This window comes from Ovis aries, chromosome 25 (genome assembly GCF_016772045.2).
Source record: "Ovis aries strain OAR_USU_Benz2616 breed Rambouillet chromosome 25, ARS-UI_Ramb_v3.0, whole genome shotgun sequence".
Taxonomy (NCBI): Eukaryota; Metazoa; Chordata; class Mammalia; order Artiodactyla; family Bovidae; genus Ovis; species Ovis aries.
The window spans coordinates 12,517,949-12,590,037 of NC_056078.1; the positions used below are offsets into that span (position 1 = coordinate 12,517,949).

At 40.4% G+C, this 72,089-nt stretch overlaps 1 protein-coding gene and 1 long non-coding RNA gene across 9 annotated transcripts; both read left to right on the forward strand.

Annotated features, from left to right (window-relative positions):
• The first annotated feature begins 13,442 nt into the window (after positions 1–13,442).
• Positions 13,443–19,610, forward strand: LOC121817991 (uncharacterized). The gene is made up of 2 exons (XR_006058103.2): positions 13,443–13,529; positions 13,968–19,610. It is a non-coding gene; the product is annotated as an uncharacterized LOC121817991 (long non-coding RNA).
• Positions 19,611–24,334: 4,724 nt separating this feature from the next.
• BMS1 (BMS1 ribosome biogenesis factor) lies at positions 24,335–54,408 on the forward strand. Of its 8 annotated transcripts, none has more exons than XM_012105058.4 (24): positions 24,335–24,377; positions 24,490–24,601; positions 25,953–26,167; positions 26,881–27,071; positions 28,059–28,138; positions 30,207–30,395; positions 31,015–31,157; positions 31,865–31,986; positions 32,647–32,840; positions 33,838–33,977; positions 36,984–37,744; positions 37,957–38,058; positions 38,893–39,050; positions 42,213–42,294; positions 44,155–44,228; positions 44,879–45,055; positions 47,835–48,023; positions 48,112–48,292; positions 48,491–48,549; positions 49,424–49,546; positions 50,515–50,662; positions 51,174–51,349; positions 53,208–53,369; positions 53,893–54,408. In XM_012105058.4, the coding sequence occupies exons 3-24, from the start codon at positions 25,992–25,994 to the stop codon at positions 54,121–54,123; spliced, it is 3,858 nt and encodes a 1,285-aa protein (XP_011960448.1). In that variant the 5' UTR covers positions 24,335–24,377; positions 24,490–24,601; positions 25,953–25,991; the 3' UTR covers positions 54,124–54,408. The 8 variants fall into 8 exon arrangements, with proteins under 8 accessions (XP_011960448.1, XP_060262387.1, XP_042097106.1 ...); XM_060406404.1 differs by having other exon boundaries at positions 25,958–26,167; XM_042241172.1 differs by having other exon boundaries at positions 24,335–24,601.
• The last annotated feature ends 17,681 nt before the right edge of the window (positions 54,409–72,089 follow it).

Below are 72,089 nucleotides of genomic sequence, written 5' to 3' on the forward strand. Positions count from 1 at the left end.
TAAATAGTTCTGTCCACCTGAATGCCATGTCTCTTCTGTAGTAGCTACTCTTTGAGGAACCCTGGCAGAAGACTCAGAGATCTGTACAATTTGTGCCTGCTACTGTGTATCCAACCCTGTGCTTCCTTCCCAGACCTCCTCAACTCCAGTCTTATAGTTTTGCCTTAACCATTCAAACTTTTTGCCAGTCTTCCTGAATATGGATATATCCATATCTTAACTCACTTTTCCTGCCACAAAGATGATGAGGAAGTGTACAATATAAAGTCCTACCTGGATTTCCTTGCTGGTACAGTGGATAAGAGTCTGCCTGCCAACGCAGGGGACACAGGTTCAATCTCCAGTCCAGGAAGATTCCACGTGCCTCGAACAACTAAGCCACTGTGCCACAACTCTTGAGTTCAAGCCCTAAAGCCCATATGCTGCAACTACTGAGCCCAAGTACTGCAGCTACTGAAGCCCACCCATCCTAAAGCCTGTGCTCTACAACAAGATAAACCACTGCAAGGAGAAGCCTGCACACCACAATGAAGAGTAGGCCCCACTCACAGCATCAAAGACCCAGTGCAGTAAAAAAATTAAAATAAAATAATAAAGCCTTACTCACTGGGAGGATTTCTCCCTCACAGATATCTTTTAGGGATACTCCAGAGTGGAGTTGTAGTGTCCATGAAAGACACTGGGTGAGAGATTGTGATTATTTTTCAATTATATCAGCTGATACTAGCTCATTCATCCTTGATCTGTTTTTGATTATGTAAGCTGAGTACTTGGAAAAGTCTACTGTGGGTTCTCTTTTTACATTCTTGATAATATCATTTGATGTACAAAAGTTTCTAAGTTTGATAAAGTTCAAGTTAAATATTTTTCCTTGGCTGATGGGGCTTTTGGTGTCATATATAAGAATGCATTGCCCTATCCAAATTCATGATGATTCATCCCTATATCTTCTTCTGAAAGTTTTATGGTTTTAGCTCATGCTTAGGTCATGGATCTATCTTGAGTTAATTTTGTAAGCATTGTGATGGTGTGGACCAGTGTGGGTTTATTTCTGGACTCTCAATTCTATTCCATTGGTCTGTCCTTATGCTATAACCACACTGTTTTTGATTACTGCAATTTTGTAGTAAGTTTTGAAATCAAAGAAGTGTGAGTCTCCAAATTTGTTCTTCTGTTTCCAGATTGCATTTCTGTATGAATTTGAGGGTTGGCTTGTCCTTTTCTGGAAAAACAAAAAAAAAATTGGAATTTTGACAGAAATTCCATTAAATCTATAAATTGCTTGAAGGAAGTATTGATATCTTAATAATATTAAATCTCCAGTTCATGAACATAGGCTGTCTTTACATTTATTTAAGTCTTCTTAAATTTCTTTTGGCAAAGCTTTCTAGTTTTCATTGTAGAAGACTTTAACTTCTTTGGTTAAATTTATTCTTAGATATTTTATTCTTGAAAGATGAGAAGATGGGAAGGTGGAAATTCCTGCACTCAACTGAGATTAAGGAGATAGATGAGAAATTGACTTGTACCAGTATCCTACAAGACAGGCATGCAAAACTGTTTCATGGCAGCTCCTTACCAGGCTCGTCTCCTTTTCTTTTCTTTTTTTTGTCTTTATTACAATATTGTTTCTGTTTCTGTTTGGATTTTTGGCCACAAGGCATGTGAGATCTTAGCTCCCCAACCAGGGATTGAACCCACACCCTGTGCATTGGAAGTGTGGAGTCTTAACTACTAGATCACCAGGGAAGTCCCTCTCCTTTTGTTTTAAAAGGAATTGCATCCCCCCAAGTCTCAGTAGACGTACCAGCCCACCAGTGTGTCATGGAAGAGATATTTTCTTACAACCCTACTCTCAACCTTTCATGTAAACAGTTAAAAAATTTTTGAAGCATAGGCTATCCCATCATATTCCCTAATTAATTATACCCATCCTTTCTATTGTCTTAGACAGGATTAGATGAGGATGATCACAGCTATGAGCACCAGCAGAATAATCAGTCCCACTTAGAGGGAAGACTTCAACCAGGATGACTGTATCCAGAGCCAAGACAGGTATATATGCTGCAGGTATCACTGAAATTAAAGAGCCATTATCTCTAAGGACTTCGCTTGTGGCTTATCTGGCAAAGAATCTGCCTGCAACGTGGGAGACCTGGGTTCAATCCCTGTGTTAGGAAGATCCCCTGGAGAAGGGAAAGGCTACCCACTCCAGTATTCTGGCCTGGAGAATTCCATGGACTGTATAGTCCATGGGGTCTCAAAGAGTCGGACACAACTGAACAACTTTCACTTTCTCTCCACGGTGAAAGATAGATTTGTTCCCTTTCCATGGTTCAGTAATCCAACTGAAGCAAGAGATTACGGTAATTACACATACTCTGCCTTGTCTAGCTGGCTGGAAATTCTTGGGATCAGGATCCAATTCTTACAAGTCTAAAAGCTGGGACTATGTGAGGGATCTTAAATGATAGAAAGTACCTGTAGGAAGGACACTACCTTCTGAAATGTACAAAGGAACAACCATTAAATTTTTATTAGACAGACAGGATGACCATCCATCAGTCAGTTTCAGAGCTGTATCTATGGTCTAGGGAAACTGTACAGGTTTTTTTTTTTCCCCCACCCCTTCAGGCAGTACAGGATGGCAGGGTTGTTCAATGCCTGGCAGCAGGATCAAGTCCTAGCCCCTGTTGGGTGAACATTATAAAGCCAATTATGCAGCATTCCTTATCCCTGTTGTCACCCATGTGGACTCCCATAGAAAAGGACCTCTCAACAATGAACATCAGTGGACCAAGAGATCAGATTTGAGACATCCAGATAAAGAATATAGACATCTGGCTATTATTCCATCACACAGAATATCCATCTATATTCCAGGATTGAGACCAAATCTAGGTTTAGTGATTCAGCCCATAAGGCCAGGAAAGCCTGAAAAATTTGCCAAAATTTCCAACTGTCAGGCGAGTATATGCTTCTTGGTTCTTGTCACAACAATGATTTGGAGCGATGGACATTAAAGCCCTTGGCGCGTCACAGCTCTCAGGTCTTGAACAAACCATGTCATAGCTCTTCAAAATATAAGTGTTACAGCTCTATTTTATTTAGAAGATAGCAGGAGAATCCATCCTGGAAGTAGAGAAGAGAGTAGAGGAGCACGCCAGTGCACCGGTGGGGTGGAGGGGGGTGGGGGTTAGAGAGAGAGAGAAAGAGCACACTTGGCTCCTCCTTTTATATGTTTTCTTCCCCCTGGGCCTGCCCTATGCAAATTGGGCTCAGCCAGGAGTGCTGCTCTACCTGAAGTCCTCATTCCAGTCCTCGAACCTACCTAACACAACCATACCATTGAATGGTGTTATTAGTTTCCTAGGGCTGTCATAATAAAACACCACAAACTGGGTGGCTTAAAACAACAAGAATCAGGAGTGTATTCTCTCACAGTCCTGGACGCTAGACATCTGAAATTAGGGTGTCAGCAGTATTGGTTCCTACTGCAGGTTCTAAGGGAGAATGTATTCCATGCTTTTCTCCTTGCTCCTGGTGGCTTCTGGCAATCTTTGCCATCCCTTGGTTGTAGACACATCACTCTAATCTCCGTATTCACATGGCATTTTCCTGTGTTTGACTCCTCTGTTTTCTTTTACAAGGACACCAGTCTCGGGATTAGGGCCCACCCTAATCCAATATGACATCATTTGAACCTAATTACATCTAGGAAGACTCTTCAAAAATGGTCACCTTCAGATGTTGCAGATGGATATGAAATCTGGAGGTGAGGGCACACTGTCCTCAACACGAAGGACAAAATTAGCCATCTTATTAACTGTGTAGTGTCACATCTCCCAAAAGGTTCCTAAAATTCCTTTACAGATTATTCTCCCCACCCCACCCCACCCCACCCCCGCTGAGTGTGCCATGTGCCACGTGGGATCTTAGTTCTCCACCAGCAATGGAACCTGCTCCTCCTACAGTGAAAGCAGGCACTCTTAACCACTGGCCCGCCAGGGACGGCCCTACTGGTTATTCTTTTAAACAGATTCCCTCAATAACCCCCGCATCCCACTACGGTGTTTTGCAATCTCTCACAGTACTGAAAGAAGCATGCTCAGGGAACTCCAAGACCAAGCCAGGAGGGAGAGAAGCCTCGCCCTTCATGCAGAGCTCCTTTAAACCCGCAGGGAGAGTATGGCAGCAGGGCTGTAGTCCTACATTCCCCTGGCTCTCACCCTGCAGGCTTCCCGAACCCGCCTTCCCCGGCTCGTTCTGCGCACGTGCACTTCAGTCTCCCAGGTGTCTCGCTTTTCCAGGTCTGTCCGGGAAAATCCTGGAGCCTCCATTCCAGGTCTGCGGGTGCTCAAGAAGCAGGTGCTGCTGGAGTCAGAACTGCGGGTGAATCCCCCAGAGTTGGACGAGGCCAAGGGGTGCCGGTGCCGCTTGAGGACCGGTGAGAGGTGGCAAGGGGGAGGAGCCCTGCGGCTGGAGCTTCGGTAAGTAAGCGCGCGAGGGAGGGAGGGGGTGGTCTCGGCTGCGAGAAGGGACCGCGGGGTGGGGACGCCTCTGTAGGGGGAAGGGGCAGCCTGGGTCTTGGGAATGCGGGTGTATGGAGCCCCCCGGGAGGCTGCTGAGTATGCGCGACTGCAGGGAGCTGGCGGGGGCTGGCAGCGGGGCCTGGCAGCGGGGCCGGGGGCGGCTGAGCTTTGTATCCAAGAGGTTGTTGTTTAGTGGCTAAATCGTGTGGGACTCTTTATGACCCCAGCAATCTTGATTCCATCTTGTGATTCATGCAGCCCAGCATTTCGCATGATGTCCTCTGCTTATAAATTAAATAAGCAGAGTGACAGTATTCCAGCCTTGTCATATCCCTTTCCCAATCCCGAATCAGTCCATTATTCCGTGATTCTAACGGTTGCTTCTTGACCTGCATACAGATTTCTCAGGAGACAGGTAAGGTGGTCTGCTATTCCCATCTCTTTCAGAATTTTCCAGTTTGTTGTGATCCACACAGTCAAAGGCTTTCTCATAGTCAGTGAAGCAGATGTTTTTCTGGAATTCCCTTGTAAATTAATTACTATTGGCAAGATGATTGATCTACCTGAGGCTAGATTTCTTCACCTGTGAAACAAATATACCACATGGGATTGTTCTGAAGATTAAGTTTTTACATATGTTTTAAAAATACATGCATCAAGTTTTTACATATAGCCCAGAACTAAATAGTTGACATTAGTTGCGAACATGTTTAGAAGATACTTTGTTCTTTTCATTAGCTAAATTTTGTTTAATCTTTACAACAGCCTTTATGTAACTCTTTCCTTTTAAAAAAACTTTTTATTGAAGTATAATTAATTTACAATATCATTGTTGTGTTAGTTTCAGGTATACAAAGCAAAGTGAATCATTTATACATATATCCACTCTTTTTTAGATTCTGTTCCCATATAGATCATTAGAGTACTGAGTAGAGCTCCCTGTGATATACATTCGGTCCTTATTTTGTTATCTATTTTATATACTGTTATCTATTTTATATATACGGGGTATTTTATACATAGTAGTTTGTATACGTCAGTTTCAATTTCCAATTTATCCCTTCCCCTTTACCCCCTGGTAACCATAAGTTGGTTTTCTACACCTGTAACTCTTATTTCTGTTTTCATAAATAAGCATGTAACTGCTTTCTGTTTTGACAAAATAGGAAACTGAGACTTAAAGAATTCAAGTGAAATACACAAGATCACACTGCAGTGGTAGGTGGTGGTGGTGGTTTAGTCTCTAAGTTGTGTCTGACTCTTGAAACCACATGGACCGTAGCCTTCTAGGCCCTCTGTCCATGGGATTCTCCAAGCAACTCCAGTATTCTTGCCTACAGAATCCCAGTAGTAGACATCTTGCCTAAAACCAACATTGTGTTTCTCGCAGCACCTCCCTAAGGGCACAGGGAAACAATCCTAAAATGTGCTATGGAATCTCACACAATCACATATTCTGGTATTTCTTTGCATCTCAGAACCCTGGGAGCAGACTGCATAATGAGTTGCTTGGACTGCTGCGCTGTCCAAACTTCAGTATCCTCAGTGGCCTTGAAGTTTAGACAAGTAAGTTTGTGACACGTGGAGCCCTGGATGAAACTTCTAAATAAAATGATTTTTTCTTTAAGCCTAGGTTCCAGCTCCTTTGCAAGTAGCAATCTTTGTCTTGCTCAGAGTGAGCAACACTTCACTACTTCACTAATATCACCACATCCAGAAGGCCTCACCATGAGAGTGAAAGGTCTGAACCAAGCTTCAGAAAAGGTAGGTGAGTGGGGCCCTGAGACTGGTGGCAGGAAAGTATTAATTCTTTGGAGGGTTCGCATGGGCATTGTCTTCAGAGAGATCATTAGGCACAGCTTTTGAGAAGTAAACCATACCTTCAGCCTCCTTGCGCTTTCTCCAAGTTCTGAGCTGCTCTCCTATGATGTCCCTCTAGAGAGAAGCTATTGTTTCATCCGCCCTGACTTTATGTCCGTGAAAGTCGATCAGTCGTGTCCAACTCTTTGTGACCCCATGGACTACACAGTCCATGGAATTCTCTAGGCCAGAATACTGGAGTGGGTAGCCTTTCCCTTCTCCAGGGGATCTTCCCAACCCAGGGATCGAACTCAGGTCTACTACATTGCAGGTGGATTCTTTACCAGCTGAGCCACAAGGGAAGTCATAGAACAGAGTCATCTGTGTCTGCTTCATTTGAAAGCTGATAAACCTTGACTGTGAGCGCACAAGTGACCTGGCCAGAGACACTCAGTTTGTTAGTGGTAGAACCAGAAGTAGAAAAAGTCTGTTCCTATTATAACTGTTACCCACCAGGTTCTATTACAACTTAGTTAAAAACAAGATTTTTTTTAAATGTATTTATGTATTTGACTGTGCTAGGTCTTAGTTGTGGCATGTGGGATCTAGTTCCCTGACCAGGGATTGAACCCATGTCCCCTGCAGAGTCTTAGCCAATGGACAACCAGGATAGTCCCACAAGTTTTTTTTTTTTTTTAATTAATTTATTTTAATTGGAGGCTAGTTACTTTATAATACACAAGTTTTTAAGTAGACTTTTTCCTCAAGGAACCTCCAGTCCCTTTCTGCAGGGTGATTTCTCTGACTCTAAGGATAGGCAACTCAGGAATATAAGTAAACAAATATCTTGAGTATTTTTCCTATAACATTGATATGAAAAATAATGGTTTGTCTTCTGTATAATATTATTTATTCAATTAGTTCTAAATTGGTTTGAAAAGAAAAGTCAAATTAATAAATCATTAGAGAGTAAACCCAGGGTTAAATTGCTCAGGCAAACTCTATAAATTAATTGTCAGAGTTAATTCTTCCTCCACGTGGTTCTTGCTGACTCCTCAGGGGCCAGAGAAACTTTTTCCCAGAGGGACTTTCTACAAGCTGGTACGCAGAAATTTTTAGGAAGCTAAGTCTCAAAGATTCATAAAAGCCATATCTCACATGACCCACTCCTGTTTTCTTCTCTCATAGATGTGCATTCAGCCTTTTCTGTATTTTCCCAAAAGAGACAGAAAAAGAATAAGTTTGTTCTAGGTGAGTTTTTTATTCATTTCTCACATTGTCTTCAATTGCAAAAATAATTAAAGATTAAAATGATAAAAAATTTTAAGGAATATATAGATAGAGTTAACAGATCTAAAACAAGGAAAAGTCAACCTTTAGTTATATGGAGATAATCATAATTGCTTTGTTCGTATGTATATTATATATATAAGTATCATTTTTATAATAATAATTACATGTGGCTTTATCTCTGATACTTTATACAAAAGGAAAACCCTTTTCTTTGACTATAAGAATAAACAAAAATAATTCTTCATGGAACATAAAGACTCCCTGGCTTGAAGTCTGAAAAAAATTTCTCTGCTTAATGAAAGTGAGGTGGTTGACAACCTCACTTAACAAGCCTGAAATGAATGCTGCCTCTCTTTTTCTTTTCTGATTGTTTTTTAGCAGGCACAAAGGGAAGAGAGCCAAAGCATGACTCAGTGGATTTAAGCTGACAATCTCTTCTGTCTGCTTCTTGGTATTCTTCCTGTTGCCTTTTAGCAAATCTTATCCCCAAGCATTCATCCTTGGTCCATTATAACTCTTACCTTAACTATTCTTGACTAATTTCATATCATATGGATTGTTAACTATATCAGAGATTGAGACAACCACTCCATATTTGAAATTCAGAAACTGAATTTTATGAGTGAGACCTATCACTGGCCAGATATATTCTCAATGCAAACTGTTGATTTTCTGGAGAGTTTTTTGCAAAAAGTTAGTATATTAATTTCCTGTGGCTGCTGTAACAAGTTACTACAAATTAGCATAGAAAAACAGAAATTTATTGTCTTGCAGTTCTGGATGCTAGAAGTCTAAAGTCAAGGTGTTGTCAGGGCTGCACTCCTGCTAAGGTTCTAGAAGAGACTCTATTCACCATCCCTTTTGGCTTTTGGTGGCTGTTGGGAGAGAGAGAGGAGATAGAATGGAAAGAAAAACCAAGATAAAAAAAAATATATATCCTTAAACCTGTATCAGTCAGGATTTCCAAAGAAACAGGAACTATAGTATCTGTGTGTGTGTGCACCTGTGTGCTCAGTCGCATCCAACTCTTTGCAACCCCATGGGCTGTAGACTGCCAGACTCCTCTGTCCATGGAATTTTCCAGGCAAGAATACTGGAATGGGTTGCCTTTTCTTTCTCCAGGGGAACTTGGAGAAACCAAGGATTGAACCCATGTTTCTTGTGTCCCCTGCCTTGGCAGGCGGATTCTTTACCACTCTGCCACGTGGGGAGCTGTTTGTATATATATATATATATACATATAATACACTAAAAAGCCTCTTGATGAAAGTGAAAGAGGAGAGTGAAAAAGTCGGCTTAAAGCTCAACATTCAGAAAACTAAGATCATGGCATCTGGTCCCATCACTTCATGGGAAGTAGATGGGGAAACAATGGAAACAGTGTCAGACTTTATTTTGGGGGGCTCCAAAATCACTGCAGATGGTGATTGCAGCCATGAAATTAAAAGATGCTTACTCCTTGGAAGGAAAGTTATGACCAACCTAGATAGCACATTGAAAAGCAGAGATATTACTTTGCCAACAAAGGTCCATCTAGTCAAGGCTATGGTTTTCCAGTGGTCATGTATGGATGTGAGAGTTGGACTGTGAAGAAAGCTGAGCACTGAAGAATTGATGCTTTTGAACTGTGGTGTTGGAGAAGACTCTTGAGAATCCCTTGGACTGCAAGGAGATCCAACTAGTCCATTCTGAAGGAGATCAGCCCTGGGCTTTCTTTGGAAGGAATGATGCTAAAGCTGAAACTCCAGTACTTTGGCCACCTCATGCAAAGAGTTGACTCATTGGAAAAGACCCTGATGCTGGGAGGGATTGGGGGTAGGAGGAGAAGGGGATGACAAAGGATGAGATGGCTGAATGGCATCACTGACTCGATGGACATGAGTTTGAGTGAACTTCAGGAGTTGGTGTTGGACAGCGAGGCCTGGCGTGCTGTAATTCATGGGGTCGCAAAGAGTTGGACACGACTGAGCAACTGGACTGAACTGAACTGATAATACACATGCACACAACCATATGTATTTGTACATGCATATACTTATTCATTTTAAGGAATTGGTTCATGTGATTGTGGAGGCTGGTAAGTCTAAAATTTGTAGGGCAGAGAATTTGCTGGTGACCCAGGACTCCAGATTCCCAGTTCAGGGGTCCCAGGTTCAACCTGGTTAGGGGACTAGATCCCTCATGCTGCAACTAAGAGTCTGCATGTCAGAACTAAAGATCCTGCATGCTGCAGCTAAAGATCCTGCACAGCCAAATAAATAAATACTAAAAAAAAAAAAAATTTGTAGGGCAGATTGTCAAGCTGGAAACTATAAATGTATGTGTGTGTGCTCAGTCAATTCAGTTGTGTCCGACTCTTTTAGGCCCCATGGACTGTAGCCCGTCAGACTCTTGTCCATGGAATTTTTCAGGCAAGAATACTAGAGTGGATTGCCATTTTCTCCCTCAAGGGGATCTTTTCAACCCAGGGATCGAACCCAAATCTCTTGAATCCGCTGCATTGGCAAACAAATTCTTTACTGCTAGTGCCACATGGGAAACCAAAAAATAGAAGTGTATATGTGCTTAGTTGCTCAGTCATGTCTGACTCTTGTGGATATGGAAGTTTAAAAATAGTAGAGCTCACCAAGTTTCCCTTCACTAAGTTCCAATGGCTACAGATCTCAAATGTCTCCAGTGGCAGCAAGAATCCACATTCCCACAGGCAGCTATTTCTTCTCAAACTCCATTTATATTCAATTTGAATTTCACATCTAATATAATCACTTTGCATTTCTTTACTGCTCTTTCATCTTTGCTGGCCTTGTTGCAGTTAACTGTTCTTGCAAATGTCTTATTGCTGAGAGATAAGGAGGCAATACAACCACGTGCTTTGCTGTCTGTATGATGAATGCATGGCAACCAGTGACTGGCAGACAGAGTCTTGAAGATGACATGACTGATCATTGTTCATGATGTATGTCTGTTATTTTGTAGTGATTTGTGAACTGAAAAACAAGCAGTGAAGTTTGTACTTTATATAATTACAGTTATCATAATAACTAAAAATCTGACCTGTGTTGTTTGGCTGGTGTTACTCACCTAAACAGTGGTGACTGAAATTCATGCATATCAAAGCCATGCAAAGTTGGATGATCTGTGTAGACATAGATTTTCATACATACCTATTAACACAAATTCATAGATGCTTAAAAGTTTTTCCTGGCAGAGTGGGTCTTCAGATGCTTAGGAGAACTCTTGTGTAAAGGAGTGTTCCCAAGATTACACATTATCTATGCCCTGAACAGACCAGGGCATTCTATATCATTAAAGACCCAAATTCAGTTCTCTCCTGACTTTATGCTATTTGTTAATCCAGTTTGCATCCATACCAGATTCTAAGCTTCCTGAGAGTAGAAACAGTGTTTTATGTATTTTATATATCCACAGAAACTAGGATGCTTTTATGCCTACAATGTATTTTATGTTTGTGTGTACTTATATATATGGATATAGTGTAAGGGAGCAAAATTTGCAACCACAAAATGTGTCCTTTGGTATGAGGATTAACTTAAGCTGATTATTTGTAAGAAACAGAAGACTCAGGAAGTCTATCTTTTTACGTAAAAAATTTAGATATAGGGCCAGTTCCTGGAGTAGAGCTGTCACCAGAGAATCTGCAAAGAATGAAGGCTGGGCATGGTGGGGAAAACTGCAGTCTAGAGATCCCATCCTACTCTGTGTTCCATTGTCTCTGCAGAGCCCAGCAAACATTTGTTCATCAAACATTTGCTTTTCCATCTCCAGGTAAATTGCCTTTCTTCCGTTTGGAATCCCAAATCACTGCCACCAACATCCTCTTTTGTCTTTTCCTGAAGATGATGTTTAAAGTGAGAGTTTTGAGCCATTTTGGTAAGTTACTTAGTTTTCCTGGGTCTCACCTCTGTATACATTTTATTAAATTTTTGTTTGATTTTCTATTGTTAATCTGTTCCATGTCAATTTATTTTATTTTTATTTAAGTGTAATTGATTCACAATATTGTGTTAGTTTCAAGTGTATAAAATAGTGATTCAGTATTTTTGCAGATTATACTCCATTATCAGTTATTACAAGAGAATGGCTATAAGTCTTTGTGCTATACAGTATATCCTTGTTACTTATCTGTTTTATGCATAGTACCTTGTATATGATAATCCCATACCCTAATTTGTCTCTCTCCTTTTCCCTCTCCCCTTAGAGGGGAGAATTGTGAACTGGTGCACCCATCATGTAAAACAGTATGAAGTTTCTTCAAAAACCTAACAATAGAACTACCATACTATCCAGCGATTCTGCACCTGGCTGTATACCCAGAAAAAAATGAAAACACTAGTTCGAAAAAGGTATATGCACCCAGTGTTTATAGCAGCATTATTTTTAATAGCCAAGACATTGAAGCAACCCATGAGCCCAACAGAAGACTGAATTAGGATGTGTGTTATGCAGTCATAGAAAAGAATGAAACTTTGCCATTTGCTACAGTGAAGCTGGACCTAGAAAATATTTGCTTAGTGAAATAAGTCAGACAGAGAAAGACAAAACTATATGATATCATTTCTATGTGGAATCTAAAAAATAATAAAATGATGCATATGCAAAACTGGAACAGACTAACAGATACAGAAAACAAGCTCGACGTAGAGAATATTATCTTTTGTTAATGTGGTGTAGCACATTGATTGATCTGCAAATGTTGAACCATTCTTGTGACCCTAGAAGAAATCCAACTTGGTCACACTGTATGATCCTTTTTATATATTGTTGGATTTGGTTTGCTAATATTTTGTAGAGGATTTTTACATTTGTATTCATCAAACATACTGGCCTATAATTTTATTTTTTTGTAGTGTCTTTGTCTGGTTTTGCTATCAAGGTAATGGTAGCCTCATAGAATGAATTTAGAAGTGTCTGTCCTCTTCAGTTTATTTATTTATTTTTGATCTTCAAGTTTCTTTTTTTTAAAATTTTTTAGAATTTATTTTCAATTGGAAGATAATTGTTTACCAGTGTTGTGTTGGTTTCTGTCATACAGCAGCGTATCATCAACATGAATGATAGATATCATGCAAGTATACATATGTTGTCTCCCTCTTGAACCTTCCTCCCATCCCGCTCCCCACCCATCCCTCTAGGCTGTCACAGATTACTAAGTTGAACTCCCTGTGTTACACAGCAACTTCCCACTAGCTGTCAGTTTTGCATACGTAATCTCTTCAGTTTTTTGAAATAGTTTGAGATAGGTGTATGGTAGAATACCCCTGTGAAGCCTCTTGGTCCTGAACTTTTTGTCCAGGGTGTTTTAAAATTACTTATTCAACTTCGCTTCTAGTCATTGTTCTGTTCAAATTGTCTGTTTCTTCTTGACTCAGTCTTGGCAGGCTATATCTTTCTAGAAATGTGTCCATTTCTTCTAGATTTTCCAATTTGTTGGCATACAACTGTTTCATAGTATTCTCTTATAATTTTTTTATATCCTTGTGATTTCCAAATTGGAGAGGAAGAGGTAAAACTCTCATGTCAATTTAATTCTTAGACCAGTCAGAAGAATCTAGAATGAAAGAGGAAAATTTCTTCCTCCCTGACAACATTAATACATGAATTATTAAATTAATTGGGAATTTTCACTATGTTTTTCTTTCTCTCACCACAAATAACACAAAACGGGTAGTGAACATCTTAAGTAAACTTTTTCTAATTAACTCAACAGTGAACTTTGTGAAGAATTAGTTCCTAAATGTCTTTTCTCTATCTTACAATTGTGATTATTTCAGATTAATCAGATATTTCCTGTTGTAGGGATCAATTTCATTTGAGGATGCAACTGTGAACTTCACCTGCTCAGAGACATAATGCTAGAGAACTACAGCATCCTCATCTCACTGGGTAAGGAGAGTAACAGCATCAGGCCTATCCCCTCTTTGTTACCAGAACATATGGATCCTTTGTAGAGTTTAATGATATTTGATTTTGGATACCAGGAATATAAGGTGGCCCAATGGTAAAGAATTTGCCTGCCAATGCAGGAGATGCGATTTTGATCCCTGAGTCAGGAATATCCCCTGGAGGAGGAAATGGCAACCAACTCCAGTATTCTTGCCTGGAAAATCCCATGGACAAAGGAGCCCCCTGGGCTGCTGTCAAAAGTGTCGTGAAGAGTCAGACACATCTTAGTGACTGCATGGACCAGGAATATTGTTTGTGTTTTCACCTCCCCATTGAAAGATTTCATTGTGCAGCTCCTGAAGCTGGACCTTGGTTTTTCTTCTAAATTCCTGAAGCCAGACAGCTTTCTCTATGTTCTATATCACTTTCTACTGTCAGGGTATTGCATTACCAAACCAGAGGAGATCATCAAGTTAGAGCAAGAAGCACCATGGATATCAGAGGAAGAATTTGCAAGTCAGTGTTACCTAGGTGAGTAATCCAGGGGAAACTAGATCCTTGGTGGTTGTTTTAGGTACAGGCATCTTTGGAGCTTCAACAACAAAAATCTTTGGAGCATTTTCAACAAATCCCTTTAGAAGCTCAATCTATTTGGAAATGACTAAGGATATTTAGCTTACTTGCCTCAGATACCTGAATTCGCCGCAAGATATAGTCTCACACATAAATGTTTTCTTTTTGGCTTGGCTTTTTTAGGAGTTTAATCCCTATTACCTATACCTTGAGTTTCACTTCTGTCTCGTAAAAAGTATTTTATCTTCATTAGTTCTCTTTCCCCTAGCATTCTCAGTTGCCCACATTCCCTCCTTTCAAGGACTTCTTTTGTTTTCAGGAGTTAATTAATTAACCAATACTAAATTGAGTATTTGATCCATTCCAATCATGTACTAAGTGAAAGAGATACCACAGTGGAGGAACTAAGTCTTTTGCTATTAGGGAATTTACATATTTGCAGGAAACAGACACAGGAAGGTGACTGCAAAAAATGGTTTAGAAGAGTGGCAAGAGTAGGAGCAAGGAGATCAGTCAGGAAAAGTGATAGTGCCGTGGATCAGGCTTAGGAGGACGGAGTATATATAGTGATGGAGTTCTAGGTATATGGTGACAGCGAGGTTAACAAAATTAGCATGCAGACTCTAATATACCTCCTCTGATAATTTCTTGGAACACTTTCATCCCTCTGATAAATTCTTGGAACAACATCCTTGTCTGCTGGTGCTCCATGTCACATTTACTGCATAATTCTCTGATTGAGCATGTTTTATGGTGAATTCCATTCTTTGTAATTCATCCATTCTTACTCAACCTTTTATTCTCTATTCCTGATGTTTCTTTCACCTCTTCTATCCATTTTGAAAGGTATGTATGTGAAAGGCCACATAAATATATGTACATTCATTGCCAACTTTCCTCTCCCCTTTTCCACCCCAAAGTAGCTTTGATTAGTTGGTTCATTGTCACCCCTTCCCCTCAACTCCTCAGAAAAGTGGAGGAAATGGGAAAGTTTATTTGGGAATTTTATCTCAAAAAGATGGTTCTGAAACCAAAGAGATAAATAAAGTGTATTTGTGTATTAGCCCAACTGAAGAATTATTTTCATTCATAACATATGTTTAATTTTTCTTGTCTTTAGAAGAGTTGAAAGTTGATGGCATGATAAAGAGCAAAGAAAACCAAGATAAACATATATGGCAAGGTGCATTTATTATTAACAAAAAAGTAATTACAGAGAAAGAGAATATATTAAGAAAGTCATTTAATTTTTACATAGACTATTCCTTCCAGGAAAATGTGGAATAAATATAACCTAGAAGAAATCAGTTTAGAAAATAAGTCAGAGTTAACCACTAATAATAGAAACTATTCAAGAAAGAAATCTGGTGATACCAATGGATGTGAGAAATTACTTCCTGAAATTGATCATGAGAAAACTCATATGGGGGAGGAACATAATGAATTTAATAAAAATGGGAGCACTTTCATCTTAATGAGGATTTTATTCAACAAGACAGAGGCACAGTGTGGAGCAACTATTTGAATATAATTAGTGCATTAAAGCCTTCCAAAGTAATGCTCTTTTCATTACTCAAGAGGGAACTCACACTAGAGAGAAACTCTGTGATTATGATGATTGTGAGAAAACCATCAGGGATGAGTCAAATCGTATGTTACCTCAGATAATTTACTCAAGGAAGACTCACTATAAACAATGCATCCAAGAAAGCCTGTGATAAGTCAGTCTTCTAGAAGAAATGTCATACACTTTAGATGGGTGAGAAATACCACGAGTGTAACATATGTGGAAAAAGTCTTCTTCCAGAAGCCAAACCTCACAGTACACCAGAAGGCACACACAGGAGAAAAACCCTGTCAATGTAATGAAGTGGGAAATCTTTTTACCATAAGCCAGCCCTCACTGTACATCAAAGAATTCATACAGGAGAAAGACCCTAAGAATGTACTAAGTGTGGGAAAACCTTCTATCAGAACTCAGCCGTCCATCAACATCAAAGAACACACATGGGGAGAGGCCTTATAATATTAGTGAGTGTGGAAAATCTTTCTCCCAAAAGTCAAATTTGACTGCGCATCAGAGGTCTCACAGGAGAGAAAAATCTTATAAATGTGATGAGTGTGAGAAATCCTTCAGTATATGGTCAAAACTCTCAGTACACAAGAGAATACACTCAGGGGAGAAGCCTACAAATGTAGTTAATGTGGGAAAATTTATTATATGAGGTCAACCCTTGGTAAACATCAAAGGCTTCACACAGGGGAGAAAATATATGAATGCGCTGAATGGAGGAAGACCTTCTGTGGGAAGTCAGTTCTTCTTAAACATCAGAGACCTCATACAGGAGAGAAACTTTGTGACTGTGTTGCATGTAGAAAGATCTTTTCTGAGAAGTCAACCCTTACCAAACATCAGAGGATTCGTTTCGGGGAGAAACCCTATGAATTTAACAAGTGTGGCAAAGCTTTCTGCCTAAAGTCACAACTCTTTCAACATCAGAGGATTCATACAGGGGAGAAACCCTATGAATGTCAAGAATGTGGGAGAACATTTTGCCAGAAGGCATCCCTCTATGTACATCAGAGGACACACACAGGAGAGAAGCCCTTTGATTGTGAAGAGTGTGGAAAATCATTCTATGACAGTTCAACCCACCTTAAACATAAAATTCACTCAGTGGAGAAACCTTAAAATGATAATGAGTGTCGGAAGACCTTCAGGTACAAACCAACTCTTGTCACACATCAGAGAATACATGCAGAAGAGATACAATGTAAAGATGGGTATACAAAACATTCCTCCCATAATTCAGAGCCTTTGGTATCATAGAAACTATATCTGGGAAACAAACTCTATGCATGTAATGAATGTGGGAAGTCCTTGTACCAGAAGTCAGCATTCAGTTTATATCAGAGAACCACATGGAAGGAATCCTGGCAGTGCTTTTATATGCAAAAATGCATTTCCCTTTGCTGCTGGACACATTGCTCATCTATATTTCTCAGCCTCTCTCACATCCACGTGGGACAATGTGAATGAGATCTGGCGAATGGGATGTGAGCATAATGATGTCATCCACTTCCAGGTCTGAGCCATAATGGGCTCCATGGCACTCCTTCATGTTCTCTGTTCTCTGTGGGGTAGGAATGTAGTTGACGTCCATTGAGAGGTCTGTACACATTGTATACTGGTGAACTGACACAAGAGTAGAGACTTCTGTCAAAATCCTGAATGTTTAGAAGGCTCATCCATAAATCAAACTAATTTTAACTGGAAAGAGTCAAAAAATCTATTGGTTACAAACAAATATAGACAGACTTTACCAAAAGGTGATATTTTACTGAACCTCGGGTAAATCAGTAGAATAAAATTTTATAATCATTTGGCTTTCTGAGAGTTTTCAGTAAAACATACTTTATCATATTTCAGAGAATTCTTATTGAGGGAAGCAATTTAGAAAAAATAGAGAAAATTTTAAAATGTTTTGGTAACAAAATTCTATAATAAAATATTTCCTATGAATGTAGCCAGTATAGTACATGTGGTTCTGTAAAACATCAACAACATTTTGAATTAATCCGATATATAGTATTATGAAAAGCTCTTGAACTGTGGGGGACTTTTATATTAAAGTATATTATTATTTTCTATGTTTAAAATTTTCACTGGCACTCAAGAAAAACTAAAACATCAAGATCCTGAACTTAATGCCCACTGTAACGCTGGGCTGGAAGAAGCACAAGCTGGAATCAAGATTGCCGGGAGAACTATCAATAACTTCAGATATGCAGATGACACCACCCTTGTGGCAGAAAGTGAAGAAGAACTAAAAAGCCTCTTGATGAAAGTGAAAGAGGAGAGTGAAAAAGTTGGCTTAAAGCTCAACATTCAGAAAACTAAGATCATGGCATCTGGTCCCATCACTTCATGGGAAGTAGATGGGAAACAGTGGAAACAGTGTCAGACTTTATTTTTGGGGGCTCCAAAATCACTGCAGATGGTGACTGCAGCCATGAAATTAAAAGACGCTTACTCTTTGGAAGGAAAGTTATGACCAACCTAGATAGTGTATTCAAAAGCAGAGACATTACTAGTCAAGGTTATGGTTTTTCCAGTGGTCATGTGTGGATGTGAGAGTTGGACTATGAAGAAAGCTGAGCACCGAAGAATTGATGCTTTTGAACTGTGGTGTTGGAGAAGACTCTTGAGAGTCCCTTGAACTGCAAGGAGATCCAACAAGTCCATTCTAAAGGAGATCGGTCCTGGATGTTCTTTGGAAGGAATGATGCTAAAGCTGAAACTCCAGTACTTTGGCTACCTCATGCGAACAGTTGACTCATTGGAAAAAACTCTGAAGCTGGGAGGGGTTTTGGGCAGGAGGAAAAGGGGACGACAGAGGATGAGATGGCTGGATGGCATCACTGACTCGATGGACGTGAGTCTGAGTGAACTCCAGGAGTTGGTGATGGACAGGGAGGCCTAGTGTGCTGCGATTCATGGGGTCGCAAAGAGTTGGACACGACTGAGTGACTGAGCTGACTGAACTGATGACATGTTTATCATTGTAAATGTCACTGTAGTCTTTTATATTTTACCACAATATATATTTTATGTGAAATAATGCTTGGCACATTTACATTTGACCCTTGAATGATGGAAGGGTTAGGGATACTGAACTTCTGTGCACTTGAAAATAAGAATATAAATTATTGGCCTCCATATCTTCAGTTCCACAATCACAGATTAAACCAACCATTTATTATATAGTCCTGTAGTATTTACTACTGAAAAAAAAAATCACATGTGAATGGACCCACACAGCTCAAACTTGTATTGTTCAAGGGTCAACTGTACACACATTTTTTCTACTATTTTATGGCATACATTAATAAGTATGAGCATTGTTACTGAACTACCTCTTCAGTAAAAAATCAACGGTATTTTTTGCCAGCCACATGTTTCTCAAATAATTATTTACTGAAAGTAGAGGCTAAGTTAACAATTTTTATCTCTAGCATAAGCCTGATATTAAGAAAGCATCTGTGAACAGTAATGCTCTTTTTGCTTATCACCATAAAATATTCAGTGAGAAAATAACCTCCTCTTTCAATATCCTGAAATGTTTAAATGGGGGAAAAGACTCTGATGCTGGGAGGGACTGGGGGCAAGAGGAGAAGGGGATGATAGAGGATGAGATGGCTGGATGGCATCACCGACTCGATGGACATGAGTCTGAGTGAACTCCGGGAGTTGGTGATGGACAGGGAGGCCTGGCATGCTGCAATTCATGGGGTCGCAAAGAGTCGGACACGACTGAGCGACTGAACTGAAGTAGGTTTGAATGTGCCAGCCTAAGTTAGATGTACTTAGGAATTATTTGTACAGTAACATGCTACATACTGTTGTCTTTACTTTCCAGTGTTAGCAGCCATGGATAGTGTGGTGCAGATGTTGACAGACATGTTCTGTAAAAGGTCATATAATAAATATTTTAAACTTGCAGGCCACTTTGCTTTCTGTCACTTTTTCTTTTTAACAACCTATAAAAACCAGTCTTAGCTCAAGGACCATTGAAAAACAGGCTGTTGGCCAGATCTGGCCTTTGGGCCAGTATACTGATCTCTGGGTAAAACAGTTAAGAGCATGGACTCTGGAACCAGTTCCTAGACTCAAATCCCAGTTCTACTACATATTAGCTGTGTGACCTGGGCCAAATCCCTTAACATCCGGTCTGCAATTTCCTTATCTGCAAAGTGATGATGATGATATTACCTACCCCAGTGGAGAGGTAGTAAATGTAAACTACTTAGATCCTTGTTTAGAGTATAAGTGTTAGCTTTTCTGTGAGTAGTGTAATTTCCTCACAAAAGATTTGTAGGAGCTTTTATGGACTTTAGATATTCCACAGCTATCTCATTTGTTCCATGACAGCAGAATATTGTGTTTGTTTCATTGTCCATCTTTCCTTCATATGATACAGAAGATAATGATCTGACCTTATTTACTTTCAGTTTTTGACATATAATTGACAAAATTATAAGATACAGTTGGCTCTGCATATCCAAGTGTTCCACATCTATGCATTCAACCAACCATGAATTGAAAATATTTGAAAAATAGATTCTGGAAAGTTCCCAAAAGCAAAACTTGAATTTGCTGCATGCCAGTACTATTTACAGACAATTTACATTGTATTTATAGCTATTTACATAGTATTTTCACTGTAGTAGGTAGTATTTAATCTAGAGTTGGTTAAAGTATATGGGAGGGTGTCCATAAGTTATATGCAAGTAATACCCTATTTTATATAAAGGATTTCAGTATCTGACATGGATCCTAGAACCCTTTTAGGACATTTGGTCCTGTCCAAAACATCCATTGAGCCATTTGGTCAATGATTCATTAAATAATGCAAACATTTAACTTCATCAAAAATTTGTTGTTTTTGTTGTAATTCATAATGGATTTTGGATTTCACATTTATTCTTCCATGTCATAAAGTCTGGCAAGGTTACTCTTAAGTCAATGTTCAATTGCTTTTGAGTATGTATTGAAGTGATTATTGGTTTCATATTCATTATACCTACTAACAATTTTGGTTATATGAATTTGATTTTGTTAATTTCATTGTGAAGTTGGGGCCATCTTTGAATGTGACCACCAAGAACTGGGTGATAACTTGTTCACTGCTTTGCTATTCATCCTTTAACACTTCAGCAGATCTCCAAATTGAAAGATGATGCACTACCATCCGCTTTTGAAATTTGTTATGCCAACCTTCACTATGTTGCTCTGATTACCATTTAGTACTGAGTTATAAACATTCCAAGTTTCTGGTGGAAATCTTGCAGCTTCTGGTGTTCTGCTTCTGCCCTTCTTCCCATGGACATACACTCTCTCAACCTAATCCATTAGGTATCTAATAATTTTCTTTTGCATTCTCCCCAGGAAATACAAAAGTATCTTTTACAACATGGATGTACACTTATGTGGTGGTGGTTAGTCGCTAAGTCACGTCCAACTCTTGTGACCCCATGGACTGTAGCCTGCCAGGCTCCTCTGTCCATGGGATTTTCCAGGCAAGAATACTGGACTGGATTGCCATTTCCTTCTCCAGGGGATCTTCCCAACCCAGGAATCGAACCTGGGTCTCCTGCATTGCAGGCAGATTTCACCAACTGATCTATGAGGGAAGCCCATACACTTAGACATGTTACTTTCCATTGTCATATACTGTTGCATTAGATCCAAGGAAGATACTTTTCACCACAGTGGTTGTGAAACAAGCATCATTTTACTTGTGCATTTGATAGGGTTAGTTGAATCTTACTGATATTTGCAGTCTTGAAATTTGTTTTGTATAACTGAGGTTTCTTTCCCATGCAAAAGCAGTATCTTCTCATATATGTATATCTTTAAGTGCCTTCTCACCATTTCGTTGTCAGGGCATAAATCAATGGCATAGTATAACCCAGTACTAGACAGTACACTGTAAATAAGTGAATAATTGAGTAAAAACTGATGATGCTGGGTATAGACTGGAGTAACATCCTGGAGTAGGAAGGGACCCTGCACTCAAGTACAGAATTCCTTCAGGTGGACATGGTGGTAATTAATCTACAGTAACAGGCGGGCAGCAGAGAGCTGCATGGGTGGATGTGGTAGTGGAAATCTTTGGTGGTGGGAGTCTCCACTTCCATTTTCTTAGTGAAGTAGGAAGCAAGAAGGGGGAGGTGGTGGGAAGGATCAAAAAGAGAAGATGAGGTGTGAAATACTCATTTAGAATAATGGCATAGATCAGGCAAAGTTAGAATTATTAAAGTGAGGGCAGTCAGCATGGCTCTGGGTTTTCCTCCAGTTATGTTTATTTGCATTGCTGTAGCATGGAATAGCGGAGAAAGCAATGGCACCCCGCTCCAGTACTCTTGCCTGGAAAATCTGTGGACAGAGGAGCCTGGTAGGCTGCAGTCCATGGGGTCACTAAGACTTGGGCATGACTGAGCAACTCCACTTTGACTTTTCGCTTTCATGCATTGGAGAAGGAAATGGCAACCCACTCCAGTGTTCTTGCCTGGAGAATCCCATGGGTGGGGAAGTCTGGTGGACTGCCGTCTATGGGGTCGCACAGAGTCGGACACAACTGAAGCAACGCAGCAGCAGCAGCAGCAGCAGCAGCATGGAATGGATAGGCAATTGGGTTTATCCAGGGCTTTCAATTTACCAAGCAGAAATGCAAGGCTATGGTTTTTCCAGTGGTCACGTATGGATATGAGAGTTGGACTGTGAAGAAAGCTGAGCGCTGAAGAATTGATGCTTTTGAACTGTGGTGCTGGAGAAGCCTCTTGCAAGTCCCTTGGACTGCAAGGAGATCCAACCAGTCCATCCTAAAGGAGACCAGTCCTGGGTGTTCATTGGAAGGACTGATGCTGAGACTGAAACTCCAATACTTTGGCCACCTGATGTGAAGAGTAGACTCATTTGAAAAGACCCTGATGCTGGGAGGGATTGAGGGCAGGAGGAGAAGGGGACAGAAGAGGATGAGACGGCTGGATGGCATCACCGATTTGATGCACATGAGTTTGGGTGAACTCCAGGAGTTGGTGATGGGCAGGGAGGACTGGTGTGCTGCGATTCATGGGGTCGCAGAGTCGGACACGACTGAGCGACTGAACTGAACTGAATGATGGGTGACAGGGAGCTGAGGTTGAGGATGCAAGACACTGATTATAATGATTGACCATGGACTTGAAACTAGTTTACTACGAGAATAAGTTAGTACTATATGAGTTGGAGATATGGGTTGGGTCATGAAGTCTTGATTCAGGGCATTAGAGGGAGTAGACTGTAAAGAAAGCAAGTGGTGGTTAGAGTGGGATGCTTCTGGGGTTTCCAGTCCTTAGACAAGACAAAGTCCAGGTAGGGTACAATCCTAGGGAGCATGAAAGCTTGAAGTAAGGCAGAGGATAAAAGTGTCATTCATGGAGCCAAGAGGTCGTTGGAAGGATTATAACGTGTATACTGAAATCTCCAAGAAGTGAGGGGAACAGTGTTGCACGATGTCACAAAATTATAACCTCTTCACAGGTGAGGGAACTGTGTGCCCTGTACAGTAGCTTCCGAAGCACAGCACAGAGGATATAGCGTTCAATAAGTGAATACCTGTGTGATGCTGAGGGTGAAAAGCATAGGCCAGCCTAGTTTTAGGAGGTAGAAGAACTGAGCCTCGGGTGCCTTGGCGGGATCATATTGAAACGAAAATCTCCAGGAGGAAAATTCAAATTCTGAAAATGTACCTAGCATTGTTGGTGGCTCAGAGGTTAAAGCGTCTGCCTCCAATGAGGGAGACCCGGGTTCGATCCCTGGGTCGGGAAGATCCCTTGGAGAAGGAAATGGCAATCCACTCCAGTATTCTTGCCTGGAGAATCCCATGGACGGAGAAGCCTAGTAGGTTACAGTCCATGGGATCGCAAAGAGTCGGACACGACTGAGCGACTTCACCTTTACCTTCATTGTTGGCACTAGAGCATCCCAGATCACCTGAGAGGTGGAAATGGGCAAAGCCCTGGGGGGGGGGGAGTTGTGCCCCAAGAAAAAGGCAAGAAGTCCACCCCCCAGGGAAAAGCTCCACTTTCAGGAACAGAAGATGGCAAAAGAATTTCATGCTGGATCAGAGTATCTTGCTCTTAAAGTCTGTTGGTCTCGGCAAAAGAGGGTCCTAACAGTAAAAGCGACCTCCAGCTCTGTCATCTTTAAGGATGAGCAACCAGTGCACACGGACCAACCAGCGCGACTCCCAGCGCGACTCCCATTTGGCCAGTTGGAGGATGCAGTACCTGGGGCTTTCAAAGTTGATGGGCTCAGTGACTCCGGTGTGACTAGGACAAATGTGTCATTTCTAGCTTTTGTCCCGAACCAGGGAACGGGTACCATGCCGCACCATCACTACGGCCTCGGGGCGAACCTGGGCGTGTGCGACGCCGGGGGAGCGGGGCGCGGGGGGCTCCCAGACCCATCGCAGCAGCGCAGGTGTCTGCAGAACGGGGCTGCAGGGCGGTGCGGGGCTCCGGGTAGAGCGCACAGCGTAGTCGTTGCAACATCCGCCCTCAGCCAATCACAAGCCTTCCTTCTGGCTTTCCTCTGAAAGTCTTCCTCCCACTGCTCTTTTTCTTTTGCCTCCTTGTTTCCCGCCGGCGTGTAGAGTCCGCTGGTAGGTTACATTTCCGCTTCCGGCGCTGTCCATGCGGGCCTGAGGAAGAGTAGCAGTTGTGAACCCGGTAACGGCTGCGGGCTGGGGGAAGCGGCGGCAGTGGGGTCTTCCGGGCTGGGGCTCCAAGAGAGTCGCGAGTCGCGCGCGTGGTAAGGTCTTCCCTCGGTTCTCCTGGACAGTCTGCTCCTGAGGAGCGTCTCTTCCACGGGCCGACATACTTGGTACCTGCCGGAGAAGTGTTGAATGAAATTCACTCAGAGAGCCAGGACCGGGAGGGAAGGTGACAGAGAGGTGAGAGGTCGTTTCATAGCTGGGTAACGACTGAGCGACTGAACTGAACTGAACTGAATCCTAGCAGTGACTTAGACCTGAGCCAGATCTGTTGACTGTAAACTGTGCTTTTCTCATCACCCCCACCTCCACGCCCCCATGCCCCACCCAGCCGTACGAAGGAGAAAGTCATCAGTACAAGAGGAAAAATAATGTCTCTGAAATTCTACACCTGTTTAGTCAAAGCGTTCCTAGAACCCAGCTCTCCCAACTCCCGGCTAGTGTTTGTCTGGGTATTTGGGGTTTTGTGTTTTTTTTACGTTATGCTAGTATACGTGGCCTTTCTGTTTCCTCTGGTGAGTGTCTGTGGGAAGTCTCTGCCAACAATTGTGCAGACTTCTGATGCCCCTATAGAGTATCACAGAACATGGGTTTGGGTTTCCTCCACTAGTTTAGATCTTAGCTGTAGTCGTCTCCGTGTACAATGCCTAGCTTATTATAGGCCGATGCAAATATTTATTGAACTGAAATAAATTTAGTACCTTAATTGAATTAAGTAACCTCACCCCCCGCCTTTTTCTTCCCCCAAGCAAGCGCCAGATTGTATGCGACCTGATTTCCTAAAAAACTTTCCAGTCTAGTGGTTCCTAATTTATGGGCCATGAATTCCTGGGACTCTCAGAAATCATTGTAAGGGTTTCTAACAATATGATGTCCAGGCATCGTCCAGAGTCAGTCACATCTCAGCAGGGAGATATTGCCGTTTTTTTAAAAAAAAAAAAAAAAAAATATATATATATATATATATATATACACATATATACATATATACATGTACTAGAACTTAAAAATGTTGCATATTCAACAGTTGCTAAAAGTAATACTGCTATTATGTTGGAAGATTATAAAATGATTTTATTTTTCAAAATAAAATATCTTAAAAATATGTAAGTATGAAAGCCATTTCATTAATCCAGTTGATTTTTAAGGCTGAGTTTATAGGGTAACCATTAGTCACATGTGGCTATTTAAATTTAGAGTTGAGTTAAGTAGAGTTAAATAAAATTTAAAATTCAGTTTCACTAGTTCTCAATACCTACATGTCCCTGGCAGCTACTGTGTTGAAAAATACAGGATATTTAAGACAAAAGTAACCTAAGCAGAGGTGACCAATTTATAGCAAAATAGAAAAAAGTGAAATTGGGGATAATACTAAGCAGTTCCCACCCCAACCCCCCATCCCCCATTGAGTAACAGGGGTGGGAAATATATATCTCTTCATAAAGATCTAAATGAAATGTACTGTGTTTCTCTATTTTTGTTTTTGTTTTTTTAAGTTGTAAAATGCTTCTCTTGCCTTCATCCCACTCAGTGTAGGTTAGAGTTACTTGTGAATTGGTAAAAAGCCACTATGGAGACTAAGGACCAGAAGAAACACAGAAAGAAAAACAGTGGGCCCAAAGCTGAAAAGAAGAAGAAACGGCATCTGCAAGATCTCCAGCTTGGTGATGAGGAAGATGCCCGGAAGAGAAACCCCAAAGCATTTGCAGTCCAGTCTGCTGTGCGGATGGCGAGATCCTTTCACAGGTATGTTTAACTGGAATCTAGTGGTTCTTCCATTTATTCTTTTTAAATAGTAGGAGTTTCTCCGGTTATTTGGGTTCATGAGTCTGTTCCAACTCTGAAGGACATGGAGGTGCAAGCTGTGCTTCTTTTACTGAAATGTAAGAAGTCTTTCCTATGGAAGCCACTTAGCCTCCAGCATCTGCATACAGATTGGTTTCTTTTGTCCAAGAGAAAAGCTTAAGAATTTATAGAATTTGTAAATTTTAAACAATTTCTATGATAACAGGTACACTTGTGTTACTTTCTGGATATCTCTCATATAATTACTGTGTGTAGTATTAAATAGCTTTCATTAATGAGTCCTTATTGTAGGTATATTAAACATTATTGAATTAAATTCTTCTAGTCCAAATTTAACCCCAAAGCCTCCTCTTTTATTTATTATGGTACACTGCCTCCATGTTTGTCTCTTGTTTTCTTTTTAAACTATTGAAGTCCATTAATAAGGCAAACAGATTTAAGGTGTGTATAGTTTTCAGATCTGTACTATTGAAGTCAGCCTGATATAAATATATTTACTGAGGTGGTTATTTGGATTGGGACCAGAAGTTAACAATGTATAATTGTATTCACTTATTGTCTGTTCTGCTCTCTTTAAAGTCTTTGCTTCTAGGAATAATGCTGTCTAAATTGAAAGTGAATTTATTTATTTATTTTTTTAAAAAAACAAATAGGACTCAGGATTTGAAGACAAAAAAGCATCACATTCCAGTGGTTGATCGAACTCCACTAGAGCCCCCACCAATAGTGGTGGTAGTGATGGGGCCTCCAAAAGTTGGAAAGAGCACTTTGATTCAGTGCCTCATTCGGAACTTTACCAGACAGAAGCTGACAGAGATCAGAGGCCCAGTAACAATCGTGTCAGGTAAGAGGTGCTGTCACAGACTGGCATGGCAAGTGTCATCTAGGGGACATGCCTGTCTTTGTTGAACACTTTCTTGACTGGTAAATGTTAAAGTAATATTGTTGCTTCATGTTACTGCTCTTGTACTTTTATTGTGGCTGTAGCTTCAGAAAAGGATCGATTCCCCAAGGTAATAATAATGTAGATTTATACCTTATTCTGACTGCTTTATGGATTTGCAAGCTGTGCTCCTCTGAAAGGCTTGGCGGACCTGGGTGGGCTGGCTTGATCATGGGGAGCACCTTCATTTAACAGATAGTGAGTACCTGCTATGTACCAGGCACAGCTGCCTGCCCTCATGAAGCCACATTCATGTGGAAGTGAGGGAGTATTTCATTTCTTTTTCCTGTGAGAACTCATCTGCTCTGGAAAATGGTGACCTTTCTAAAGTCTGAGGGAAGATGAAACAAATCCCCACATGACAGTGGTAGAATCTGAAGTCTCTTCTTACAGCAATAATATATTTGGATTAAGGCTTTTCTTTTTCTTTAAGGCATTCCTATGATTATGACTGATTTCTTTTAGTTTAATTTAAAAATAATGATTACTACAGGAAGTTTCTGTTGCATTATGTTTGAGGGTTTTTTCCACTGTTATGAGAACAGGGAAAACTTTGATAGAGGTAGAAGCGTTAACCCACTTCTAAATAGCATGATCATGGCCATCATGAAGCCTACTTATCTGCCCATCCAGTTGGAATTTTACCTGTTTGAGCACTTGATTCATAAGATGAACTTTTGATACTCTTTTAAAGTTAGAGAACATAGCAAGAAAACTAAGATGGAACTTGTTTGATTAGTTTTCTCCCATAAAAATGAATTTCTGGTATACTCTTGTGAATGTGTAAGGTACTTTACCAGATACAATTAAAAAATAATAACAATTAGAATTAACAGATTTTTTTTCCAAGATTTTTTAAAAGTAAAATTTTCATTTTTTCACTTACAGGTAAAAAGCGCAGACTCACCATTATTGAATGTGGCTGTGACATTAACATGATGATTGACCTGGCTAAAGTAGCAGATTTGGTAAGTCACTGGGGACAGCATGGGTTTCTGATTGGGACTTACAGCAGTGATATAGGTTATTTATCCCATGTCGAAGGAAAGAAAGGTTTAAGATTATAGAAAGAATGATGAGTATCATCAGGAATACAAAAGATGTGTTTGAATTGGTGATGATAATGATAATTGTTATAATAAAAATAGAATGTGCATAATGAAACATATTCTGAAATCTAAAGGCAAACCATAGGTCAGAGAAAATGTTTAATGAACGTAGCTAATAAAAGCACATTGATGGAACTTCCTTGGATGTCTAGTGGCTGAAACTCCCTGCTCCCAGTATAGAGGATTCAGATTCAATCCCTGGTCAGAGAATCAGATTCCTCCATGCTGCAACTGAAGATCCTGCGTGTTGCAGCTAAAACCTGGCACAACCAAATAAATAAATATATATATTTTTAAAGCTCGTTAAGATACATACATACATACATACATACATACAAGTTTATAATAATACCATTTCCTGGACCTTTACTAGGCACTCTGCTAACCGCTTTTACAAATTTAGCTCAGCTAATCCCCCCGTATGCCTTTGAAGTAACTAGGTATTAACTCTAGTTTACATATGATGAAATTGAGGCTCCCAGAAAGCAACTTGTCTCAGGATGGAACCTCTGTTCTTGGTTGTGTCAGAAACTCTGTTCTTAAATTATGATCAAATATGGATCTTTTTACCATATTGGGTAAAAAAAATCTCATGACAACTTCTGAGTATTTACAATAGAAAAATCTGTGCTTTACTTAGCATAGGGAAATTTTATAGCCTTGATTGCATTTATAGAAATGTTAATGTCTGTTAATTACCTTTAAAACTAGCAAAAATAAAGCCAAAGAGAAAAAAATTAAACCATATTGATTAGTAAGTATGGGTTGACAGATACCTTTTTTAATTTTTTTTTTTTCGAGATACCTTTTTTTAAAAAAAAAAAAAATTTTTTTGTTTAGCACTTCCGAAGAGCTATTTGGGACAAAGAGCTGCAGATTTTATCCTTTAGCCCAGGAACTCTCCTAAAACATAAAAAGTAATTTAATATAGGTGTTATAGTTATGCCATCTTAGTATCAGAAAAATAAATACCATTCAAATTTTGAATATGTAATGCTACCATTAATAAAAATAAGTGTTATTGCCAATACAAAATAGTATAAACTTATTAAATCCTGTGTACTTAAAGTGATTGAAATAGTTCAGCATGTCATTAGTTTCTCTTTTATGTAATGTACACCATATACTAATTTTAAAAGCATACACGTATTAAGAAAAATGCCTTTCATATACATATAAGATTTTAAAAGGCACACGTGCCTTTGGTGAGATATTCAAATTGCTACAGGGTATGCACAATGCATGATTTTTGCTTTCCTTTTTCTGACCCCTCATTCTCAGTCCCCCTCCAATATCTTTCCAGATATGTATATAAAGACACATACAACCCTTGTAAAGCTCATACTATTTATCATACATGCTGTCTGTGCTTTGCTTTTTTTCACTTAGTATGTCTTGAACATGTAAAATAAGTACTATAGTTCAACCTCATTCTTTAAGTATGCAATTATGTAGATACTTAAAAGATTTATTGATTTATTTATTCCAGCTTAATTTGATTGCTCTGTTCTGGGTTGTCACAGTGAAGGCACAATGGTATATGGATTTGTGTACACATGTATGAACATTGGAGGAGTAATAGTGGCTTCACTTATCTTTAGTTTACAAAGGGTAGTGCTCTTCTCTATCATGGTGATTCCCTAAATAATCATTTGATTTAGTCTAGAGCAGGAATTGGCAAGCTTTTTCTATAAAGGACAACATAGTAGATATCTTAGGCTTTGTGGGTCCCAGTTTCTGTTGTTATTAAGTTGGCGGTTGTAGTGCAAGTGCAGTATAGACAATACATAAACAAATCCACCTGGCTGCGTTCCAGTAGAACTTCAGTTATAAAACAAGTGATAGGCCAGATTTGGCTCATGAGCCATAGTTTGGTGGTGGTCTATTTTGGGTAGCCTCCTTAAGAAATTGTGTCTTCTGTTTTTAGGTTTTGATGCTTATAGATGCCAGCTTTGGGTTTGAAATGGAAACATTTGAATTTCTAAACATCTGCCAAGTACATGGCTTTCCTAAAATTATGGGTGTTCTCACTCACCTGGATTCCTTCAAGCATAATAAGCAACTGAAGAAAACAAAGAAGCGACTAAAACATAGGTTCTGGACAGAAGTCTACCCGGTAGGAAAAGAATTAATTATTGAATACTAACACTGTAATCCTTTGAAAATAGAATAAGTAGGAGAGATTAACAAACATCTCTACAGGATCACCTCCTTAGTTTCCTTAATATATCTGTTCATAGTCCCTGAAATATTGCCTTTAGATAGTCTTTGTTCTGGACCTCTTTCTGGGTCTCATTTGTCTCTGCATCCCTCCTGCACCAGGCAGTGTCTCGCTCTTAAGTATTTTGAATTGGTGATTTAATAGAATTTATCCAAAGGTTTTCCTTGTTGCAGGACCAGGAACTATAGTGCACACACACTAACCCTTGTTCCTTTCCCCCAGACCACTGTGTCCCATCTGCCATAGAATTTTTTCTGTGCCCAGGAGCCTGTGTTCCTTATGTACCATACTCCAGACACATGATGCCACTGCTTAACTTGAAACTAAATATATTTGCAGTTCTGTCTCTACAAAGCCCTAACAATAGGAATCCTGAAAGAAGCCAGAGAAGTTCTGGAAGCGTTGGCACAGTGGATTGCTAGAAGTCTCCCTTTCTTAGAATTGCTTCTTTAAAAGCCTTTATTTTGGTGCTGTATTGACAAGGATTTGATTTTTTGTTTTTCTTAATATTTAGGGTGCGAAGCTATTTTACCTTTCTGGAATGGTACACGGAGAATACCAAAACCAAGAAATTCACAATCTGGGCCGTTTTATTACAGTTATGAAGTTTAGACCTCTTACGTGGCAAACTTCTCACCCTTATATCCTGGCAGACAGGTAAAAAGTGAATGTAAACTTTTTCCTTCCTGACTCATGTGTTTCAAAGCTATTTTGTCTTACTTATTGAAAGTATGGAGAGAAGTATAGTTGATGGAAAATATCTACTGTTTTTGTACCATTACTTATAGATACTATGGCTTCAGGAGTTAAAAAAAAAGTATGAAATGTTCAAAAAAAATGTGAGGATTTTGAAGGCTATAGGATGTGAGCCCCATCCTGCTGTTTGAGCCTTAATTCTCAGTGATGCTGTTTTTGGACTGTGGTGCTCTGATCAGTCCGATGTGCCGTGTGCTCTCCTTTCTTAATGCTTTTTTCATATTTTTAATCAACCTGGAATACCCTTTCTCCACCTACCAAAATCTAAGCCACACTAAAAAGCCCAGATCAAAGCTTATCTTCTCCCTTAAAGGGTTTTTCTGGATTTGTTCTCTACTTTTCCTTAACCCCAGGTGCATGTTGTTTCCCATTTCTGGTGTCTCGCTTATGGAATGTGGGTCCTGTAGAGCCTAAGAGAGATATAGTCAGGTGTTGCTTCTTTTTCTCTGGTAGATGGTGAACTCTGCTCCCTTATTTTTGTATTTTCTATACTTTTCTAAATAATATGTGTAGTGAATTACTGAATGTGAGAATCATTGAAGTGTGAAGAGAGTTATAAGAACTCTGACATTCATTTCTGACATATAATATTGGGTTTGTTTTTCTAGGATGGAAGATTTGACAAACCCAGAAGACATTCGAACAAATAACAAGTGTGACCGGAAGGTGTCTCTTTATGGTTATTTAAGGGGAGCACACTTGAAAAACAAAAGCCAAGTTCACATACCAGGTATCCTTTTGCTGTAAAATATATTTGTAGAACTCTTGGCATGACTTCAGCTCTCAGTTCAGTGGCTCAGTCATGTGCAGCTCTTTGTGACCCCATGGACTACAGCACGCCAGGCCTCCCTGTCCATCACCAACTCCTGGAGCTTGTTCAAACTTATGTCCATTAAGTCGGTGATGCCATCCAACTATCTCATCCTCTGTCGTTCCCTTTTCCTCCTGCCTTTAATCTTTTCCAGTGAGTCAGTTCCTCACGTCAGGTGGCCAAAATATTATAGCTTCAACTTCAGCATCAGTCCTTCCAATGAATATTCAGGACTGATTTCCTATAGAATAGACTGGTTGGATCTCCTTGCAGTCCAAGGGACTCTCAAGAGTCTTCTCTGTTGAACCACAGTTCAAAAGCATCAGTTCTCAAGAAAATCAGAAAATGGCCAAACAAGATAAAGCCATCTTGCTAAAGTTTTAAGAGTTAACTCAGCTCTGTATTGGTCGCCAGAGGTGTTGAGTTGACCAGATTTCCTCTACTTTGATGGAGGTGTTTAGCTGGACAGGCACAGTGCTAGTGTCAGGCTTTGCCCTTGTGGTTGAAGCCTTCTGTCTGTGTCATTTCTGCCACCAGTCACTTGTCAGCGAACGCTAACTTTCTGTGTCTGTCTTCCAGGTGTAGGAGATTTTGCTGTGAGTGACGTCAGTTTCCTCCCAGACCCTTGTGCGCTACCTGAACAACAAAAGAAGCGCTGTTTAAATGAGAAGGAGAAGTTGGTGTATGCACCCCTCTCTGGAGTTGGTGGTGTGCTGTATGACAAAGATGCTGTCTATGTGGACCTTGGGGGCAGCCATGGCTTCCAGGAATCGGTGAGAGGGAAGTCATGGGAAGTAATGTAGTGAGCTTTTATTTAACAAAGCTTTTTATCTTTAATCATATCTATGGTAAAGGCCACAGTGCATGTTGTAAATGTTCAGAATATGTAAGTACAACAAGCAGAAAGGGAAAGTCATGTTCTCCATACATCCCTGCTGCCAAGACACACCAGGGATCCCATGTCACCCAGTGTGAGCTTTGGAAGCAGTTTGGTGCCTGTAATTCCCATTTCTCCAGCTCTCTTTGGTCATTCTCTTTTCTTTCTGTTTTTCTCTAAACATATACATATTTACTTAGATTATATTCTAGATGATTATATGCAGATATCATATACATAGTATTTGTGTGTTAGAGACAGAGATAGTATTTGTTATATGCTGACTGTAAATGCTTTTGCAACTTCTGGGAAGCACCTAAGAATATGTGAATCTGTTTTCCCCCATATTTGCTTCAGGCTTTTCATAGCCGTGTTGTATTTCATTGTATAGATAAACTTTGTTTCCTGAACCAATCATTGGAGGACTATGGGGCTCAGTCCCAGTGTCCCCCTAGTTTGAGCAGTTGAGTGCTATAGTGAGTGCCCTCACACATGCAGCTTTGCTCACTGGGAGGGATCTTGTTATGTAGTAAATTCCTTAAAGTGCAATGTTTATATCAGAAGATAACACATTTTTTAAAAACTAGACTCCAAATTTTTATTTCTTTGACTGTTCTGAAATGAGATTTTTCTATAATTGCTTTCTGTAGCATTGACAACACAGTATTCAGGTTATCAGATGATTTACTCCATGAACTTTGGAAGAGTTTAATGAGGACAGAGGTCAGTTGTAGGCTTTGTTGTAGAAATTCTTCTTTTTTGTTTGTTTGAGGCAGTAAGAAAGGTTCTCAGAAACTGTGTTTAAGGTAATTTTGAGAAATGATTGAAACCAGTGTGTTTTCTTCAGAATCCTTGTGCGTTCCTCACTTTCCCTTTCTTGGTGACCTTGACAGGAGGAGGTGAGGCCCACTCATGAACTGGTCCAGAGTCTCATTTCTACCCATTCCACTATTGATGCCAAGATGGCTTCAAGTAGAGTGACACTGTTTACTGATTCCAAACCACTGGGGTCAGAAGATATAGACAATCAAGGGTAAGTGTGCTGTTTTTCTATTCTTAATATTAAAAAAGAAAACTTATGTAAGATTATGTCATACATCATTTTGCCATCATAAAACATTTTGGTGGGAATCTTTCCTGGTGGTTTGGTCGTGCTTTGCTTTGTATGTGCTTCTGTTTCTGAGGGCTCTTCACTTATATGACGATACATGGAGATATTTTCTTGAAATTATATGAAGGGTTCAGTTTTCACAGACTCAGAATACTTCTCAAACATTACAAAGACTTTTCCATGGGTTGCTTTTATTTCTTAGGAGTCCTGAAGCCACTTGACTTTAATTGGCCAAAATAACAGGCAGAGTTCAGGTCTCTGTCTAGAAACCACATGCCTTGTCTCTAAAATTTTTACTTAGATTGTATTGTAATATCTCCTGTGGGTTGATTTGGAGTAATATCTGACTTATGTGAATTATTTTTAGTCTGGGTTGGGAATTTGTTTATATCTATACATAGTGGGTATTTTGGTTGTATATAAGGCAGAAAGTGAAGAGGAACTAAAAAGCCTCTTGGTGAAAGTGAAAGAGGAGAGTGAAAAAGTTGGCTTAAAGCTCAACATTCAAAAAACTAAGATCATGGCATCTGGCCCCATCACTTCATGGGAAGTAGATGGGGAAACAGGGGAAACAGTGGAAACAGTGTCAGACTTTATTTTGGGGGGCTCCAAAATGGTGATTGCAGCCATGAAATTAAAAGACGCTTACTCCTTGGAAGGAAAGTCATGACCAACCTAGATAACATATTCAAAAGCAGAGATATTACTTTGCCAACAAAGGTCCGTCTAGTCAAGGCTATGGTTTTTCTGGTGGTCATGTATGGATGTGAGAGTTGGACTGTGAAGAAAGCTGAGCGCTGAAGAATTGATTCTTTCGAACTGTGGTGTTGAAGACGACTCTTGAGAGTCCCTTGGACTGCAGGGAGACCCAACCAGTCCATCCTACAGGAGATCAGCCCTGAATGTTCATTGGAATGATGGATATTGAGGCTGAAACTCCAATACTTTGGCCACCTCATGCGAAGAGTTGACTCATTGGAAAGACCCTGATGCTGGGAGGGGTTGGGGACAGAAGGAGAAGGGGACGACAGAGGATGAGATGGCTGGATGGCATCACCGACTCGATGGACATGAGTTTGGGTGAACTTTGGGAGTTGGTGATGGACAGGGAAGCCTGGCGTGCTACGATTCATGGGGTCGCAAAGAGTTGGACACGACTGAGGGACTGGACTGAACTGAACTGAAGTAATAGTGACTTATAACTGCTAATAAAAATTAGGCTGAAAATGATTGAGATTATCTACTTTATAACTTATTTTATAAGTTATAAACAGGAAAACATTTTTAGAAAAAGATCGTCAGCTGCCCTCTAACTCAGTTCAGTTCAGTCGCTCAGTCGTGTCTGACTCTTTGCAACCCCATGAATCACAGCACATCAGGCCTCCCTGTCCATCACCAACTCCCAGAGTTTACCCAAACTCATGTCCATCGAGTCGGTGATGCCATCAAGCCATCTCATCCTCTGTCGTCCCCTTCTCCTCCTGCCCCCAATCCCTCCCCAGCATCAGAGTCTTTTCCAATGAGTCAACTCTTCGCATGAGGTGGCCAAAGTATTGGAGTTTCAGCTTTAGCATCAGTCCTTCCAGTGAACACCCAGGACTGATCTCCTTTAGGATAGACTGGTTGGATCTCCTTGCAGTCCAAGGGACTCTCAGAGTCTCCTCCAACACCACAGGTATATTGTGGTAGTTAAATTCAGTGCGTCTGCCAGTTTGGGGAAATCAGTTTCCTAATATCTCATAGGAGTTATGATGATTAAACACAGCAGTGCTCATGTACTACTTAGCATGGTGCCTGACAGATAAGAAGGATCACTAAAAGATCCCTGTTATTATGATGATGATTATTATCTATTACCATTTTTGAATATTCCTCTGATCATTCTTGTGTACGTGGATACTTTAAGATAGTTACAGTTAGTTATAAAACATGTAAAATTCTTGTATCTAATTGTAAGCTTTTGCTTTTTCTACACATTCTCTTCATATAGTCATCATTTTGTTATTGATGTATTCTAACTTACCATTTTCCTTTAGTACAATTTTTAATATTTTTCTAATTGATTTTTTCACAGTTTTATATAATGCTGCTGCATTAAATAGTTTGATAGTTTTTTATTTCTTACCCCAGATTCTTCTTTATCAATTATTGTGTTGGTATTTTCAAAATGGCAGTATTTGTCATCTGTTACTGCTTCTATGTTTTTTAGCTGGCATTCTTTGACACAGAACTTTCACCTTTTTTTTTCAGTATCACAATTGAATAATGGGGTTTCAAAGGGGAATTTCCCAGCAGTCCAGTGGTTAGGATTCGGTGCTTTTACTGCTGGGGCCTGGGTTTGATCCCTGGTTTGGAAACTAAGATCCCTCAACCTGTGGGGGCAGTCCCCCAAGAAAAAAATCTATTTGTTATTATGCGATTACTATCATTATTGCTTGTGATGCCTTTATTGTCCCTTCAGTCTGTCTTCTGTGTCCTTTTGGCATGTTCCTGTTAGTGCCAGAGCAGGTCTTGCTTTCTAATAATAGGATATTTCAGGCTTACTTTGTACTTTCCCTGCCTTGGACCTGGAGTCAGTTATTTCCCTGAGGATCATCTGTTTCAAGCTTGGAAATAATGGGTTTTCTAAAAGATCTATTAAGCACCCACTTCCCTTTTGAGCCATTTCTTTATAAAATTAGACTTTTTTTTTTAATGTTATTTCTCTATTTTCTCTGTAAGTTCTTTTGAAGAGTGCTACTGCATAAATATACACGAATTTGCATATGGCTATAACTATTCCAGTATTTATCAAATCATTCCTTTATATGTTGTGTCATTAAAACCATTTCTGGACTTTTTTTTCTGTTTCTTTGCATGTTTATTGACTTGCTGGCTTAGCTGGTTATTGTACAAATAGAATTATTTTGCATTTTTTTGTTCATATAGGCAGTGGATGCCAAAAGAGGAAAAGCAGGTGGATTTGAAAACTGGTCGAGTGCGTCGGAAAGCCATTTTTGGAGATGAAGAGGAAGATGAGTCTGGAGATAGTGATGATGAAGATGATGAAATGTCTGAAGGTGACAGATTGGAAAATAGCTGTAGTGATGATGAAACAGAAGAGGGGCCAGATGCTGAAGTGACTGATAAACAGTATATGTCTCGTAAAGGAATAAAACGGCAAAAACTTGAGATGGAAGAAGACTTTGAGGTGGATTTGCCAGCGTTTGCTGACAGTGATGATGACCTTGAGAGGAGCTCAGTGGAAGAAGAAGCAGAGGAAGCTGATGAAAGCAGTGAAGAAGAGGATTCCACTGCAGAGGAAGAGAGGGATATTTTAGAATCTAAGGCTGTTAGAGAAGGTGGTAAGCCAGAACTGTTACAAACTGATGATTCAAGTGATAGTTTGAACATGGAGAAGTCTTTGACGAGGAAAAAAGCAACTTTCACCACTTCAGATTCAGGTCATTGCACAGCTGAAGAGGCGTTTGCATCTGAAGATGAACCTGAAGGAAATTCCTCTCTCAGTACAGAGGAGGAGGATTCAGAAAATGAAGAGGCTATTAGGAAAAAGTTTCCAAAACCTCAAGTGGTCAGCAGTCAGAAACTGGGGTCAGGGAACCTAATTGATGAGACCAGTGATATAGAAGACTTACTCAAAGAAGAAGAAGATTATAAGGAAGAAAATAACTATTCCACAGAAACTTCAGGTATGCTTAAATTTATTTAACTGCCCTTGTAAACTTGGCACTGAAAAGGTTCTACAGATAGAATGTCTACATTTGAGTTTTTGCTGTTTGGGAGATTTTGTTATCTGTTCAAATGTTATAACTCATAAAAGGTTTTCAGGATGAATGAGCAATGAGCTTGAAGCATAGGGACAGATAAACAGACTTAACTGATATCTGTGTTGTCTTTTCAGGTGCCCTCAAGTGGAAGGAAGACCTTTCCAGGAAGGCAGCTGAGGCCTTTCTGAGGCAGCAGCAAATAACTCCAAACCTTCGAAAGCTTATTTATGGGACAGGTGGAAGAGCTCATTTTAATTTCTTAAACTGTTTTCTGAAAAGGAGATGAGATTGGTTAGAGGATTTCTGCCATGCTTGTGACATCCATAGATAGTCCTGGCTGTCATAGTTGATGTTTGGCAGATGTCTTTAATCTTCAGCTGCTGAGGACTGTGAATCAGTTATACAAAGTAGATTTATGGGTTTGCCATAAAACAAAACTTTTGATAAGAATACTCTTCTGTTATGTCATTTTGTACCCCCTGTAGAAAATCCTTCAAGGGAATTTTTTTTGTAGAATTTAGTATCAGAAAAAATTCTGCCTCTAAAGGTGTTTTTTTCTTTCTGAATGAGTGCTCTGTATAACTCATTCTGTTTTTTCCTTTTACCCTTCTCTGATTTTATGTTTTACTAATTTGTATATATGTTCTTTATGGAAAGAGCTTGACTCAGTAATGCAAAAGACAAAGTGGCGAACCTGATATTGCAGTTCCTATTTACTGTATGATTAGAACAAAGCCAAGGAGTATGCGTGACCTAGGAGCTCTGAGTTGGGTTGGTGTTTAAGAATTTCTGTTCAAGTTTTGCCTGAGAAATCTTAGTGATTAGAGACTCAACACTCTTAGAGAGAAACTCTTTATGATATTTGAAAGCTCTGTCTTTAAACGTCCCCTCCCTGCCCCCATCAGTATTCTCCCTCCAGACTACATGCTGAGCACTAGTTTCCTGGCCTTGCTGTGTCTGTGGCTGATGTGCTTAGGGGCATCACCATATCTACTGCAGAGGGAGCCTCAGTGCCAGGTCCTCTAGTGGGTAGATTTGTTCTCACCTTTCTATCATGGTGATTTCTTTAGTGACAGAGGATAATGAAGAAGAAGATGGTGATAATGGGGAAGAGCTTGGAGGGTTGTTTCGTGTCAGCCAGCCTGCCAGCGAGTGTAAGCACAAGGCTGACTCTTTGGACTGCTCCAGATTTCATGTCGAGGCGCCCCATGATTGGGATTTAGAGGAGGTAAGGCTGAGTATGAATAGCATATTTAACTTACGGGAGAATTCAGGAATTGTTCTAAAAGATTATATAATTTCAAAATTGCCTACCTTTTATTAGGCTTATTTTTATAACATAACAGAGGACATTTCTCCAGATATTGGAATGAGTATTTCATGCATTCTAAGCACATGGCAACCCACTCCAGTGTTCTTGCCTGGAGAATCCCAGGGACGGGGGAGCCTGGTGGGCTGCCGTCTATGGGGTCGCACAGAGTTGGACACGACTGAAGCGACGTAGTAGTAGTAGTAGTAGTAGTAGTAGTAGTAGTAGTAGTAAGCAATAATATGTTCTGAGTTTAAGTCAGACCATATACATGTATTAATGGAACAAAGGAGAATGGTTAGCTCTTAGTGTGGATAGTATTATTAATCTTTATTTTGAAGTGTTGCATGTAGGTTTTCATACATGTGAGATATTTTCTGTTTTATAACTAGGAGATATATAATATCCCTGAGTTAACATTTTAGAATTTCTGCTATTTGTCAGGAAACAGATATCCATAACACTGGTAAATTTTCATCTCCCACTCATCACTGTCTAGTCACAGAATTCATTCAGTTCTCAGACTTTCAAGGTTTAATCCCATCTTAGACCTCTTGCCTTCTATTTTCTGTTCTAGAATGTTCTTCTGACCTTTCCACGGCTGGCTTCTTTTGATCATTCAGTTTAGTTGACGTGTCAGGGAGGGCCAGTCACTATCAATTATCTGTTTTAATTTATTTTATATAATCCTTTTTTGGAAGGGGGGGCAAAATTTAATACAGATTATAGAAAAACCACATAAAGTAATTGACTTAATGGCTGACTGGGTGAGTACCTCTGTAACCACCATGTGTCCATCCTAGTCACAGTCCACTCTTCTCTACAGAAGAGGGATAATAAAATGATCTGCGAAGAACCATCCTATGTTGCTACTTATGGCTATTAAGCACTTTAAATGTGGCTACTGAGACAGAAGAACAAAAATTTTTATTGTTTTGTTTGATCTTAATTAGAATTTAAATAACCACATGTTATAGGTACCCTCTGGACAACACATCTCAATGTGTTTTTGTTGTTGCTTGTTTGGTATCATATCTAAGAAACCATTGTCAAATCCAGAATCATAAAAATTGACTCCTGTGATTTTGTGTTAGAGTTTTATAGTTGAACTGTTACGTTTAAGTCTTTGATACATTTTGAATTAATTTTTGAATTTGGTGTGAGATGAGCCCGTCTTCATTCTTTTGCATGTGAATATCTAGTTGTCCTAGCCCCATCTGTTGAAAAGTCTGTTCTCTCCTCCAGTGACTTGTCCTAAAACCCTGGGTGAAAATCACTTGGTCTTAGATACATGGGGTTATTTGTGAATTCTTAATTCTATTCCATTTATCTATACAGCTATCCTTGTGCTAGTATCATAGTATTTTTTTCATTGTAAGTTTTGAAATTAGGAAGTGAATCTCCTGACTTCATTCTTTTCCAAGAATATTTTTTCTTTACTGCAACCTTTGGATTTTCTGGATGTTAGAATCAACTTTTCCATTTCTACAAAGAAGCCAGCTGGGATTCTGATAAGAATTGCTTTCGATCTGTATTTTGGGTAGTATCAATACCTTAACAATATTGTCTTCTAATGTGTTAACATAGGATGCCTTTCCATTTATTTAAATATTTTCTGTCAATGTTTTGTAGTTATCAGAGTATCAGCTTTGCACTTTTGTTGAATTTATTCCAAGTGTTCTTTTTAAAAAAAAAATTTATTTATTTGGCTGCATCTGGTCTTAATTACAGCATGTGGGATCTTTGTTGTGGTGTGCAGGCTCTAGAGCACAAGGTCTCAGTGGTTGCAGTGCTGATAGTTTTTCTATGGATTCCTCAGGGTTTTGCATATGTAAAATCATACCACCTGAGAATAGAAATAGTTATTCTTTCTGAACTGGATTCCTTTTATTTAAATTTCTTGCCTAATGGCCCTGACTAGAACATCTAGTACAATGTTGGATAGAAGTGGTGAGAGGAGACATCCTTACCTTACTCCTGATCTTAGAGGGAAAGTTTTCTCAGTCTTTCATTGTTAAGTATGGTGTTAGCTGTGGGTTTTTTTAAAGATGCCCTTTATCAGATTTAGGAAGTTCCTGTCTAAATTGTTGAGTGTTTTTTATCATGGAGGGTCTGTTTCTGAAAATTTATTTGATCCCTGGTTTCCATAAGTCAGTTGTTAAGCTTCATGACAGCAAGGATCTTCTTAAAACAGTTTGCCATTCAGTGCCAGCAAAGCTTCTTGGCATAGAACAGATGTTCAGTAGTAATTAGTGAGTGATTGTAGACAGGAAGGGATGAGTGAATGCACAGACTTGCTTTTGCAACCATTGTAATCATACTAGTTTTGGGGCTACTTTTTCTTTTTTTTTTGGAGGGCACCACTCCATGTGGCATGTGGGATCTTAATTACTTGATCAAGGATTGAACCTGTACCCCTTGCAGTAGAAGTGCAGAGTCTTGACCACTGAACTACCAGGGAAGTCCCCCAAGGCCCCTTTTAGAGAGTGGGGTTATATATGAAAAACATGAATCATGATCAAAATATTATGTGAAGATTTGAGCCCTTGGCAGTGAGGGACGTGTGCTGTCTTAGGTCAGGTTCCCTAGGAAGCACTCTGAAACACAGAGTTGTGTACAAGTTTTAGTCTGTATTTGAGAAGTGCACCTAGCATCCACTCCATGTGTGTACTGGATGGTCTAGCAGATCTGGGACTGGGCGCCTCAGTACTTCTTTGCAGTGTTGTACTCATACAAGACATTTTGTCTTTGTTAGAGTATTGGCTAGAGGAATTAAGTTTTCAAACAGCAGCGATAAGTACAGATTAGTGAATTGTTAAATGTCTGATTGTTTACTTATGAAGTCACTAGGCAGATAGTATTTCCCTATCCACTGTTAATGCTATGATATGTATGTTTTTATCTCTGTTATACTATCTGTGTCAAAGTTTGGAATGAAAATATCCGTAGAATTAAAATGAATATATCCATAGAAGTATCTTGAAAAATATTTAAAGGCAAATTGTCAGCTACTGTTTCTAAAAGTGGTTATTTATGGAATGATTGGAGCCTGTCAACTGAGTGCTGTCTTTTCTTTATAAGGTTATGAACAGTATCAGAGATTGCTTCGTGACTGGGAAGTGGGAAGAGGATAAAGATGCAGCCAAGATCTTAGCAGAAGATGGTAAGTAAAGTACTGTATTCTTCAGAGAAGACTGCCTTCTCTATATCTTATTTTCTTCCATATCTTTAATAGTCAAGTTGAAGATGCTAGTCAATTGTGAAATGCTTTGGGCATCTCCTTTGCTTGGTTCTGCCTGGATGCATATTGTGTCTAAGGTAGAAGAGGAGAGTCTCATGGCCAATGGAATTCCCCCTTGCTGATAACCCCCGGGCACCTGGTGTATCACGGTGGAGGAAAGGAGATTCAAGCTCTTTGGGAAAGTGAGCACTTTCCCTCATCACTTACTGTCAGTGGGATTCCTGATTTACCTGGATTGCTATTGAGATCTAGTTCAGTCTTAGGCAAGAATGAGCCTGTCTGGGCTGCCTTCTCTTGCTGCTTGGGAGCTGGGAAACACTGGCATTAAGTTGCTTTTCTGTGGGTTGTGGTATAGGAAGACGCAGGCCACTATGTCATTCCTCTGGTCCTGGGGACCCTTACCAACCCATCTTTATCTTTCCACCTTTGAGAGTTCTCCTTTGGTTATCCCTTGTGCTCTTGCATCATTTCTGGAGTTGATGGTTATACACAGTCAGGAGCAGAGGAAATATGTCTATACCATCTTTTCCAGACTAGAAAGCCTTGGTGATTATTTTCATTGTAACTGTGTAAACAAGAGAATTAGAATCTTCATGATACTGAATCTTCCTTTCCAAACACATAGTAGTCTGTTTGTTCAGTAGATAATACCTTCTTCATTGAACCATGTTGAAGAGGGTAGTTAAGGAACTTAATTTAGAGCAGTGCCTAGTATGTGAAGCACTTAAAAGCATCAGCTAAGGTTATTCCATGTGTCCTTTAAAAACCATATTAAAACTTTCAGCATTTTTAAAATGAAGTTCCAGCACATTTCTTGTTTAGATTAGTCCTAAGTATTTTATCCTTTTTTATTTTTATTACAAATGAAATCTTCCCATCTTTTGTATCTCTTCTGGTCCTTTTGCTTTATGCTACATGAAAATATTTTGATACCTTTCTAAATGATGCCTCCCAAAGTTTAACTTCTCTGTTTCTTTTAAGGGTAGGATCCATAACTAAACTTAGAGCTCTAAAAATGAATGGATGAACACTTCTGGGCTCAATATCCTTTTGGTTACTACTGTTACTCTCAATGCTGTGTTTTATGTAATCTAAGATTTTCCCTGGGCTTCCCTGGTGGTTCAGTAGTAAAGAAGCCATCTGCTAATGCAGGAGATTTGGTTTTGATCCCTGAGTTGAGAAGATCTTCTGGAGAAGGAAATGGCAACCCACTCCAGTATTCTTGCCTGGGAAATCCCATGGACAGAAGAGCCTTGCGGGCTACAGTCCATGGGGTCACAGAAGAGTCAGACACAACTTAGTGACTAAACAATAACACAACAACAAGGTTTTCCCTAGGTATATCATATGGTTGTACTGTGTTAATCTTACATTGAGACTCTTTCACATGTGTTGTTATCATGACATGGATTTTCAAGTCATTTCTTTGAACTTTTGGTTTGGGGACTGATATACATGGCCATGCTTGTTACCTCTGTATGCTTCTCTACTCCAGAATATCTATCACTAATCCTGGGAAAATAGCTCTTGGCTAAGTGGGATTTTGAAGTAAAATATGGAAAAGTGGATTAAGTTCATTTACTTAACCTAAATAGGTGATGAAATACAAAATTTGACAAGGGAAAGAAGGCTGTGTAAATGCAGGATTCTTTAGGGGTATGTAGCTATAAGAACAATGAAAATAAAGTTTGAGATGCAGAGCATCTCAACTAATCAACACTTAGTGCTTGGTGGTGCTAGAGTGTCACACGCAGGGGAGTCATTTGAATGTTCTTTTCCCAGAGGAACTCTATGGTGACTTTGAAGACCTGGAAACCGGGGACGTGCACAAGGGAAAACCAGGCCCAGATACTCAGGTATGACTTGGCCATGGCTCGCTGTCAGCCACTGGCCCTTCCTTGATCTGTGGTCGGTATGTTCTGCAGGAGGCCCCATATTGAGAAACACAAGTCTTGCTTATCTGTGTAGATTACATACTGGATGAATTTCTTCCTAAAAGTGAAGTGGGTGAGAACAGAGTAAAAAATGTTGGTTTATTTGTTATCCTTGATTCCTTGAGTTTTTTGAGTGAAACTTATTATCTCTTCTTATTGTGATTCTTCGGTCATTGAAAGTTTTAGCTCTTGGGTCACTGTCATTTGTCATCATTTTCCTCTTCTTACACTAAGTGCCGTTTTAAAAAAAATAATTCCCTGTTCTCCCTAATATTTTTAGAACAGTTTCTGGGAGCATTTGGGTTGGGGATACTTGCTGTTACTTGTATTCATGTTTGGCATTCCCAGCCATATTAAGGAATTGCAGTTAATTGTAATGTAGTTGTCTAAATGTCTCTTATTGCAGTGCCTGTTATTTAGAGCCAAAGGCTTTGTTTTATTTTGTTTTCATGATGAGCATAACTATGATTTTTGCAGCTCAAATAGAACTCTTAAAATCTGCCTTAATATTTAATATATAAAGAAAAGGTTTCCACAAATTTTCATGAAATTTACTCTCCTGGAAATTTAAGATTGAAGATGTGGAGGAAGAAATTAAAGAAGAAATTGACCCCAGTGCAGAGGAAAGTGCCAAGAAAAAGCATTTAGAAAAAAAGAGAAAATTGAAGGAGATGTTCGATGCAGAATATGATGAAGGAGAAAGCACATACTTTGATGATCTTAAAGGAGAAATGCAGAAACAAGCACAGGTGAGAAAACTCAGTTCCTATCGGCCTCATTTCAAGGTTGTAGTAGTGATGAGAGTATGTAACTTTGTTTAGGTCTCTGCTCCCTGACCGGCGTCTGGGCCTCTTGTTTGCACTCCTAGGACGAGATGCAGATGAGTGTGTTTATTCATGCAGTCATCTAATTATTTCTTCAGTCAGACAGTGACCGGAATTATATTAGTATCTATTTTAAGCATTATATGTTGAGGAGGCAGAAATGGCTGAGACATGGCCTCCATTTTTGAGGATCTCACAATGTAGTGATTTGAGACAGTGTGTTTATTTACATGCAGGCGTTGCCTTAGTATTTTGGTTACTGCTCCCTGGAGTGATGATTGAATATTTTGATTGGGCATGCGATTCTTGGCCTTGTGTGGCTTATGCACATACCAGCGCTCTCCAGGGAAGATTTTCTGAAGAGCCTCCTTGATCAGAGTTCAAAGGATACTTTGAATGTAAGGTCAGATACAGAAATAAAGAGAACATGTAGAATGCTGAAAGGGAGATGGTCTTTCTCTGCTGTCTGGGGATGCTGAGCAGGCTGTTTGAGTTGATGAACTCTAAAGTTAGAGACACAAAGATGTGTACATAGTTGATGGTGAGTGTTTAAGTTATGCTTTGACAGATGGGGCCACCAAGAATCCCTGTAAATTGGAGCACACCTTAATATGTCTTAAGCAGATTAAGTATATGATTTATTAGGGATTTTTCTGGTGGTCCAGTGGTTAAGAATCCGTCTTCCAGTGCAGGGTTGCAGGTTTGCTCCCTGGTCAGGGATCAAAAATCCTACATGCCACAGGGGAACTAAGCCTGCATGCTGCAACTAAGACCCAGGGCAGCCATATAAATAAATATTTTTAAAAGTATATGATTTCTGAAGATGCACTTGAAGGGTTTGCTCAATCTAGTCCTTTATTTAGTCAAAGAAGTATGGTTAGTCATTAACTAACATAGTGATTCCTAGTGTGTATTCACCTTTGATAGAAGTGACTAGGTAAGTGTAAGGCTGCTGCTGCTAGGTCGCTTCAGTCGTGTCTGACCCTGTGCGACCCCATAGACGGTAGCCCACCGGGCTCCCCTGTCCCTGGGATTCTCCAGGCAAGAACACTGGAGTGGGTTGCCATTTCCTTCTCCAATGCATGAAAGTGAAAAGTCAAAGCGAAGTCGCTCACTCGTGTCCAACTCTTAGCGACTCCATGGACTACAGCCTACCAGGCTCCTCCATCCATGGAATTCTCCAGGCAAAAGTACTGGAGTGGGGTGCCATTGCCTTCTCCAAAGTGTAAGGCTAGTTCTGTTTAAAATCACCTGGAACATTGTGGGTCATTTATAAAGAACTTTGAATATGAGATGTACAAGGGGAAATAAGGATGACTTACTGTAAGGACTGGGTTGTCATAAGTAAAATAGGAAAGCCTTTCACTGGTGTCAGTCTACCAAGGAAGATGAAGTTGGAATTGGTTAAGTTTGAGATACTTTTTGGACAAGAGGAGTGTCAGGTGGTCAATGAGGAGAGCTGTTGGGGGCCAGGGACTGAGATGTGCTGTCCTCAGCATCTGGTTGCTTTTTAAAGCTATGAGATGGGTGGAGTGACCTGGGGAGAGAGTGTAGGGGCAGGAGAGGAGAAGACTGAGACTGACCCCAGGTACTCTGGGTGGCTGGGCAGAGAGGATGAAGCAGCAGTGGGGACTGAGCAGTACTCAGGAGATAGAAAAACTCTAAGAGGACATGAGGTACACTGGAAACCACTGTAGCTGGAAGCGATAAACTGTTTCAGATCCTGCTGATGTATTAATTTTGATGAAGACAGAATTGACCACTAGATTGTGAGGCCTTTAGTGACTTTGACAAGCATTTCAGTGGAGTGTTGGTTAAAGTCTAATTTTAGGGCATTTAAGAGGATAGGAGTGGCATAACTGGAACCAGCCTTTAGAACACATCTGTGGCATTTTGCTTCAAAGATAAGTGGAGAGATGGGGCAGTAGTTACAGGAAGTGAAGTCAAAATGTTTTAAGATGAGAGAAATAACAGGCAAGATTTGTTGGAATAAAGTCCCACAAGAGTATATGATCTAGGGTGCAAGTAAAGATTGGGATTAAATTGAGGCATGGATAGTCTCTTAACAGCTGCCCACTAGAGCTTCCTGTGATAATGGATACCACATATTGATACTGACCACTTGAAATATGGCTACTGTGAATGACTGAACTTAAATTTTATTTAATTTTTATTAATTTCAATTTAAATAGCCATGTGTTCCTACCATATTGAATAGTGCAGAGCTATAAGGCTGAATATGGGTATAAACCTTGGTAGAAGGGCTAGTTGGAAGTTCTTTTAGATTGCTTAAATTTTGAGTGAATTAGGAGACAGTCAACAGTTGAGAATCGGGATGAGGAAGGAGATATTGATTGATGAAACAAGAAGTGTGAAATAATTGGAGAGTGAAAAGAGAATGTGTGGATGGAAAAGTTCAGGTGTGTGTCAACCAGCATTAAAGGCTTCCTTCAGAGTTGTTAGTATTTGCTGTACTATAGCTTGGAGCACCAGAGAAGAAGACAGTTGGGACATATCCTCAGCAAACTATAAAGATAAAACATATATTATTTTTAACTAGGATAAAGCCTAACTAATTCTGTTCATGATTCCTTTATTTAGAAATTGGCTTTTTTCTAAATGTTAATCTTACATTTAGTAAAAATAACAGCCTTGTGGATTTTTAATTGTTTTCTTTTTCTCCCTCTCATATATATATATATAGCTTAACCGGGCAGAATTTGAAGATCAAGATGATGAAGCCAGAGTTCAGTATGAGGGTTTTCGACCTGGGATGTATGTCCGAATTGAGATAGAAAATGTCCCCTGTGAATTTGTGCTTAACTTTGACCCGCATTACCCAATTATTTTGGGTGGTCTGGGCAATAGTGAGGGCAATGTTGGATATGTACAGGTAGGTACCCTTTGCTGCATACTTAACAGCTGAGGTTCTTTGGTCATACTTGAGGCAATAATCTTACTGAAATCTTTTCTCCCCTCAGATGCGTCTGAAGAAACATCGTTGGTATAAGAAAATCCTCAAGTCCCGAGATCCAATCATTTTTTCTGTAGGGTGGAGGAGGTTTCAAACCATCCCACTTTATTATATTGAAGACCACAATGGAAGACAGAGGCTTCTAAAATATACCCCACAGCACATGCATTGTGGAGCAACCTTTTGGGGTAAAAACAGATTAGAATAGACTTGTTTATAGATTAATTTAGACCTTTTAGGATTTATCATTATAGTTTTGCTTTTTTCCTTTCATGAAATCACAATTCATAAGATTTTTCTCTTTTCTGGGGTTGGAGTATATATGTGAAACAGAATCCAGAATGTGTGATTCACTGTATTTTTTATTTTTTTCTGTTTCCTTTAAGGTCCTATCACTCCACAGGGTACTGGGTTCTTGGCTGTACAGTCTGTCAGTGGCAATATGGTAACTATCTTGGATGTTTTATTTTATAGATTGTGTTTGAGAAATAATGTCTTGATTATGAATATGTACCTGAAACTTTAAGTTGAAAATTACTCATTTTTGTTATTTATAGTCTTCAGGGAATGGCAACCCACTCCCAATATTCTTGCTGGAAAATCCCAGACAGCGGAGCCTGGTGGGCTATAGTCTATGGGGTCGCAAAGAGTTGGACATGACTGAGCGACTAACACAGTCTTCTCTTTGCTTTCAATTTTCCTGTGTCTTTTTAATAAGGTGTGGGAGCAGAGAAGAGGGAAGTAGAATTGTAATGGTACTGATAATGTTTTATATTTTTATGTTTTTACGGACATATTTTTCTAAAATTACTTAAGCAGTGCTCACCATGAGCTAACCACTCTACTGGGTTCTGACTTCCACTGGATACCAGCTAGACATTAGACTACCCCTAATGATGCTGGTTTAGCAAAGTATGTTCACACAGCCTTCATTTGACCAATCAGAGCAGGTTTTATTGGCCTCATTTAACAGCAAAGAAAACAGAATAATGAGCAAATGTAATCCATCCTAAATGTCCAAAATTTAATTTTTCAGCCATTGTAGCCAAATTTTCATATTCCCTTTCATTTATTCATCTTTGTGAAAATGTGTTACTATGAAATCACCCTCAGTAAAATGCTCAAGATATCATCAGTTTTGGCTTATGTGTATTATAGTTTCAGATAACTTGTTAAAATACTGGTTTATATGTTCACATATTCTTTCTTAGGTGACTGTAAGTGAATTGCACTTCAGTAATTTATTGCATTACAGAGATATGTAGTTTTTCTCTTGCTGATATTTTTCCTGTATTCAAATTTTGGGGGTTCCTTTTTAGCCTGATTTCCGGATAGCTGCCACAGGAGTTGTCCTTGATCTGGATAAATCTATAAAAATTGTAAAGAAATTAAAACTAACTGGTTTTCCATATAAAATTTTCAAGAACACTTCATTCATTAAGGTCTGTATATCTCTATATATATTCAAATATTTTTAATGTATATATTGTTAAAGGAGGCATGAAATACTTCTCATTTAGGTCTAAGATATAGTTCTAATGCTTTCAGAAAAGTATTTGAAATCTTCTCTAAACTTGGTTTTTTATATTTTTAGTTTACTCCTTTGTATTATTCTGTGTTACTTAAATATTCTCAGAAATCTTAAGGCAAAATAAAATAGACATATTTAGTAATTAAGGCTATTATTTATTATTTCCCTGTGAGATTGTCACAGAGCCAATATTGAAAATATGTAATCTCATTCACTAGGTTTTGTTTCCTACCTTTTTGGTTTCTGTTGAGAGAGGGGGGAAATCTTGAGTTTGTCAAACAGATCAGTAGAAAAATAGACAAAGCAGTTCTCAAAATACTTTATTGGCAGGGGTATGGAGAAATGGTTGTTATGTCAGGCAGTATAACATGGGAGGGTAGTTTGAACAACATTTATTGGAAATTTCATTAGTGGGCTGTTTCCGTTAAAAATATAGAGTTAAGATGATCATCAAATGTTCTTAAGGTAATATACAACCATCAGCATTTATTTGTCTAGCTTTCTTTATTTTTGGAGTGTGTGCACATAAGTAATAGGATGTGAGCTGTATAGTCCAGCCCCGTGAGATGACAGCAAAGGCCATCGAGGCTAGTTCAGCCAATAAACATCATTTGTTCCTTTCTTCTCAAAGATAGCAGTAATGAGCATGTTTATGAGCTCACAATAGAGTCTTAATTAGTGTTATTTCAGGAAAAATAAAGTTGTATTCCTGTTGACCTAGTAATTCTACTTTTGAGGGGAAATACATTTTGATTGTTTTATTACCCTTCAATGAATTATTGTCTGTTTTTTAACCAAGAATATATTTATGAACTAAGAGGTAAAATATCTGACTTGTGTCTATATACTTTTTAAATATTTATATATATATATCTATAGGGAATGTTTAATTCTGCCTTGGAAGTGGCCAAATTTGAAGGTGCTGTAATTCGAACGGTCAGTGGAATAAGGGGACAGATCAAGAAGGCGCTCCGGGCTCCAGAAGGAGCTTTCCGGGCCACATTTGAGGATAAATTGCTGATGAGTGGTAAATCTCCTTTGTGGTGTGTTCTTAACAGCATGTGACTGTTCAGTATTGATTTCTAGCCAGTGTGAATTATAGGTGGGAGTTTAGATCTTTAGAAACAGGAGTCGGGACTTTCCTGGTGGTCCAGTGGGTAAGACTTTGCCTTCCAATGCAGTGGGTGTAGGTTCAGTCCCTGGTGGTGCAGCTAAGATCCCACATACCTCATGGCCAAGAAACCAAAACATAAAACAGAAGTAATATTGTATCAAATTCAATTAAAATGGTACACATCAAAAGAAAAGAAAAACAGGAGTCAGCTGTAGTTCCCCCCAACTTGGAACATCTTGTGCACTGCACCCAGGGACAACCAGAGAACTTTTATACTATTGAAAAGTAGTTCACTTGGCACAGTCTCTCTTCAAATACTATGCAACCAGCTAGAAAAGTTCAGAGTATTTTGTTTTTGTGTGTGTACTAAGATGGATATGAATCTTCTCCTGAAAATGGTAATGTAAATACACTCTCTTTCCAGATATTGTCTTCATGAGAACTTGGTATCCTGTCTCCGTTCCAGCCTTCTATAACCCAGTAACATCTTTGTTAAAACCAATTGGTGAGAAAGACACCTGGTCAGGAATGCGGACAACTGGTCAACTCCGGCTTGCCCATGGCATCAAACTAAAAGCCAACAAGGATTCTCTCTATAAGGTACAGTCGCGCATATGTTCTGTAGATGTGTGTCATTCAGAAGCTTTGTATGTAATGTTTTTTTGTGGTTTGAATTTTCAAGTAGAAAGTCGAACATTAAACTTGAGTGAATCTGCTTATGTTCATAGACTGTTTTGGAAGGAACACAGAAAAAGTGGTAAAAGTGGGTTTTCTCTGTATGGGAAATGAAGTGTTAACATACGTACAGCTTCCCTGATAGCTCAGCTGGTAAAGAATCCGCCTACAATGCAGAAATCCCCAGTTCAATTCCTGGGTCGACAAGATCCACTGGAGAAGGGATAGGCTACCCACTCCAGTATTCTTGGGCTTCGCTTGTGGCTCATCTGGTAAAGAATCTGCCTGCAGCGTGGGAGACCTGGGTTCGATCCCTGGGTTCGATCCCTGGGTTGGAAAGATCCCTGGAGAAGGGAAAGGCTACCCACTCCCATATTCTGGCCTGGAGAATTCCATGGACTATAGTCCTTGGGGTCACAAAGAGTCAGACACGACTGAGTGACTTTAACTTGTAACATACATACAGAGAGGAGGTTCACAAATAATAAGTGTGTACAGCCTAATGAATTTTTTTTTGCTTTTTTTTTTCTAATTGAAGGATTACAGTGTTGTGTTGGTTTCTGCTGCACAACATTGTGAATCAACCCTAAGTATACATATGTCTCCTCCTCCTTCAGCCTTCCTCCCATCACCACCCCATCCTACCCTTTAAATCTTAAGTTCTCAGTCCCTGCCTGAATTCCCATTTTCATTCAGGTTTTAGTCTCTGAGAATGTCCATTATTTTGTTCACAGCTTAACAAGGCATTTGAAAAGATTTGTTTGTGTTAATGGTAGATATTTAATTGTTTTGTAATAAGTGAGTAATTCAGGGTATTGGTTTATCATTCTGCTAGAAACAGTTTTCCAGGTATTAGTTTTTCTGTAAAATAGTTAATAAAATTTGAGTCATGTTGCCATGAATTGCTCTTAAAATATACTTGAGGACATAGTACCTGTTGACCAGTTTGTGGAGCTTACTTATTTTTGAGAAGGATATTTCTCTGAATTCTTTTCATTCTAAAATATTTTGGTTTTTAAACAGAGAATATTGAATATTATTGTGGGCGATGTCTTTAACAATAAATTTAAAGATATTGCAGAAATATTCTCTGTAGTCTACTTTAGTAAAGGTTTAGGGCAAAACTGTCAGCTTACTAACTACTTTTGAAGCAGTTGAGGATTTTGGTCATCTCAATTTTAGTATAGAATTTGGTTAGCTTGAAAATCGAATGTAGAGAGAGTTTTGCCTTCATTTGTCGTTTAAATCTCGCTTTTTTAAATCAGCCTTTTATCAGAAACAGAATAAACTTCTTAATGAGAATCAGGGGTGGGGGCACTTTGGCTCTTCATTGGAGGAAGAACTATGTCCTTAAATCCAGAGAGGCTGATAGTCAAGATGAAAAGCTAGATTATTCTTGTCAGGCTAGAAAAAGCCATCTCAGCGCTCCAAAGATAATGCCTAAATTTGCCATTAACAGAAAGGTTGGATCTTTTCATCCCATCTATTAAGATCCCATTGCCCATACTGTAGAAATTTGTACAGTTGATTTCTTGGAAGAATTGTAAATATGTATTCCATATATATCCTATATATTCCTTTGTTTTGCCTGTAGCTGTACATGCTCATTGAAGCGATTTATATTTGATGGATGATTGAGTCCTCATTTCTCATGGTCAGCAAACTATGGTATTACTGATTTATGGAAAAAATCAATCCATTGAGAAGATTTCATGCAAATTTTAAGTGCACATAGATCATAATTTAAATATGTCATAGTCTTTGTTTTCTTTTTCTTTTTCAGCCAATTGTGAGGCAAAAGAAACATTTTAATTCACTGCATATTCCAAAAGCCTTGCAGAAGGCCCTGCCGTTTAAGAGCAAGCCCAAGACCCAGGCAAAGGCAGGCAAGACTCCAAAGGACAGAGTGAGACCAGCCGTCATACGGGAGCCTCATGAAAGGAAGGTACTGTCAATGGATGGCTTCTAGTACATTGCATTTAGATGTGAAAATCATGCTCACTTGGCATTCTTATTGCATTCTCACTTTACATGAGGAAAGGATAAGGGCCAGACTTGCTCAGGGCACTAGATCTGGAAGTTAGAAGAAAGGCCAGAATCCATTTCCCTTCTTTTGTTTAGTCATGCTCTGCCTTATGCATTTTAATGGGGAATAAGAAGCACACAGCTGGCACTTCACTCTGTCAGCTGTACAGAGTATCCATAGAGTGATTAACAAAGGTGGTTTTGTGGTCAAGGCTATTAAATAAGTATTTTGCTAAGTCAGTATGCTCCTACTTATATTTCCATGCAAATTATAATTCCCTAGTTCAGGATCAGTTTTCACTAGATTAATATTCATTTGGCTAATGAATTGATTCTCATTTTGATACAGTCAGCTGCAATGTTTAAGATCCCTGAAACTTAGAACGAAAGCATGCTATAGCTGTAAGAATATTTTGATGCTCAGTGGGTTTTGTCCTTGTCAGATCCTTGCACTGCTGGATGCTCTGAGTACAGTGCACAGTGAGAAGATGAAGAAAGCCAAGGAGCAGCGGCATCTCCACAACAAAGAACACTTCAAAATGAAGCAGAAGGAGGAAGAAGAGAAACTGAAGCGACAGAAGGACCTCAGGAAGAAGCTCTACCGAATTCAGGGTCAGAAAGAAAGAAGAAATCAGAAGTCCAGCCTAAAGGGGCCTGAGGAGCAGTTGAAGTGAGCTGCAGACAGATAGACTGTCATTTGAACCCGTAGTGATGAATGTTTTCACATTGTAAGTGACAGGTCAGGGGATTGGACAAGCCTGTTTGTTTGGTGCATTACCCATACTGTGCCTTCAAGAGGAGAAATGAGACTGCTCACAGGACACGTGTTCATTCTCAACATCTAGGTTATGGCAAAATAAAGCTATATAATTTATGGTTTTCTCGATCCCCTCACATTCCTCTTAACCTGTCTCAGTTTAATTTTGTGCTACGAAAGTATTAAAATATTTTCTTGTTAATGGTGCCTGAGTAGTTTTCATTAAGGAAGAATGCTTAATAATTGCTTTTTCAACCAGCTTCATGATGCGTTTTCCAGGAGGGAAAAAATGTTAACTTGAATTCTCAGCATTAAGGTAAAATTTTAGAGACGGATATGTAATTTTTGGTTTTTTGTCTGTTATGTGTTGTGTTCTTTGATCATTGATCCTAATGGACATTTTATGTCTTCACGTTTTGCAGTTAGCATTAGCTGTGCATACTCAGTCACTTCAGCCGTGTCCAGCTCTTTGTGACCCTATGGATAGTAGCCCACAAGGCTCATCTGTTCGTGGGAATCTCCAGGCAAGAATACTGGAGTGGGTTGCCATACCCTCCTCCAGAGGATCTTCCTGGCTTGTGGGTCAAACCCACGTCTCATGTCTCCTGTATTGGCAGGTTCTTTACCACTAGTGCCATGTGGGAAGCCAGTAATAGCTAGTTAACACTAAATACTCATTTAATGTTTTAGACCAGGGATGATGTATATCTGTGGAGATAATTAGGCATACTGTCTGAAGTTCATATTGGTAAACCCTCTAGGTCTAAAATACATAACTGAGAGACAACAACACCTACCTGGGAGTGAGCAGAATCATCCAGGGATAGGAAAGGATCAAGATGAAACAGCCAGGTCTTAGTGCAGTGTTCCTGCCATTAGTTAAGCGTCTCCACATACGTCAAAGAACATCAAGTCCAATCCCCATGTTCAGGCCAACGCCGAAGAAGCCCAAGTGATCCTGCTAAGACATCCACTCGTCTAAAAGCTGAACAGGTCCAGCTAAGCAAGGCTGTGCACAGAAGCCAGACACATAACTTACATAAACAAAGAGGGCAGCCTGTCCATCCCAGTGTCCTAGACTGCTACACGTAGACTTTACCATCACGGTGCTAGATGCAGGGAGGGCCTCAGTGGGGCTCCTGGCTCTGCCGCTGTTTATGGTGTGACTCTGGAAGATGATGCTGTGAAAGTGCTGCACTCAATATACCAGCAAATGGAAAATTCAGCAGTGGCCACAGGACTGGAAAAAGTCAGTTTTCATTCCAATCCCAAAGAAGGGCAGTGCCAAAGAACACTCAAACTACTGCACGATTGCAGTCATCTCATACACTAGTAAAGTAATGCTCAAAGTCTTCAAAGCCAAGCTTCAACAGTACATCAATTGTGAACTTGCAGATGTTCAAATTGGATTTAGAAAAGCCAGAGGAACCAGAGATCAAATTGCCAACATCTGCTAGATCATTAAAAAAGCAACAGAGTTCCAGAAAAACATCTGCTTTATTGACTATACCAAAGCCTTTGACTGTGTGGACCACAATAAACTGGAAAATTCTTTAAGAAATGGGAATCCAGACCACCTGACCTGCCTCTTGAGAAATCTGTATGCAGGTCAGGAAGCAACAGTTACAACTGGACATGGAACAACAGACTGGTTCCAAATAGGAAAAGGAGTATGTCAAGGCTGTATATCGTCACCCTGCTTATTTAACTTATATTCAGGGTACATCATAAAAAATGCTGGGCTGGAGGAAGCACAAGCTGGAATCAAGATTGCCAGGAGAAATATCAGTAACCTCAGATATACAGATGACACCACCTTAATGACAGAAAGTGAAGAAGAACTAAAGAGCCTCTTGATGAAAGTGAAAGAGGAGAGTGAAAAAGTTGGCTTAAAACTCAACGTTCAGAAAACTAAGATCATGGCACCAGGTCCCATCACTTCATGGCAAACAGATGGGGAAACAGTGGAAACAGAGACAGACTTTATTTGGGGGGTGCTCCAAAATGACTGCAGCCATGAAATTAAAAGATGCTTGCTCCTTGGAAGAAAAGTTACGACCAACCTAGACAACCTAGTCGAAGCTATGTTTTTTCCGGTAGTCATGTATGGATGTGAGAGTTGGACCATAAAGAAAGCTGAGCGCTAAAAAATTGATGCTTTTGAACTGTAGTGGTGGAGAAGACTCTTGAGAGTCTCCTGGACTGCAGGAAGATCCAACCAGTCCATCCTAAAGGAAATCAGTCCTGAATATTCATTGGAAAGACTGATGCTGAAGCTGAAACTCCAATACTTTGGCCACCTGATGCAAAGAACTGACTCATTTGAAAAGACCCCGATGCTGGGAAAGATTGAAGGTGGAAAGAGAAGAGGACAACACAGGATGAGACTGTTGGATGGCATCACCAACTGGATGGACATGAGTTTGAGTAAACTCTGGGAGTTGGTGATGGACAGGGAGGCCTGGCATGCTGCAGTCCATGGTGTCACAAAGAGTCAGACACGGCTAAGCGACTAAACTGAACTGGGCAAATTCCCAAGTATCTCTGAGTTTCAAGTTTTTTATCTGTAATATGGGGGTGATAAACTAATCTTGCAGTTTGTGAGGCTTTAGTGAGACCTAATGCAAAATGACTGGCACAGAACGGATTTTTAAATTTTTTGTTTCTCCTGGTCCCATTTTAAAGAGTTGTACAGGGTCCAAGAGTTTTAACACTTACATAGATTTTAACACATTATCTATGTGTTCATGTTACCACCACCACTGTCAAGATACCAGAGTCCCTTCTCCAGAGCATTTCCTCATGCTATGTAGCCCAAGCCTTCCTCACTGCCAACCCCCATTAACTGCTGCTGAGTTTTTCATCACTACAACTTGTCATTTCAAGAATATACAAGTAAAACAACACAGTATGTAATCTTTGAAATTGGCATTATGTCTTTGAGACTCATCCCGATTGTCCTGTGTATCAGTGGTGTATTATTTTTGTTTACTAAATAGTTACCAGCTGTACAGACAGACCGCAGTTGGTTATCCATTCTCCAGTGAAAGGCCTTGTGGTTGTTTCTAATTGGGGGCAGTTATGAATATAGCTGCTATAAATATCTGTATAGAGGTTTTTGTGTGAACATGTTTTCATTACTCCAGGGTAAAAAAAATAACCCAGGAGAAGCACTTCTGGGTCATATGGTTGAAAAGAACTGTCAAACTGTTTTCTGGAGGGGTTGTACCATTTTGCATTCCCACCAGCTAACGGATATGTAGTGGTATCTCGCTATGGTTTTAATTTGCATTTCCCTAATGACCAATAATGCGGAGCATCTTTTCATATGCTTATTTGCCTTTCATGTACTGTGTCTGTCCTCTCTGGTGATATGTTTTATTTTCAAGTCTTTTGCCTACTATTTATTTGGATCATTATTGTTAATTTTGAGAGTTCTTTGTATATTTTGGAAGAAGTCCTTTGTCACCTATACGATTTGCTAATACTTTCTTCTAGTCTACTGCTGTTTTTTCATTTTCTTAAGAGGATCTTTCACAAAATTTAAAAGGTTTGTCAAACCTAATTTATTAATTTTCTCTTTTATGGATTGTGCATTTGGTGTCCTCACTAAGAATTCTTTTCATAGCCCCAGGTCAAGAAGATATTCTTATATGTTTTCTTCTAAAAGCTTTATAGCTTTATGCTTTTCACTTTGAGTTAATTTTTATATAGATGTGAGATTTAGATTGGAATCCTTTTTTTTTTTTTTTTTTACTTAAATTGTTCTAATACCATTTGTTGAAAGGCTAGCCTTTCTCCATTGAAATACCTTTGTGTCTGTCAAAAATCAGTTGGGCATATTTATGAGGGTATATTCTGGGCTGTATTGATACATCCATCACTTTGCCACAATATCTTGATTATTGTAGCTTTATATTAGGTCTGTAAACTAAGAAGTATGATTGCTCTATTTTTTCAAAATTGTTGCTGCTGTTCTAGGGCCTTTCCCTTTTGATATACATTTTAATAAGCTTGCCTACATTTACCAAAGAATCCTGTGATTTTGATGGCTTTTGATCTATAGATCAACTTGGAAAGAACTGAAATCAATATGGCGTCCTACAGTCCATGGCATATCTCTCTGTTTATTTAGGGCTTTTTTTGGTTGCAAATTGTTTGCTGCTAGTTTTTAGAAAAATGATTGGGTTTTGTGTGTTGAACTTACATTCTGTCACTAATGCACCCATTTAGTCTAGATCGTTTTGTGGGGAGGAGAGCAGATTTCTTGGGATTTTATACTTAAACTATCATGTTTTCTGCAAGTAGAGAGGGTTTTTATTCCTTCCTTTATAACTGTGAAACTGATGTGTTGTGGTGGCTAGAACTTTCAGGATAATGTGAAATTGAAGTATTGAAGGTGGACATTCTTGCTTTGGTCCCATTGTAGATACACTTTCTCAGTTTGAGGAAATTCCTTTCTATGCCTGGTTAGCTGGGAATCTTTATCATGAATGAATGTTATAAGGGATATGGTTCTGTAGAGTTCTTATGTCTATTTGATTATGGTATCAGGGTAATGCTGGCCTTATAAGATGATTTGGAAAATGTTCCCTCTCCTTTTATATTCTTGAATTGAGGGTAGAATTGTTTTTTCTTCTTTAAATGCTTGGTAGAATTTGTCAGTGAGGGAATTCCTTAGTGATCCAGTAGTTAAGACTCCATGCTACCAAGGCAGGGGAAGTGGGTTCCATACCTGGTTGAGGAACTAAAATCCTGCAAGCTGTGAACTGTAACCAGAAAGATTTTTTTTAATGTTTATTTAACAATGAATTTAATGTATTTAATAGTTACAGGACTACTCAGATTATTTCATCCTAAGTGAGTTTTCATAGGTTATGAAATGGAATTGATTTATTTCACCTAAATTGTCAAATTTATGGGTATAGAGTTATTTGTGTGTCCCTTGTGTGTGTGTATGCTCATTCGGTTGTGTCTGACTTTGTGACCCAAAGGACTGTAGCCCACCAGACTCCTCTGTCGATGGAATTCTCCAGGCAAGAATACTGGAGTGGGTTGCCATTTCCTTCTCCAGGGGATCTCCCCTATCCAAGGATCACCTCCTGCACTGGCAGGTGGATTCTTTACCACAGCTCCACCTGGGAAGCCCCCTGTATGAATCTCTTACTATCCTTTTACTATCTTTTGGGTCTGTAGTGACATCACCTCTCTCATTCCTAATATTGGTAATTTGTGTCTTCTCTACTTTTGTTCTTTGTCAGTATTCCTAGAAGTTTATTAATTTTTATTTCAAAGAATGAGCTTCTGGTTTCATTGATTTTTCTCTATTCTCTTCCTGTTTTTAATTTCATTGGTTTCTGCTCTTTATTATTTCTTTTCTTATGCTTGCTTTGATTTTATTATGTTCTTTTTTCCTAATGTCTGAAGATTGAAGCGTAGAGTAATGAGTTGAGACTTCTTTTTTCCTAAAGTAAGCATTTAATGTCATACATGTCCTCGTAAGCACTCGGCAGCTGCAGAGTGCTACAGCCTTCTATGGGTTGTGGTCACAGTGTCAGTTCCATTTACATACAAAGCCCTTGCAGTCTTATTTGGGTCAGTCTCACATGTGCATTACCCGTAGCCTGTGTGGGCCTGGGACATTGATCTATTTCTTTGGCCCATTCTCAGAGTCAATGATAAGCTGCTTAGAGTCAGATCTATGCATGCACAGCTCAGGAGGGAGCCCAGGAGCTCATTAACAGCTTTGTGGGGGTCACTCTCCTGAACTCTTCCCACTCCATGACTTCCTGGTACTTTCCCTGTTTCCTTTTTAGCCCTCAGTCAACACTGCAGCTTCTATACCACGTCTGTGCCCACATCCAGAGTCAAGCAAAGGACCAAGAGAGTAAGAAAACAATGGTTAAAACAACACCCACAACAAAACTCCTTCAAACCTGGATCAAAAAAGGGCATGCTTATAGGCTGCAGGGGGCTGGGCTGGAGAAAATGGAGTAGAGAAGACGAGAGATTTCTTGCACTCTCTCTGGGTTTTAGGAGACTCTTGCTCCTCAGCCTGAAGGCTTTCTTGAGCGGTCTCTGTTTGCACCTATATCCACCTTGAGGTTTAGGCTGCCTTGTTTGGGTGAGGATAGCTGTGAGGTACCAGGAAAGGGAAAATGGTAAAACTCACCACCAGCTCAGTGTTACTTTGAAGTATGGTCTCCTGTCCCAGTTCTCCTGCTGTTGTTTTATTTGACTTTAAAAGTCCTCAAATAGCTCCTCTATGCATTCTATTCAAGTTTTTACACTTGCATTTCAGCGGAAGAGTGAAATGTACTTCAGTTCAGTTCAGCTCAGTCGCTCAGTCTTGTCCAACTCTGTGACCCCATGAATTGCAGCACGCCAGGCCTCCCTGTCCATCACCAACTCCCAGAGTTCACTCAGAGTCACGTCCATCGAGTCAGTGATGCCATCCAGCCATCTCATCCTCTGTCGTCCCCTTCTCCTCCTGCCCCCAATCCCTCCCAGCATCAGGGTCTTTTCCAATGAGTCAACTCTTCGCATGAGGTGGCCAAAGTACTGGAGTTTCAGCTTTAGCATCATTCCTTCCAAAGAAATCCCAGGGCTGATCTCCTTCAGAATGGACTGGTTGGATCTCCTTGCAGTCCAAGGGACTCTCAAGAGTCTTCTCCAACACCACAGTTCAAAAGCATCAATTCTTCGGCGCTCAGCCTTCCTCACAGTCCAACTTTCACATCCATACATGACCACAGGAAAAACCATACCCTGGACTAGACAGACCTTAGTTGGCAAAGTAAATGTACTTACTGAATGTTTTTTCCTGATCTGAAGTCCCCTTTTGTTTTTCCCTTTAAAACAAATTCCTATAAATAAGATTCTGAGGCCACTTTTTAAAAATTGCTTTTTATTTTGAAATAATTATAGATTCACAGGAATTTGCCCAAAATTTTGCAGGGAGTTTTCCTTGGGGCATTTACCCAGCTTCCTCCAGTGCTAACATCTGGCAGAACTGTAGTACAATATCAAAATCAGGAAAATTGACCTGGTACAAATCCACAGAGCTTTTCAGATCTCATGAGTCATTTATGTACAATTTTATGTGTGTTATTCTGTGTGATAGCATGTGTGTAGCTTCAATGATCACAATCATACGTAACTGTGACATCACTGGAAGGCTTCCTCGTGCTACCGCTTTAAAGTTACATAACCCTCACCCATCCCTAACCTCTAACAACTATTAATCTGTTTTCTATCTCTATAGTTATGTTACTTCACAACTTTATGGACTCATATAATATGTGTCCTTTTAAAATCAGCTTATTTCACTCAGCATAATTTCCTTGCGTTCATGCAAGTTGTTGCAAGTGTCAATAGTCTCTTCCTTTAAATTTTTTAAAATTATTTATTTTTGGCTGTGCTGGGTCTTTACTGCTGCCAGGACTTTTCTGTAGCTGCAGCGAGCGGGGGCTACTCTCTAGTTGCAATATGTGGGCTGCTCATTGCAGTCACTTCTCATTGCAGAGCATGGGTTCTAGGCATGCGGGCTCAATAGTTGCAGTGGGCGGGCTCAGTTGCTCCACAGCATGTGGAATCTTTCCAGACCAGGGATCAAACCCACGTCTTCTGCATTAGCAGGCAGATTCTTTACCACTGAGCCCCAGGGAAGTTCAGTCTCTTCCTTCTTAATGCTGCATGGTATTTCATAATATTTATTATGTCCTACAGTTTGTTCAGCATTCCACACTGAAGGACATGTGCAGAGTGTCTGAAAAGTGAAAGTGGAAGTTCAAGTCACTCAGTCAGGTCCGACTCTTTGCGACCCCTTGGACTTTATAGTCCATGAAATTGTCCAGGCCAGAATACTGGAGTGGGTAGCCTGTCCCTTCTCCAGGGGATTTTCCCAACCCAGGGATTGAACCCAGATCTCCTGCATTGCAGGCAGATTCTTTACCAACTGAGCTATTAGGGAATCCCTAGTTTTTTACTATTACAAATAAAACCACTCTGAACATACATGTATAAGATTCTATATAAAAATAAGTTTTCATTTCTCCAGTAAAATGCCCAACATTGCATTTTCTGGGCCAAATGATAAGTCCGTTTTTAGTTTTCAAAGGAACTTCCAAACTATTTTCCAGAGTGGTGGTACCATTTTACGGTCTCACCAGCAATGTATGAACACTCTGGCTCTCTGCATTCTTGCAAGCATTTAGTGTTAGTGCTTTTTAAAAGCAATTCTAATAGGTGCGTAGTCATAATTAATTCATTGTGGTTCTAATTTGCTCTTCCCTAATGACTAATGATGTTGCCCATATTTTCATGTGTTTATTTGCCATCTATATAGCCTCTTTGGTCAAATAAATATCTGTTCAAATCTTTAGTACATTTTCAATTTTGTTTAATGTTGACTTCTGAGAATTTTTTTTTAAATATATTCTAGATATCTTAAGTTCTTTGTTAGGTATGCAGTTTGCAAGTATTTTATCCCATCTGTAATTTGTCTTTTCATCATCTGAACAGGATGTTTTGCAGAGCAAAGAAAATTTTTAATTCTGATGAAGTGTGCCCAATGTTTCAAGTGTTTGGAATGTGTTGCACTCAATGTCTGTCCCTTGGGACAGCTGTAACAGTTCATAACCCCACTAGTCATGTTTGCATGCATCCGTTTGCTTCATCCATGCAAAAATATCTGATGTTGAAATCTTGTTTTTAACTTTTGCTTCTTGTTCCTATATTAGGAACACCTATATTAGATGATTAATTAATATGGGCTGCTAACTCTAGTCTATGAACCCAAACCTTGGAGAAATCACAAATGAAATAACTGATAGAACCCAGAACAAAGGTGAAAACGCAAGACAAATCCAGAGGAGGCAGAGCCAAGTCGGGTAAGGGCGGGGAGGGGAGACATTCCAGTTTGGAAGCTGCTGCTCAGCTGCCTAGGACCAGGCCAGAGCAGCATCTCTCCTCCTTGTACCACCCTGGGGTCCCTGCCTGCCCAGCATTGCTCTTGTGAGGAGCAGATTCTGTGCCAGACACAGGCAAGACCAGAGCAGCCTGGAACCTACCTGGAGTGAGTGCCACCCGACCTGGGCAAATCAGCTGGCTGTCCCATGGCACCTCCCCATCCCCAGGTACAATGCAGGTTGACAGCCCCAGGACAAAGACAACAACCAGGCTAGAAGAGAAGGAGGTTCCCTAAGGCCAGAGTGGCCTTGCAGGGATGAACAAAACGGGATGCTGAGCCAGCCCATCTCACCCTACGCTCTGCCCTTAGAGCATCCTGCCCGCCTTCCCTAACTGAACTGGAAGGTGCTGCCTGGGGTGAAGGCTGCCAGCTCCTCCTCCCAAGTGTACTCATCTGGCTAAGTTGGCTGACCTTCATCAGGGAAAGTGAGTGGCTTGGGCTTCCGTGGTGGACCAGTGGTTAAGATGCCATGCCTGCACTGCAAGAGCAGTGGTTAAGGTAGCATGAGTTCAATCCCTGTCAGGAAACTAAGACCCTACATGTCTTGTGGTGTAGCCAAAAACAAACTAAAAACCCCAACCAAACAAGTGAGACAAAAAACAGAAATAAAAGAGAAAAAAAAATGCTGTAGGGAAAAATGAGACATGTGAGGAGAGTAAACACCAAGAGGAAAAGATCACAAAGTGAATACCAGAGGGAGCAGATAGAGAAGACAGGAAAAGCATTTACATGTGAATAATAAATACCCTCAGTAGGGTACTGGAAATACAAGGTTAGATGAGGCAGTTATGAAGAAGAGCCAGCTGGTGATAAAGGGTGTAAACAGTGAAGAGACGATGAACTCAATGGGAAGGTTAAAGGGAAGAAGAGCAAATGAATGAACGGGGAGGAACCAGCGAGATGGAGAGTTAAGAGAGGATGCAGGTGAGAAGGGAAAGTGTTCCTATTTATCTATTAATAATACGAGTGCCAGAGGGAGAGGAAAAGATCAACAGATAAGAGGAAATATTTGAAAAATAACAGAATTTTCCCATTTCCGATTCCTGCCAGTGACACTTGTGCTCAATGCTTTTAATTTTTGCCAGTCTGGTGGGTACAAGAAATATTTCATTATCATTTAAATTTGCATTTTTATTAGATATCTAGAGGGCCTTAGCATCTCGTCAAGTGTTTATCAGCCGTTCTCATGTCTTCTGTAATTTGTGCATATTCCTTGCTTGTTTTCTGTTGGTCCATATTGACTTTGTAAAAGCTCCTAAGGTATTCTGGATATAAACCATGTGGCTGTTTATAAATCTTATAAATATTTTTTCTCCAGGATAACACTTGTCTTTTGATGAGTCCATGATGCCCTTTTCCTTGTATAGAGGTTTTAAATGTTGGTGTGATCAAATCTGGTGTTTTCCTTTTTGGCTTTGAGGTTTTGTGTCCTGTCTGTGTGAGTCATTCTTAACCTCTTTAATTACAAAAATGACCCTCTATTTTAAATATCCTCTTTGCCATTCTCCCGAATGACCCAGAGAGATGGTATGGGGAGGAAGGTGGGAGGGGGGTTCAGGATTGGGAACACATGTACACCCGTGGCGGATTCACGTTGATGTATGGCAAAACCAATACAGTATTGTAAAGTAAAATTAAATAAATATCCTCTTATTTTTTAAAAAAATCTTTCTGTATGTTTTCTAAATTTTTAATTTTTATTCTTTAGCTTAAAATATTAATATTATTAAAGTATTTTTCTTTTCAATTTCATATTTATCAGGTGATTATTGGTTTTCTTTATTTTGACTAATTTATTTACATTTAGTTTAATTATTTTGAAGTAATATATGAACATAGATTGTAAACATCCCAACAATATAGGAATAGCATAAAAAGAATGGTTTTCTCTTTAACTTCCTTCCAAACTCTGCCTCACAGTTAACCATGTACTCTGTCTGATATGTATCTTCCTGATCTCTAATTTTAGACACTTATATCCATGTATATTTATTTTCTTCCATGGAAGCTCTCTATTTTCACTACTGTATGCGTCTGGAGGCTCTTTTATATCATTGCAGCCTGTGTGCACGTGTGTGTGCGTGTGTGATCCTTGTTCAGTCTGTTAATCCTGTAGAGAGAACTGGGAGTTTCCCATTCTCTCCTGTGTTATGGTTACATCCATAACAGCAATCCCTTGTCTCTGGAGGTTGAGGGAGCCTTCCTTCTTTACCTTTTCAGTTATGTTTGTTGTTCTTTTCAGGCTTCCCAGGTGGCCCTACTAGTAATGAACCTGCCTGCCAATGCAGGAGATAATAAGAGACACCGGTTTGGTCCCTGGGTCGGGACAATCCCCTGGAGAAGGAAATGCCAACCCACTCCAGTGTTCTTGCCTGGAGAATCCCATGGACAGAGGAGCCTTGTGGGCTACAGTTCATAGGGTCTCATAGAATTGAACATGATTGAACCAGCTAGCATGCACACACATCCACCTTGTTCTTTTCAGGTTTTCTGCCTCTTGTTAGGCCTATTTTGGTGATTTATATATTTCAGGAAAATCTTCCATTTGAAACCAATCAGAGTGAAGCTGTGCCTACCATCTTCTTGTGATTTAAAACATCTCCTTCATATCTGAAGTTTGTCCCTTTTTTTAACCTCTTATTTTCAGCTTCATACTTTTTCCCCTTTTGTTTTAATTTTCCAGAGGTCTGCCTATTTTAATGGTCCTTTCAAAGAACTTTTGGTTTTACTTAACAAATCTACTTTTATTGTTGTTTTTAAATTAAATTAGTTTATTTCTTATTTCATCCTTTTTTTTTTTAAGCTCTCTTTCCTATATTTAAGAATACCCATCGATACTCAGGGCTTACCCAGTGGCTCAGCGGTAAAGAATCTGCCTGCAATGCAGAAGTTGCAGGAGATGCGGGTTTGATCCTTGGATAGGGAAGATCACCTGGAGGAGGGCATGGAAACCCACTCTGGTATTCTTGTCTGGAGAATCCCGTGGACAAAGGAGTCTGGCAGCCAACAGTCCATAGAGTCACAAAGAGTCGGACACGACTGAAGTGACTTAGCAGGCAAGCATCTATACTCAAAGCTAAGAAATGTCCCCTTATCTGTACATACACTATAGGTTTTGATAGATCATGCTCTTATTGTACTGATCTTTCTTCACTTACAATGGGGTTACATCCTGATAAACCCATTGTAAGTAGAAAATATCATAAGTTGAAAATGCATTTAATACACATAATCTACCAAACATCGTAGCTTAGCCTGGCCTACCTTAAATGTGCTCAGGACACTCAGATTAGTTATAGTTGGGCAAAACCATCTAATACAAAGCATATTTTATAAGAAAGTTGTTGATAGCTCATGTAATTTACTGAAAGTAAAAACAGAACAGTTGTCTGGGTACAGAATGGTTCTAAGTTATCAGTTGTTTATCCTTGTGATCATGTGCCTGACTGGGAGCCGCAGTTCCGCATCATGAGATAATACTCTACCACATTTTCCTAGCCCGGGAAAAGATCAAAACTCAAAAACTGAAGTACGGTTCTACTGAACGCATATCACTTTCACCGTATTATGAAGTTGAAAAATCGTTAAAACATTTTTAGTCAGGGACCATCTGTAAAGAGTTTTTCATTTTAGCTCTTATTTTCTCTTCAACATAAGCTGCCTTTCTCTTACCCCCCTTTTATTCTGTTTACTAGAAATTCATTTGGGGATATGGATGTCTCTCTACTTCACAATTTTTTTGAACTCCATATTTTATATACATATCTTATGGCTATTGAGATCCAACATTTTATAATTAATTGTGGAAATTAATTGGGGTTCCAAAATGCATTTCTAATGTTCTTATTGTCCCTGATTGTACTGCACCCTGGTGACAGAATGTGATCTGTGAGAGACGCTGACGGCTCCTCGCTCATCGAGCACAGCATCAGTGTTTCCAAATGCTCTACAGGAGCTTGACAAGAACATATGTTCTCTGTTGGGTTCAAATCTTTCTGTAAAAGCACATTAAGGATATTCCAATCTGTTCTCTTGTTTTGTAATAGCCTCATTTGTTTTGTTTGCTGAAATCTCAAGCTAGTGAGACTTTTAATGTATCCAGGATGTTTCTCTGCTTAGGCTGAAGGGGTAGAGAGGGGCCAGATACCTGTTGTCCAGGACTGGCACCTTTTCATTTGCTCTTGTTGCATCTTGCCAGGTAAGCACTCCCCTGTCTCAGAACATAGTGAGCACAGGGGTGGGGTGCATTTCCCTTGGGTTGGGGCAAGTCCCACCTGAGCTGTTGCAGCTGAGACACTGCCCACTCCCCTGCCTCATGATAGATCTTGTTGGTCAGCTGGCTCCCACCTGGCCTGGGATCCTGGCCAGCCCACAGTGTGGACATGGTCCCAGCAGGGATGGAGAAGAACTTAGGTTCCCTTAAGAGAACCAGGGTCTCCCCAGGCCGCTGCTGCTCTGATATCAGGATGTCTGGGAAGCCCCGTACCTCTTCCCCAGTGGGCGGTCCTCTTCCTGTGGTGGTTTTCAGGGTGTCCCTCTTGCAGCCTGTCTCTCTTGTCCTCTGTCTTACCCTGTTCTTTCACTGCTTATCCTCTGCTCTCCCAAACTGATTCACATCTTCCATGAGGTTTATGAAAACCAGCTCTCACACGGTGCTCTAGCAGGTGTTAAGAGTGCGTAATTCCTTACAGCAGGGACTCAAACAGATATTTGTACATCCGTGTTCTCAGCAGCATTATTCCCAATAACCAAAACTTAGAAGAAACCTAATTGTCCATCAGTGTATGAATGGATGAACAAAATGTGGTATGTCCATGCCATGTAATATTATTCAGCCTTAAAAAAGGAAGGAAATTCCAATATATGCTACAAGGTGGATGAACCTTGAAGATATTATACTTAGTAAAACAAGCCAGACACAAAGGGGCAAATATTGTTATTCCACTTATATGAGATATCCAGAAAAGACAAAATCAAAGGGATAAAAAATAGGTCAGTGGTTGCCAGGGGCTAGGGGAAGGGAGGACCCGGAGTTGTTTCATGGGTTGGGAGTTTCACTTCAGGAAGATGAAAAAGTTCTGGAGATGGTGGTGGCATTTGCACAACATTGTGAATGTACTTAACACCACTGAACTGGACACTTAAAAATGGTTAAAATGCAAGTTTTATGTTACGCAGATTTTATCACATTTCTTTTTTTAAGGCCTGGATTTTGGAACCTGTCTGCCTGCCTTGGCTGTTAAGTCACTGGGTCTTAGGCAGGTTACTAAACCTCTTTGTTCCTCAGTCCTCATCTGTAAAATGGAAATCCTAGTATTTTAAGCATGATTCTGGGGATAACACTGGCAGAGCTGTTCTATCGGCCCCGCCCAGTGTTAGCAACGGCCACTGCCACCTTCCCTGGGTGCCTCCTTGGAGGTGGGGATTGCAAGAAGAAACTCATTTTATCATCTCGTTTATTCCCAGTCTTCTTCCAGGAGAGCTTAGCCAGGTTTCCCCTCCCGCCCAATCCTCAGCACCGCTCCTCATCCTGCCCTTACTGGTTCCTTGACCTCTAATAACATCTGTTCATGCTCAGCTCTAGAGAGGCCGCCACAAGCCCCTGCCCACTGACGTCCAGGTTCTCGGTGAGCTCAGCGCAGGCGTTCGTGTGATGTCTCCTAACACTTCATTGCATGTTTGTTGAGACAACTGCTTCTGCCACTGAATGTTAAGATCCTGGACAAGGTCCTCAGCTGTGACTGACCAAGACCGTGGGGCCCTCCTGGGTCCTCCGCTACCACAGTCAGCTTGCCGGGCTCGGCGCTGCAGGCCCCACGTGGGAACTGACCACGACGTTACGTTCTTTGCTGCCCTAACATCCGGCCCTGCAGCCCGTCAGCAAATGCTGTGGGGCTGGACTGGACTCAGTGCGTCCTCTTCTGGGGCCTCACTTTCCCCATCTGTGACATGACCCAACAGGCTGTCATAGCACAGATACTGTGTGCCTGCCTTCCTGATGGTGAGCTGTGTCTAACCGGCGTAAGCTGAGCAGAGCCATCCGGGTGCAAAAGATTGTGCACACGTGTCCGTGCGTGTGCGTGCATGTGTGTCACGTGTACGTGCGGCTAAGCGTGCACAGGTGTGTGTTCAGAGGACGGTCCGAGCTGCCAGCAGAGCGGAAGACCTTCTTTCTCTTCAGACCCCGGAGGATAAGAGGAGGAGGACTGTTTCCGACGTCTTGGGTGAGTAAATTCGCCGCTCGCGGGGCTTGGGCTCCGCTCCCCCGCGCTCGTCCAGGGAACTACACGCAGAGGCCAGGAGGGGGCGCCGCCGACAAGCAAATGCAGAGCGACGGCGGATGGCGAGGGAGCGGGCAGCGCGTGACTCTGCTCCTGGCCTACCGCTGATGGTGAGAGTAATCATTATGACTGTTCAGGACAGTTAGTGCTAATTTAGCGCTTATGCTCCCAGGCACTGGGCTGACCGCATAATGTGCATTGTCTCATTTTATTTCGCCAAAATTTGGAACTCTGTATTTTTGTAAATCTGATGTTAAACAACCCTGCTCGGGATTGAGCTAAAAGTATAGAGACCTGAGTTCCGCCCACTCAGTAGTTGTGTGACTTTGGACACATCTTTGAGCCTGAGGTTCTTCTACATAAAATAGATTTTTTTTTTTAGCCTGTGTGTGATCATACATAGGTGTGCAGGTGTGTGTAAGAGTGTGCACGCACACTTGTGTTTTCATGGATGTGTCTTGCACGTATACATTAAGGCTGTCTGAGCTGGACTTGGAGAAGCCAAGAGGCAAAGCCAGGAAGGCAGTTAACGCGGGGCATTTGGTGCCCAGGAGAGAGGCGGTGGTCCAGATGCATCCCCGGTGTCGTGTTTGGGGGAGAGGCTCAGAACCTGCTTACAGGAAGAAAAGAGGAGCGCTGGTGACTGGATCAGGACAGTCCCTGCTTCAGGGGAGGTGAAGAGAGAGTGACTGAGAAGGTGGAGACAGGCCTCTGTCAGCCTGTCTGGAGAAGGGAGTGGAAAGAGGGAGCACTGAGAAGTGCACACGCTGCCAGGAGGGCATCCTGGCCCCTGGGCTGAGGCTGGCCCTTGGGAAGGAGGCTGCAGAACGGACTGTGCTCACAGCTTGGAATAGAAGCCCTCGAAGGAGGCCCACAGAGTGTGCACAAGTGGGCATAAGGTGAAGGCACCACTGAAGCAGGAGAGAGACGGGTTAATCTACAAAGGTAGTCGAGACAGGTAGTTAATCCATTTTAAAAAAAAACTCATAAACTCACTCCTTACACTATGGTTTAACAAAGATTCCAGATGGTTTAAACCTTTAAATGTAAAAAAGAGAGGAAAATTCAAACAGAAGACTTGTGAGCGGGTGGTTAATTCGAAGATGAGTGCAGGAAGCAGGAGTGAGGGAGTGGAGAGGAGAAGGGACAGAGGAGATGCTGACCTTGGGCCTCTGAGGCTGACAGCTTGGTGGCAGGCTGGGGGTGGGGTGAGGGGTTTGGGGAGTGTGGGGGCGGGACTCCTCCTGCCACTGCTCCCTCGGGAGCTCCTCTGAGGTCTGGATGCCTCTCACATACAGGCTCCCTGAGTCAGCAAAGACAAGTGCTGGGGAAGACGCAGTGTTTGACATCACAGGGTCCACCGAGACCTTCCAGAGCACAAGCAGGACCTGCTCCCACAGGTTTGGGAAAGAGAAAACCCCTGACCTGCCAAGACCATGGCCCGAGGAACTGCTTGTACTTGCTTAGACCCTTCCATGCTTTTTTCCAGGTCTGCATATATTTCCATGGTTGCAGTCATGGACTGGTGCGCTACTAAGCAGTCTGGACTTAGCTGTATATATTTTTATCATTCATTTATTTGGCCATGCAACTTTGGGGTTCTAGTTCCTCGATCAGGGATTGAACCCGGGCCCTTGGCAGTGAGAACTCAGAGTCTTAGCTACTGGACCGCCAGGGAATTCCCAATCTACTTAATATGAGTATTTGGATCTCTGTCCTGATATTGCCATTGCTGAGACCTCCCCCGTGGCTGGACACTCAGCTTGCTGCCATCATTCTGCTCTTCACATTATAAGGGTTCTGCCCTGGGCCTCTGTGCGGTTGGCTGGCATGGACTTTCCAAGGTGGACCACAATGTGAACTGCATTGTTATTTCCATCCTCACCATCATTGTCAGCATTGATGGAGAACTTTCTATGCACAAAAGCCCAGTTTCAGGTGCTTTATAGGAATTTAGTCTCAGCTCTTACCTGAGAAGCAGAGGCACAGTTGTCACCGGATTTACTGATGAGGTGCTGGAGCTTGTAGAGGTTAACTAACAGACCAAAGGCACCACCATTTTCATCTGCTTTGTCCCCAGACCAGCCCTTTTCCCTCTGCCTGCTCCCCTTCCCAGCATAACAGAGACACCACCAGGAGTCTTGCTGGCTCCACCCAGCTGGCTCAAGAGGTTTCGCCAGCCCCTCAGCCCCTGGGCTTCCCTGAGATATGGAGCTGACCAGGCTCTCCCAGCTCTGGGGAAGTGGACTGCAGCGTGTATCTTGCCATCAGAGCCTCCGCAGGGCCTAGCACAGGGTCCTGGAGAGAGATCTTGTTCTATGAGCCTAAGAGCCTCACAGAACTCCAGGCCCCTGCATGTGTGCACTCGTGTACACCTGTGTGCACACACACCCACACACCCACGCCCTCTTGTCTCCGAACCTTGAATTATACCCTCCCTGGCCCATCCCTGCCTGGCCTTTAAAGCCACACTCCAAACCCATCTCAGCCATATTTGGCCCTGTTTTCTTCCCTTCCTCTTAGAAGTGATGCTCTCCTCCACCACTGAACATTCACTGGTGCTTAGCGAATGTCAGGGCCTCCCCTGTTAGGTGCAGCTACCGAGTGCAATCTATGTGCCAAGTCCGAGAT

What these genes read in the sequence shown, in the direction of transcription:
- BMS1 (XM_042241172.1), top strand. Translation starts at nt 25,992, where the DNA reads ATGGAGACTAAGGACCAGAAGAAACACAGAAAGAAAAACAGTGGGCCC. An exon ending in TCTGGACAGAAGTCTACCCG is followed by an intron (nt 30,396 to 31,014) that starts GTAGGAAAAGAA and finishes CTTAATATTTAG; the next exon opens with GGTGCGAAGCTATTTTACCT. An exon ending in TTGTGGAGCAACCTTTTGGG is followed by an intron (nt 48,293 to 48,490) that starts GTAAAAACAGAT and finishes GTTTCCTTTAAG; the next exon opens with GTCCTATCACTCCACAGGGT.